The sequence below is a fragment of the Oncorhynchus masou genome, chromosome 29 (assembly GCF_036934945.1).
Source record: "Oncorhynchus masou masou isolate Uvic2021 chromosome 29, UVic_Omas_1.1, whole genome shotgun sequence".
Classification (NCBI taxonomy): Eukaryota; Metazoa; Chordata; class Actinopteri; order Salmoniformes; family Salmonidae; genus Oncorhynchus; species Oncorhynchus masou.
Genome location: NC_088240.1, coordinates 59096441 through 59148449, shown reverse-complemented (window position 1 = coordinate 59148449; position 52009 = coordinate 59096441). Strand labels below are relative to the sequence as shown.

At 42.5% G+C, this 52009-nt stretch overlaps 3 protein-coding genes and 1 long non-coding RNA gene across 4 annotated transcripts; 3 read left to right on the top strand and 1 right to left on the bottom strand.

Moving 5' to 3' along the window:
• The first annotated feature begins 5614 nt into the window (after positions 1-5614).
• On the top strand, positions 5615-7112 carry gja9a (gap junction protein alpha 9a). Its single transcript, XM_064945441.1, has one exon. The coding sequence runs from the start codon at positions 5615-5617 to the stop codon at positions 7055-7057; it is 1443 nt and encodes a 480-aa protein (XP_064801513.1). The 3' UTR covers positions 7058-7112.
• Positions 7113-7996: 884 nt separating this feature from the next.
• LOC135520112 (c-Myc-binding protein-like) lies at positions 7997-16426 on the bottom strand. Its single transcript, XM_064945447.1, has 5 exons — positions 16309-16426; positions 9005-9077; positions 8867-8915; positions 8448-8577; positions 7997-8335 (listed from the first exon to the last, which is right to left on the bottom strand). Exons 1-5 carry the CDS (start codon positions 16321-16323, stop codon positions 8291-8293), a joined length of 312 nt encoding a protein of 103 aa, XP_064801519.1. The 5' UTR covers positions 16324-16426; the 3' UTR covers positions 7997-8290.
• Positions 16427-16835: 409 nt separating this feature from the next.
• LOC135520109 (ras-related GTP-binding protein C-like) lies at positions 16836-29754 on the top strand. The gene is made up of 7 exons (XM_064945442.1): positions 16836-17437; positions 19521-19724; positions 22551-22750; positions 24400-24514; positions 26347-26489; positions 26750-26898; positions 27322-29754. The coding sequence occupies exons 1-7, from the start codon at positions 17255-17257 to the stop codon at positions 27471-27473; spliced, it is 1146 nt and encodes a 381-aa protein (XP_064801514.1). The 5' UTR covers positions 16836-17254; the 3' UTR covers positions 27474-29754.
• Positions 29755-31413: 1659 nt separating this feature from the next.
• Positions 31414-42552, top strand: LOC135520107 (uncharacterized). Its single transcript, XR_010452346.1, has 2 exons — positions 31414-31723; positions 41323-42552. It is a non-coding gene; the product is annotated as an uncharacterized LOC135520107 (long non-coding RNA).
• Positions 42553-52009: the final 9457 nt, after the last annotated feature.

The following is a 52009-nucleotide window of genomic DNA, read 5'->3' as shown; positions in this document are numbered from 1 at the left end:
CAAATGATTAGACTTGTATTCTAAAGAGAGACCATTTCAGGGCAGTACACAGTGTTCTCAGGTGAATGGTATAGTCCGTCTATATTGGGTACCAGACTGTTCAATCCCAAACAATGTTATCTCCTGTATTAAAGTAGAGTAAAGCAGAACCAGACTGGCACACAGTCTACCCAGCAATAATCCACCCAGGATTTGGGGTTAAGGTTTCGTACTGAGAACCAATATTTCCACATTTTCCCTTTGTGCAGGTTATTAGTTAGAGAATGACAATCTGGTTTACTCATCATGGGGAGATACTAGTAGAAAATAATTGGATTTGGGTCAGTAGGTAAATGTAATTGATTATTCTGCCAAATTTAACATGAATGAGTGGCAGGTGCTTTGGAAAGCTAGAAAGTGTTTGAGAGAGACATTGGGGATAGCATTTGAAAGAATGTCTGTGTTCGAGTACTCTGATAAATGATTTTGAGTACGCCATATTAGTTTTAAGTTAAACAAGTTTGAAGGGGGGAAATCCTGTATGCTATTGGTTGTTCCAATTACTGGTTGTTCTGAAAACAAAACAATGTATTTTCACTGCACTTGATACACCACAAACTATAAACAGAGTTTGAAATTGTGGCAGTGCGCATACATTTAACCTGCTAAATATACTGAACAAAAATGGGAGGCAGGCCCACCCACTGGGGAGCCAGGACCTGCCAATCAGAATGGGTTTTTCCCCACAAACAGGCTTTATTACAAATGTAAACACTCCTCAGTTTCATCAGCTTTCTGGATGGCTGGTATCAGACAATCCCTTAGGTGAAGAAGCCGGATGGGGGGGTCCTAGGCTGGCCTGGTTACAAGTGGTCTGCGGTTGTGAGGCTGGTTGGACGTAATACCAAATTCTCTAAAGCAAAGTTGAGGCGGCTTATTTTAGGGAAATGAACATCAAATTCTCTGGCAACAGCTCTGGTGGACAGTCCTGCTGTCAGCATGCCAAAACTTGAGACATCTGTGGCATTGTGTTGTGTGACAAAACTGCACATTTCAGAGCTGATTTTTATTGTCCCCAGCACAAGGTGCACCTCATACTGTTTAATCAGTTTCTTGATATGCCACATCTGTCAGGTGGATGGATTATCTAGGCAAAGGAAAAATGCTCACAAACAAGGATGTAAAAAAAATGTCTGCACAAAATGTGAGAGAAATTAGCTTTTTGTGTGTACGGAAAGCTCATGAAAGATGGGACCAACACTTTACATGTTGCATTTATATTTTTGTTCAGTATAGTTACATTTTGTAAATTTAGTGTACAGGAATTTGATTATTAGTAATAGAATATAAACCTTTTATCGAGTACTCAAACCCATCCCTAATAGACATCAATTGCACATCACACAGATTGGCCAACTCCAATTGGTGTTAGTCTACTTGTTGATAGACAAAATAACAGACCCATGTAACTGCACTGTGCATTGACCAAAGTCGATTATCCAAATCTCATTGACATATATTCTTTGGAAATAATGATAGTATGATCTGGTGAAAGGAAAACCACAAAGAAAGTTGTGTTTTCTGATCATGACATGAGACTATATGTAGGCTAATACGTACAATGATCATAACTGCATTTCAATTTGTAACTGCTTTATAAACACTGCTTTCGGGTCGAGTTACAGGACCCAGATTATGCCAACTCCTGGACAAAAAAAACAGATTGCAAGTTTTGAATATACAGTTAGTTCGGAAGTTGACATACACCATAGCCAAATACATTTAAACTCAGTGTTTCACAATTCCTGACATTTAATCCTAGTAAAAATTCCCTGTCTTGGTTCAGTTAGGATCACCACTTTATTTTAATAATGTAAAATGTCAGAATAATAGTAGAGAGAATGATTTATTTCAGCTTTAATTTCTTTCATCACATTCCCAGTTGGTCAGAAGTTTACAAACACTCAATTAGTATTTGGTGGTGTTTCCTTTAAATTGTTTTACTTGGGTATAACGTTTTGGGTAGCCTTCTACAAGCTTCCCACAATAAATTGGGTGAATTTTGGCCCATTCCTCCTGACAGAGCTGGTGTAACTGTGTCCGGTTTGTAGGCCTCTTTGCTCGCACATGCCTTTTCAGTTCTGCCCACACATTTTCTATAGGATTGAGGTCAGGGCTTTGTGATGGCCACTCCAATACCTTGACTTTGTTGTCCTTAATCAAATCAAATGTATTTATATAGCCCTTCGTACATCAGCTGATATCTCAAAGTGCTGTACAGAAACCCAGCCTAAAACCCCAAACAGCAAGCAATGCAGGTGTAGAAGCACGGTGGCTAGGAAAAACTCCCAAGAAAGGCCAAAACCTAGGAAGAAACCTAGAGAGGAACCAGGCTATGAGGGGTGGCCAGTCCTCTTCTGGCTGTGCCGGGTGGAGATTATAACAGAACATGGCCAAGATGTTCAAATGTTCATAAATGACCAGCATGGTCAAATAATAATAATCACAGGCAGAACAGTTGAAACTGGAGCAGCAGCACGGCCAGGTGGACTGGGGACAGCAAGGAGTCATCATGTCAGGTAGTCCTGAAGCATGGTCCTAGGGCTCAGGTCCTCCGAGAGAGAGAGAAAGAAAGAGAGAATTAGAGAGAGCATACTTAAATTCACACAGGACACCGGATAGGACAGGAGAAGTACTCCAGGTATATCAAATTGACCCTAGCCCCCCGAAACAAACTACTGCAGCATAAATACTGGAGACTGAGACAGGAGGGGTCAGGAGTCACTGTGGCCCCAACCGAGGACACCCCCGGACAGGGCCAAACAGGAAGGATATAACCCCACCCACTTTGCCACGACTTTGGAAGTATGCTTGGGGTCATTGTCCATTTGGATGACCAATTTGCAACCAAGCTTTAACTTCCTGACTGATGAACTTGTTGCTTCAAAATATCCACATAATTTTCCATCCTCATGATGCCATCAATTTTTTGAAGTTCACCAGTCCCTCCTGCAACAAAGCACCCCCACAACATGATTCTGCCACCCCTGTGCTTCACAGTTGGAATGGTGTTCTTCAGCTTGCAAGTCTACCCCTTTTTCCTCTAAACATAACAATGGTCATTATGGCCAACAGTTTTATTTTCGTTTCATCAGACCAGAGGACATTTCTCCAAAAAGTACGATCTTTGTCCCCATGTGCAGTTGCAAACCGTAGTCTGGCTTTTTTGTGGCGGTTTTGGAGCAGTGGCTTCTTCCTTGTTGAGCGGCCTTTCAGGTTATGTCGATATAGGACTCGTTTTACTGTGGATATACTTTTGAACCTGTTTCCTCCAGCATCTTCACAAGGGCCTTTGCTGTTGTTCTGGGATTTATTTGCACTTTTCATACCAAAGTATGTTCATATCTAGGAGACAGAACACGTCTCCTTCCTGAGCGGTATGATGGCTGCGTGGTCCCATGGTGTTTATACTTGCGTACTATTGTTTAAACTTGTTGTAAACTTCTGACCCACTGGAATTGTGATACAGTGAATTATACTGTAAGTGAAATAATCTGTCTGTAAACAATTGTTGAAATAAGTACTTGTGTCATGCACAAAGTAGATGTCCTAACCGACTTGCCAAAACTATAGTTTGTCAACAAGAAATTTGTGGAGTGGTTGAAAACCGAGTTTTAATGACTCCAATCTAAGTTTATGTAAACTTCCGACTTCAACTGTACCCTTAATATCTGTGGTAATCAGGTTTGAGCTCATTTCAAATTGAGGCAGTCAATTTAGAAGATAACTGAAATTCCAATTGAATGATTGAAAAAGCAAATCTATTTTCTGAAAAGGAGACGCTATTTATGTGAGAAGTTTGGATTTTTAAAATTCATATCACTTCCTGAATTGACTGACTTCAATTGCCACAAGCCAGAGTAATTGATTTCTTGTGAATGGATAATAATGTTGTCAACTGCCAGGGACAACTTAATTACAGAGGGGAAGCACCAGAGTATGAAATCGGACATGACCCATTGATTGCATTACAAGAGTAAAAAAAACAAAATAGATCTGAAAGAGTTGTGTGCCATGGCGTTATGTTGTTTGGGGGATACCAGAACCAGTAACTGATTTCAAAATAAACTCCCATCACATTGCCTATATATACCACGATCATCAAACATCAGATTAACTGCACCAAACATCTCTCATGGGGGCTATGGAGTCTCCAACAACAGCCTATAGAATCTTCAGACGGTAGACAAGCGTGAACCTAGTAAGTAAGCCATCTGTCCAGTACCACAACTTCCCATGCTTCGCTCTTAGATTCCTGGCTATACATTCAAGCCATACTAGACTATTAAAATTTAAGTTCAGCGAGTCCTTTAGGAGAAGCCAAATATGTTTTTAACAAAGTAATTTTTTGGGACTAATTCCACTGTTTCTTTTTAATTAAGGACATATTACTTAACTAACCTATAACTCTGAATCAATAAATGGCAAGCATGAATAGGCTGAAACAATTGCTGTGTGGCTATGATTTATCTTGTACTGTATTGGTAGAACTGATTATTGATTTTATCATCTCGCTGACTGACCAGAAACTGGCACTGGCAGCTGTCTCAACTGTTCAGTCGTACGTAGTGTACTGTCCCCATTGCTGACACTGGCAACCCTGGTAACATTCGGGTCACAGAAGTTCAGGTGATGCGCATCAACAGATGTGGAGGGGGCACAAACTATTTTTTTTAAAGCTTTTTGGTGGCCTCATCGCGGCTCGATGACCCGCGGGGATTTAAATCACAGACAGTCTGTCCATGCTGCTGCAAGGTAAATGGAAATGACTCTCATTGATTTCTCTCATTGTTTATAAATTAAATCACTGAGGGGAATGCCTTTACTTTTAGTAAAACAGGACTACCGAAAGGATCGAGAGGAAAATAATAAACATGATGCTAACCGACTGCTTGCTTATTCGTACATTTTGATATGCTTTACAAATATGTGATGCTCCATATTCATGATAAATTTAAAATCTGTCTGTCTTTTTTTTCTGATAAAGGTATGTTGCAATTCATTATTTGTATGTCAATGACTTAACCATGTTTAGTTTTAATTATATGTATTGATATGAAAGGACTGATGCATTATTTTAATTGGTAAATCAACCTTTGTGGGATTAAAATAGTCTGTGGAATAATATTTTTCATACAGTATTTGTTAATGAAATACAGATTTTAAAACAAACTGCATAGAAAATAACATTTACATATTTTAAGATGTATTGTTAAATACTAATGTAAGGAATTTAGTTGCTAATTGTTAAACACCAAATTGTGTCTTGAAAGTTGGCTGTATGGTTTATATATATAGATATTAATATGACAAAATGTTTTATTTCACAACAACAAAAAATCCTTGGTTTTAGGTAAACCCTAAATGCTTTTGCTCATTATTGGAGAGGAATGTCCTTTTATGTCCAATTATAATTTCTGAGCAATATTTCTGTCCAATGAGGGGTCTTAGGCTCAAGAGCCATCCCAAAAGGCAAGAGTTCCATATAGCCTCTTTAACATGATAAAATTGCCTCCATCCTCTCTCCGCCCCTGCCTTGCCTCCTACTGACAGACACAACGATGCCCGTGTAAAGATGGGGGATTGGAATTTTCTAGGGGGGATATTGGAGGAGGTGCATATCCACTCCACTATGGTGGGAAAGATCTGGCTCACCATCCTATTCATCTTCCGCATGCTGGTGCTGGGTGTGGCGGCCGAGGACGTGTGGAACGATGAGCAGGCCGACTTCATCTGCAACACGGAGCAGCCCGGTTGCCGGAACGTCTGCTACGACCTGGCTTTCCCCATCTCCCTCATCCGCTTCTGGGTCCTTCAGGTCATCTTTGTCTCATCGCCCTCGCTAGTGTACATGGGCCATGCTCTCTACCGCCTCCGAGCCCTGGAGAAGGAGCGGCAGAAAAAGAAGGTCCTGCTGCGTCGCGAGCTGGAGCTGGTGGACGTGGAGATGGTGGCAGCTCGGAAAACGATTGAGCGAGAGGTGAGGCAACTGGAGCAAGGCAAGCTCAACAAGGCTCCGCTGTCGGGGTCCCTGCTGCGCACCTATGTGGCCCACATCATTACCCGCTCCGCCGTGGAGGTAGGCTTTATAACGGGCCAGTACATCCTCTATGGCTTCCAGCTCTCCCCTCTCTTCAAGTGCGAGCGTGAGCCTTGCCCCAACGCGGTGGACTGCTTCGTCTCCCGGCCCACAGAGAAGAGTGTCTTCATGGTCTTTATGCAATGCATCGCAGTAGTCTCCCTCTTCCTAAACATCTTGGAGATCATGCACCTGGGCTACAAGAAGGTCAAGAAGGGCATCCTGGATTACTATCCACACCTGCAAGACGAGCTTGACGACTTCTACTCAAGCAAAACCAAGAAAGACTCCGTGGTGCATCAGACAGGCATTGCTTCCTCCGGCTGCAAGCCCACCATGGCCTCCGCGCCCAGTGGCTATAACCTCCTACTGGAGCGGGCTCAGGACGGTCACACCTACCCCTCCCTTATCAACCCCTCTGCCTTCCTCCCTGTTCAGGGTGAACTGGCTGGTAAACAGAGTGTGGAAGAACTAAAAAATGCTGCACATAGCCTGACAGAGCACAACTCCAACTCCAATAACACCAGCAGTGACAGCCGCTCACCGCCCTGCGACTCACTGACCCCGCCAAAGCAGGAGGAGCCAGAGGAGTCTGCAGACTCTCCCATGCGCCCAAGGAACGCATCTCACGCTTCCTCCTGCCCGACATTGCTAGTAGGTGCCGGAAGGAAAACATGGAGGGTCAATGCTCCCTCAAATTGTTCCACAGTGGTGGAAGGCAAAAGCTCAGACACAGATTCTTATGGGGGTGCTAAGGCCAGTGGTGGGTACCAAGCCCGGACTGCATCGGAACCCAAAATGCATCCCTCCACCCCAGACTCACTAGAGGAATCAAGTTTAGGGTCACAGCATAGTCCGAGACCACCCTCTTCCAATCGCAGACCATCCTCCACAAGCAACGCAAGCAGTAGGCGAGCCCCCACAGATTTACAAGTTTGAATGCTAAGAGTAAAACCTTATCTTTTGTCCCTTATCAGACAAGAAAACTTCAGTTCAAACACAAGATCAGAAGAACTTTACACGAGTTGTGACATTGTGCGAACTGCTTTGGAGGTTGATCTGTTGCAGTTGCCCAGTAAAATGGATAGATCTGTTTTATAAGATGGCACCTCTTTGTTTCTGTACTGTTGAACTCTTCTACTTGGTAGTTTATTTTTGTATTCACCAGCTTCAAAGCCTGTCATACTTTGTGATGACGCAAGACATCGATCAGACATTGGGTGTGGGGATTTTCTATTGGGAATATTGACCTGCTTTTAAAAGTGTTGCAGCTTAGACAGGAAAAAACAACAGTACAGTATACACCGTTGAATGGTTTCTGTGTGTTCCGGTCCATTTTAAACACCATTGTTTAGAGAAAACCATGAAAATATTTCTTAGTGCTAGAACTATGGCTACATTTAGACAGGCAGTCCAATTCAGAATTTTGATTAATTGGTCTTTTGAACAATCAAATCAGCTCTGAAAAAGATCTGATTGGTCAAAAGACCAATTAGTGGAAAAATATCAGAATTGGGTCGCCTGTCTAAAACTCAGCCAAAGCAGCTTATTGACCATTGAAAATAGAGTATGTAGTCTAAATAATGTATATTGCATGAAAGACCTAATTTCATATTTATAAAAGCTTATATCTAGATTTTTATTTTGCATTAACTATGTCCATACCATCATCGTAAAACCATGTATGACGGTTACAATGGCCCTGTTGATGAACTTGTCTCCATGTTCTTTTAGGCACAGCTTTTCTGTTAAGGGTTGTGGGGCATTTCAATTAACGCCAGCAGAGCCTCTGGGCACACAGTACAAAAGTGATATCACGATGTAAGATTTATATATTGTAACAAATATGTTAATGTGATTAAAAAAAGGAAAAGACCATTATGTTACCGTTTGTTTACTAGAGACAAAGCATTGGTATGCAGTAGGCTGAAGTACACAAAGCAGAAAAATGGGGTTTGCTTTTATGAGAGGGAGGAGACAATCATAAAGGGACAAAAGCTATTATATTTCAATATATCAAATATACAAAATAAGTTAAATATTTAAACAGAGTATAAAGAAAAGAAAAAAGAACACAGGTGCATAAACCCCCTTGCCTCCCGTTGTTGGCTTTGGCTTGCCATAAAAATCGTAGTTTCTAACAAACTGACTTCAATAAAGCCGAGTCACGTTTTATTCGGCAGCTCCATCCTCTTGCGCAGGCTCATAGCGTTGAAGCTAAGGAAATGTGTAAAAACAGAGACTCGATTAATTCATTAGTTATGAAAAGTTCAAGCCTACCATGTATAGATCAACATACTCAATGAAAAATAATCATAGGCAGGTCTACCCTGTCCTTGAGGTCTTTGTTCTCCTCGGCCAGCAGCTCACACCTCTGCCTCATGTCTCTTAGCTCCTGCTGGAGTGCCTCAGTGTCTGCAGACTCCTGGCCAGCCACACCCAAGTGCTGCTTGAGGAAACTGGATCTTGTTAAAGAAATTACAGTGTGCTGAGGAGGAATTAAATTAATTCTCAACCTCGTCATTGAAAATGTGTTATTTTAATATTTTAGAAAAGCATCCCATCCCGATCTGTGACAGTCGACACTTGTTCTGTCTGTGTGAGCACTTCAGGTCGCTACACTAAAGGCAACAGAAAGGTCAGATTCTGAATGGGGGGGTCTCTGTTTCACCGACTTCCAAAAACATAGTTCTGCATGTCTACATTATGTAGGAAATACAATTTGCAAAATCATTTTTTAAAGGATACTCAAGTGCATTGTTGGGTTTCTCCGTCTCTTCATACAATGCCACCAGCACTGCAATAAGGCACAAGCCGTTTAAGTGATTTGCATAGGTCAAATAAGATGAACTATTAAAGTTAATGAAATATTCTAAATAAACACACCACTGGTGAGGCTGTCAAGGACACCAGCCTTCTCCAGGTATCTCCGAAACTGCTCTCGTTTGGATTCTGAAGCCTGTGGACACATTGCGATTGAGACAAATGATACTTCCAATTTATTCAGGGTTCAGTAATTAGCTAGTTCATCCATGATGCTGCTGGCACCATTTTGCCCAAGAAAGGGAAGGAACAATGCCCTGTGCATTCATACCTCCCTTGATGTAATAATCACTGTTAATAATATATAATTGGACAGGTGGATGCAAGGGCTCCAACCACGTCTTTCACCTGTCCAGTCATTTCTAATCAATGATTCCATCAAGGAATCTAATGATATCTTAATGGGACTAGAACAATTGAAAGAAAGATTATAGCCTTCCTTAAGCGTATAAAAAAAAAATCCAAATTGAGTATTGTACCGCGGTAATAAACGAACGAGCTACAGGTTTAGCCAGCCAGTGACGGACTAATCCACGGTGAAGTTGGTTTCTGATGAGCTTCACCTGAGTGTAGCCGAGGACAGGCTCTGTGGAAACTCGCTCAGACGATAGCGATTCGCCGAAGGTCAATACATTAGTTGATAAAACTTGTACCCATGTTTGCGTGCCTTTGTTTGCTGAAATCCATACTTTTTCAATAGACGTTAATCAAATACAACATCCGACTTTGCTCACTGCTCTAAGATGGTAACTAATCGCAAATGCGCATGTGCCAATTGAATCTCAACAAGGAAACAGTCGGTGGTGGTATCAATGAAGAGAAGCTTTTTACATGTTTTATTTTATTAACAACAAACCAATACAGAAAGTATATGAGGGAACAAGTATACATAGATTATATACAATGGACAATCGAGCTAGGGGTTACAATATCACATTACAATTACACAAGGACCTTAAGGGACATACATACACTTAGAATTCTAACAGCTTTTTTGTTAGTAGTGTTCAATTTCTTTTTGTAGGGTAAGATAGTGTTTTTTTGTATGTAAATTTACATTTGTGTATATGAAATTTGGCCAAAAGAATAATGAAATTAATTACATAAAAATGTTTCAGCTTATTTCTATCCTAGGTAAAGAATCCAAGCAAGTACACCTCTCCACAATAGTGTAAAATCTTCATAAATGTGTTAAATTATAAATCTACTGATGTCTTGGCAGTTTCCTTAGATGAATACAATGCCAAAAAAGATTGTACACTTTCTGGGTGGTCATTACAAAATGAGCAATTTAAGTTGATGTTTTCTTTAAACTTCTTCATATAGTGGTTGGCAGGATAATATTTATGAATAATTTTAAAGGAAACTTCCTTAATTTTGTTAACAAGTAGGTAATGTGTGTGGAAACGTCCAAACTTTTTCCCAACAGACATCAATAAATCCATTCCAATAAGGCATGACAATAAGGTATAGATAGATACAACATCCTGCTGAAACAAGGTTCGTATTGCTCTGTATTTGAATGGACCAAAAGAGAAACAAATCTTTCCTACTGATGAGTCAACAGGGACAATAGATGGTAGGCTCTGAGGGTCAGGTCTTGACACATTCCTGAATAACAGAACAACACTTGAGGGAATGGCATCTAAAACAATTGCAAAATCTTTAGGTGTTACAGGGACCTTGTAAAGTGATAAGAATTCTTTATAACTGAGTAAAATACCCTCTGCATTTACCAGTTGGCTCACCAATAGGATATTATTTCGGAACCAATTCTAAAAACAAAGAAGTATTTTTATACAATATATTGCGATTTTTCCATATATAATATCTGTGTGGAGAAAAATTGTGTTTATAAATTAAGGACCATGACAAGAAAACCTGCCGATAAAAAGAAGAAAGTTTCACTGGAACTTTGTCAATATTGTAATTGCAAAACAACATGAAGTTAAGGCCACCAGAAGTAGAGAAGCCATGATGAGGAATACATTTCCAGGTAGAAGTGGGTCCTCTTAGGAATTGTTTTATCCAATTGATCTTAAAAGTATTAAAGTCCAGAAAATTCAGCCCACCATTCTCATAAGTGTTAATTACAACAGTTTTTCTAATGTAATGGGTACAGTTTCCCCAAAGAAAGTTGAAAAGCATCTGGTCGATCTCCTTGCTTATTTTACTGTCAAGATATAAAGATAGAGTGCCATATGTTAGTCTAGAGATTAGAGGTCGACCGATTATGATTTTTCAACGCCGATACCGATTATTGGAGGACCAAAAAGCCGATACCGATTAATCTGACGATTAAAATTTTTTTTTGTAATAATGACAATTACAACAATACTGAATGAACACTTATTTTAACTTAATATAATACATCAATAAAATCAATTTAACCTCAAGTAAATAATGAAACGTTTAATTTGGTTTAAATAATGCAAAAACAAAGTGTTAAGTGAAAGCAAAAGTGCAATATATGCTATGTAAGAAAGCTAACCTTTCAGTTCCTTGCTCAGAACATGAGAACATATGAAAGCTGGTGGTTCGTTTTAACATGAGTCTTCAATATTCCCAGGTAAGAAGTTTTAGGTTGTAGTTATTATAGGAATTATAGGACTATTTCCCTCTATACCATTTGTATTTCATTAACCTTTGACTATTAGATGCTCTTATAGGCACTTTATTGTCAGTGTAACAGTATAGCTTCCGTCCCTCTCCTCGCTCCTCCCTGGACTCGAACCAGCAACACAACAGCCACCATCGAAGCAGCATTACCCATGCAGAGCAAGGGGAACAACTACTAGAAGGCTCAGAGCGAGTGACGTTTGAAACGCTATTAGCGCGCGCTAACTAGCTAGCCATTTCACTTCGGCTACACCCGCCTCATCTTGGGAGTTGATAGGCTTGAAGTCATAAACAGAGCAATGCTTGAAGCACAACGAAGAGCTACTGGCAAAATGCACGAAAGTGCTGTTTGAATTCATGTTTACTCGCCTGCTTCTGCCTACCACCGCTCAGTCAGATACTTAGATACCTGTATGATTGTATGCTCAGTCAGATTATATGCAACGCAGGACACGCTAGACAATATCTAGTAATATCCTCAACCATGTGTAGTTAACTAGTGATTATGATTGATTGTTTTTTATAAGATAAGTTTAATGCTAGCTAGCAACTTACCTTGGCTTACTGCATTCGCGTAACAGGCAGACTCCTTGTGGAGTGCAACGAGAGAGGCAGGTCGTTATTGCGTTGGACGAGTTAACTGTAAGGTTCCAAGATTGTATCCCCCGAGCTGACAAGGTGAAAATCTGTCATTCTGCCCCTGAACGGGGCAGTTCACCCACCGTTCCTAGGCCGTCATTGAAAATAAGAATGTGTTCTTAACTGACTTGCTAGTTAAATAAAGGTACATATAAAAAATAAAAAAATCAGTGCCCCAAAATACCGATTTCCGATTGTTATGAAAACTTGAAATCGTCCCTAATTAATCGTCCATTCCGATTAATCGGTAGACCTCTACTAGAGATACCTTCGGCCTTGGTTATTAGGACTACCTTTTAAAGATAAGTCACTCTGTAGCCATTGATTTAGTTTCTTCTGGGGTTTTTTAATAAGAGGGTTCAAATGTAGTAAGCCTCTAGACTTCTGATCCTTTGTAATGGTTATGCATAAATATGTAGGTTCTTCTTTTACTGGAATACCATCATATGAAGGTGTCACACAATCTTTGACAGCTATGAGTTCACATTTATTCATGTTAAGATATAGACCAGACACTTTGGAAAATGATTGTATTACATTGATCGATATGGGAATTTGGTTAGCGTCTTATAATAATTTCTTTACCAGCTATGGAAATACCTTGTATAGGACTATTATTTAAAGAATTTGCAAGAAGTTGGGTGATTAATGATAACATGTATGGAGAGATAAAACAACCTTGCCTAATTCCTCTCTTTAACGCAAATCTAGGTGAGGTGCCATATTTCAATTTGATAGAGCGGTTACCATTTGCATAGAGTCTTAATAGCCTTACAGAAAAAATCTCTACTGTGTCAAATACTTTATAAAAATCTAAAAATAATATGAAGCTATCCTCAGTTATTAGGTCTCAGTAGTCAAGTATGTCTCAGTATGTCTAATACTAGTCTGACATTGTTAGAAATATGTCTGTTCCTCATGAAGCCAGACTGTGTTTCATCAGTGATTGCATCCAGGACTTCTTTAATTATTTTTGCAAGTAGTAAGGCTAATATCTTATAGTCATTATTAAGAAGACAAATTGGATGCCAGTTATCGATGAGCAGCACTTCTTTTCTAGGCTTAGGTATCACTGTTATTAACCCCTGACTCATTGTAGGAGGGGGAACATTGTTTTTAATACTCTCTAAAAAAGACTTCAAATAGGAAGGGAGCTACTTGTTCAGAAAATAATTTGTAAAATTCTGATGTAATTCCATCAACACCTGGTGACTTATTGTTCTTTAGATGTTTGATAGACTAATTTCTTCAACTTTGATGGGTTCATCACACTGTTTAGATTCTATATCACTGATAGAGAACATTATTCAGTGAGTTAAAAAACATGTGGATTCCTGACAGTATGTAGAGCTATACAATTTTCTGTAAAAATTGCTACAGTATTTAGCAATTAATTTTTGGTAATCTGTAATAACACCATCAATTTTTAACTTATGGATAGTGTTATTTTTAGAGTGAAATTTCTCAAGTCTAAAGAAATAGGATGAATTATGTTCTCCACCCTCAATCCATTTTTCCCTAGATCTAATAAAGGCTCCTCTATATATTATCCAGTTTATTTTGTTACTCAATTAGTTCCATCTATTCCTCCCCGAGAGGCCAGCTGGGGACCTCTGAGAAAGTGAAGTTACCTTTTCCTCCTCAGCTCTTCTGGTCTTAGCAAGATTACTACCATATATTCTAAGGTATTTGGACACCTCAAATTTAAAGAGCTCCCAGTTCTTGCAAAAATATTTTTCTTCACAAGCCCTTTCCCAAACGTGTGAGAGCAGATCTAAAATTTAACTATATCATTATTTAATAAGGAGCTATTTAGCTTCCAGTAGGATGCTCTACCAAGGTTAGTATCAGGGGTAAATATTTTGATATCAATGTAAATGGCCCTATGGTCTGTGAGGGGTGTAGTACAAATATTTGTAGTAACACACTATCAATACATTATATAAGCAATATATAAGCCAAAAATATATTCTGGATTGTCTGGAACCTGTTTTGTTACTCCAAGTGAATGATCTGTCAGCTGGAAACCTCTCTCTCCATATATCAGTAAGATCAAACTTTTCCATAAAAAGTATTAAACCCAAATTTTGATTGGTTGACCTACCTGGGGGTCATCTATCAGTTGAATTATCTATAGTAATGTTAAAGTCCCCACCTTTCAATAATAACGCATTGGGAAATTTAGATAACCAATGAAGTATATGTTTCTCTATAGATTCAAGTAACTCATCATTCTCATGTGTGGTGTTGTACCCGTAGAAGTTTACAGTAATGAGCATAATGTCATTGTAACTGATCACAAGACAAATAAAGTGACCAAAGTGGTCACATTCCGAGTGTAGAATATTACCACCAAAGGTATTTTTCAATGTAGTGACACCAGCGGAGCGTTCAGATCCACGGGAAAGCCACAAATATCATTGTCCCATTGTGACCTCCAGAAGTTGGCATCAGCCAAAATTGAGTGAGACTTGAAAAAATAAAAAATCTGTTTGAAATTGTTTAGCAAATACAAAAAGGCCTTGCGCTTCACATTGTTTCGTAATCACCTAGCATTAAGAGAAACTATAGACAAAGACAAAACAACAAAGATTATATAAAGTATAAACTCTAGTAGGATGAGACAAAGACATAGGAGCAGTGAACGTAAACGATAAGGAACCGAGATCTGCACCATTTAAGTCAATTTAAAGTGAAAATAGCTTATTCCATCAACTTTGAGCTGGACGTTATCCGGCTTTGAAATTCAACTCAATTGAAAATGATGTTCAAGACCAAACCAAGGGTTATTGTGGTAAGAGAGACTAAAAACCCTCTTTAGTGTAATCAGGAACTACTCAGAAAAAAAAAGAATAATAATAATAAAAGGGTACCTACTATTTTAAGTGCATATGAAAACTGATCATAAAAAAATGAATATGTTTTACATATACACGTTCCTAAGACCTTTTTTTGGAAATACGTATTAATAGTATTAATAACTAGATAGAACAATAACCGTGTAAAGTCAGAGCAGACCTGTATGCCCTTTAAAACAGTATCTTAGTTACGGTATACATAAAAAATACAGCTTTCAATCTTCTTCGTAAGTTTGTAAACAAAATAGGTATTCTGGTCATACAAGAGCAAACTAATAAATTGAAGTACCTGAGTGTTCCTGAAAAATAGTCACCTGATGCTTGTTAGGTAAACAACATAAGGAATATTAGAATCTTTCTGAAGTTTGGTACAGTTAGGTAAAAAAAAAAAGTCTGTTCAAGCCGCCATCTTGGCACCTTTTTCATATGAAGAGAAGCTAATACTGCTTCGTCAATATAAAAACCCGTCACAAGGTAGGCGACTTCATGGAGACGTCGGCTAGCAAAGCGCATTCGATAAAGTTGTTTTTGACAAATTCAAACAGGTCATTGGGTCGAAAGGTCCTCTCGCGCTGAGCATGTGCAATCCGTCAAAACCAAAGGTACTCCTTCGACAAAGTTGTTTTTGACAAATTCAAACGTGTCAGTTTGTCACTTTCACGAGATTGGAGTAATAACATGTTCAACTACTTACGATATTGTCTCGAATCTAGGTTGTATCTTCAGATTAAGAAAGGAAACTACTAAGGAAAACATTTTCACTTATCTCATTGACTTATCAAACACCATACCCCGGCCTGGTCTGTTTGGTCTGTTTCGCAAGCGTTCTCAGAAGTCTCGCCTCTGGGTTTGGAAACGGACTATACCCGTAGTATTAGATTACAGTTTATTTAAAAAGTATGATTTCAGCAAACAAAGGGCACGCAACTACAGAGGACAAACATAGGTACAATGTGGGCGTTTCATAATTGACTTTTTTTTTAAGTAATTGACCTTGAGCGAATCGATGTAGTTGGGACTACATTCCACAAAGCCTCGTCTCGGCTCCACTCAGTTGAAGTTCATCAGAAAATTCATTCACCATATAGTTGACTCCTCTACCTATCCAGCAAATGTGTAACACGCTACATTAGCTTGCTAACGCGTTATAACGTTACTTCTGGGAAAACTAAGCTCTCCTGGTTGTGGAAACCATGCCATTTTTCTATCGTTACTCACGCCAATGTAAAACATGATACGCAGTCCACTTACTCTGTAGTGTGCCATTATGAAATTAACGTTAAACCTTGACTTTACTGCTAACTGACGTTCTGACGACTCACCGCCTGCAACAACAAGCAAGTTTCCTTGGTAGCCTTGAAGTCAATACAAGCACGCTCGTGCTTAGAGCATGCGCAGTGTAGTTTATTGAAATACTTTCTGTACGGTCTTTTTCTGCCCTCTGCTGGTGATTTTGTAGGCTTCACACAGACAGTTTTACACTTTATATTTTGATTGAATGTGGATTCATCCCACAGATGGAAAACAATACTGGAATGACATTGATTGTATAATTGTACAATGAATCAAAGGGATACATCCATCGTGAGTTGACCCCCCCCAGTCAAAACAAAATAAATCAGTCAAAACTATACATTTTCAGCCTAAATATCTCCAGTTGAAAGGTCACAAAACAAGTGCCCTAGCAGAGATACTGTATATAATGACGAGATGCTCATGTCTCCGCACTAAACGAGCGGGAAGGCATACGGTATGTTTATCGGTCTCATTTGAGGTATACATTAAGTTCGGTCTGCTTATCGCTGTATTCCCACAGGGACAGATTTTGATGGGAGTGGACCCTCTCGCTTCGTTTCGTCCTCTCTGGCAGTAGCCTACTTGGTCAGCTGACTGCAAAACATCTGACAAGGGTAGTACCAGTCTCGACAGATTGACACCCTGGTGAACCAACTATTATTCGCATCCTATGTACATCGTCCAATTAGATTCGGAGGTGATTGAAGAGCAGGGAAAGGGAAACAGGGGACCCGAAGGAAAATATTACAACACACTCTGGATTTGCAAGTAACATTGTGACTGTATTAAACTGTATTTTATGTTTTATTGGCGGTGTGGAAGGATTTTTCGGTAAAAGCAGGATTGCGTAAAACTAATAGGGTGAGGGGGGATTGGGGGAAGCGAGCGTCGTCGGGTCAAAATGTCGATTCAGTACGAAGTGGAACCGCTGGCAGACAGCTACGGGGTAGCGGACTCGTTTCCCAAAGATTTTGGCTATGGAGAAGAGGGGACCGACATCGAGGATAGCCCAACTCCATCTGACAGCAAACCTAGAATTCTGTTGATGGGTTTACGAAGAAGTGGCAAGTCGTCAATACAGAAGGTAGGAACGATCTCGGCGGACATGAGATTCATGTCTTTACATAACGCCTTATTTTGGTTCAATCAGCAACTATAGCTATCATCACCAGTTATTGAAATGGCTTGCTAACATTGCCACAACTTCTAAACATTCATGAGGTTAATATAGTAACATGCATCCACTCTGAACGTCAAACCTTACTTCTATGTCAAAGACCAGTTGTCATCTTGGTCTGGGTAGCAAGTTACTGCTACATGACAAGCAAGCCAACACGTTAGTATCGCTAGCATCTACAGAGATGGTCTGGTTTAAAAAAACTCCGTTGTGTTGCATTCTTTCTAGGCAGTGGTGGAAAAATACTTAGTTTCTAAAGTAGATTTTGTGGTATCTGTACTTTACTATTTATATTTTGGATTACTTTCACTTCACCACATTCCTAAAAAACACGAAACTACTTTTTACTCTATACATTTAAACCGGACACCCAAAAGTACTCGTTATATTGTGCATGGCTAGCAGGACAGGAAAATGATCCAATTCACGCACATACCAAGTGAACATCCCTGGTCATCCCTTATTGCATCTGATCTGGCGGACTCACTAAACACAAATGCTTCGTTTGTAAATGTTGTCTGTGTGTTGGCGTGTGTCCCTTTTCTATCCGTAAATAATACATAAAAAATGGTGCCGTCTGGTTTGTTTAATATAGGGAATTTTAAATTAGTTTTACTTTCAATACTTAAGTATATTTTAGCAATTGCATTTCCTTTTTATACATACGTATACTTAAAACAAAATACTTGTACTAATTTTACTGGGTGACTTTCACTTTTTAACGTCAGTTGAGACATTTTCTATTAAGGTATCTTTACTTTTACTCAAGTATGACAATTGGGTACTTTTTCCACCACTGTTTCTAGGGAGGTTCAGCCAACTATTTCAATTGATGTTAGCCACTGAGCTAGCAAGTTGGTTCAGCTAACGAGTGCAATTAATTCAAACGTATTTATGTAAAATAAACTTTTGCTAGGTAACTTGTTAATCATTTATCAGGTGAAAGCGTGTTTCTTGCTCAGCACTCGTGTGTGTTAGTGTGATCACCTGTATCGATTGGGCACGTGACTGTCTGCCTGTCTAAAATCTATTCTCTGGCGTCCCAAATCTTGGCAGACCCTTTCAATCAACATTATATTGCTAAACCACCTCCCTCATGACAGCACAGATAAAGCCACACATTTTGCAAGTCATATCATCACTAATATGGTTCAATAAGTATGCTCTTTCCAGGAAAATGCAATTAATTCTAGATGCACCATATAACTTCCCTGTTTGCCAGTTTTAGATGATTTATCACAGATGTAGTTGTTTTGTAGCAGACATTTTGGGTTCTTATTAAGATATTGGGGGCAATGCCTTCACCCATTTTGATACAGGTAGGAAGAAATCTTGTAACCTGGAATTAATCTGAAAGTATTTCTGCTTCAGTAGTAGAAGATACAAGAGTCACAACACATAACGTATTAAACAGACTTTCCGGTACTTTTGCTTACTTTTTAGCCAGCAGTTCTGAAAGTAGCCCACATGGGGGAGAAATGGCAAGACACCGCTTCAATAAAACAAACTAAGGATTTTGTGGCTAATTGAGGTAAATAAGTAATTCTGCTCATAGATTATGCATATGTGAGCTACACATTGACACATCCAGCCCAAGGTGGGAGGTTTAAATAAAATACTTTTAGACGTCAAAGTACTGGAGCATGTCTTTTTAACGGCGCCAAACTTTTTAGTTCCATGGCTTATTTGTGTTCTTCTCGTATATTCTAATTCATAGACTATAGTTGTGCAGTGCTACACTGTTGTTGAAGGCACATCTAAATCCATGACCCTAAGTGTTGAGCCGAAGAGTACTTTCTTCCCTTAAGCCTCTTGCTAGTCCAGAAACATGTGCTTTGGCTTCTTCCTCTGGTAGTAGTGACCCTAGGTACGTGACGGAATAACAAACTCTTAAAATGGAGTGTCACTCTTTGGTATTTTGAGAAGGAAGCAGTAGGTCTAGGTGTGGTCATTTTGTCTTAACAGCACTATGTCTAATTTCCTGTTTCAGGTGGTATTCCACAAAATGTCTCCCAACGAGACGTTGTTCCTGGAGAGCACCAACAAGATCTACAAGGACGACATCTCCAGTAGCTCGTTTGTCAACTTCCAGATCTGGGACTTCCCGGGTCAAGTGGACTTCTTCGACCCCACCTTTGACTACGAGATGATTTTCAGAGGCACGGGGGCTTTGATATTCGTCATTGACGCACAGGTGAAAAGCTTGAGTTTAAACATGTATTAAAAACCACAATGGTTGACTTACTTACTGACATGTTAAACACCATAATTGACAAATGTCTGATCTTATAGAATTACTAGAAAGTGAAAAAGCCCTTCAGACCACAGCATTTTAACAGAATACTCATGTCATGGGTAAAACTTAATTTGTGTTTATAGAAAAGTGGATGATATAAGCATATTCTATATTACTTCTACCCTGCAGCACAGACTAAGCTTCTAATGTTGAAACGTTAAGTGATCCACCGCTTCAAAGACAATTGATTGTCACAGAAGTTTTCCCAAGACGGTGCACATTTTTATCCTAACTGCTGGAACAAAGTGATCTTAACCATTATCTAAATCAAAGCTAATTTAATCAGGTAGGCCACAGTAGTTTATCTCAATTTAATGATCACGTTGAAAGGAGTTCTCAGTCACTACATTTCTATCTTTTCAACAGAATACGAAATTGAGCTTTTCTCATTGGACGTGTCCAGGTAGTCCCTCCCTGTTTCACGCCGTTCTTCCGTTTTGGTGCCTAATGAACTAGGGGTGTGAAAGTTACAACGTTTAAATGAAATTGGGATCCTTAACGTTAAGAAAAATCCCTAACCGAAAAATAATATATTTTATTTTTTACTTGGGTGCAGAAAGTAAACAGCATAGTAGGTCAGTTTCTGCAACAACTTGGAGGGTTGAAGTGCAAGGATCAACTTCTCAGCTGTTTTGGTGCCCTTGTTACCTCGTTGTGAACAGCATGTGAAGTGAACCCGTGCACATGTGCATGTACTGTGTGTGACTGTGAGAGCGAAGTGTTGCATCTCGCTCAATATTCTAGCCTATTCATTGATGGTAGGCCCTGCTTTACTGAAATTGCGAGACATTGCAAGCTCAGAAATGGTGAGATAGAGCATTCCATTGCGAGAGACCGCTTTTAATTGCCGATAGATGGGCCAAGTGCACGGTTCTGACTGTCTGTCTGTTGTCTGACCTGCCTATATTATGCCCTTCACTCTGTCCCTCACTAGCACGCTATGAAAGATGCAAGTGTTTGTATTTTTGGAAGTACAGCAACTAATCAGCCTCCTCCGTTCCAAAAATACTGAATCTTAGGAGTGGATTCGTAGCTGAATCGAGTCTTGACACTCAGAAATGGGAGTCGACGTGGAAGGAGTCAAGGAATAAATTATTTTGGAGTCGACTATCCACCACTACGTCATCACTTTAACAGTTTGTAAAAAGGCAAGCAACAGCAGTGAAGTCCAGTATGGCAACACTTTGAGAAGGGAATGCAAAGTTTGCATGGTGGAATTGAGGTACAGTTATATATTTTTTTTGTGTTAATGGACCCCCCCCCCCCCCCCCCCCCCCCCAATTTTTTTTTTTGTTGCAGTTGAAATATTAAGAGACATTGTCCATTTGTCACATCCCTATAACCCGGAACAGGACACCGTGTCCTCATTGCTGGTGTTTTTTTTCTCAACCTTAAGGGGGTAATCCACCCTAAACCATTAATTCCTATGATTATCAGTCTTGAATAACAATATTTTTTGTGAACAAATGTTTAATTTTGTCTTTGTAAGGTTGGTAGCAATGTGAAAATTGTTGTGGAAATCTGCGGCGCAAGTCAACTACAAAACCCACAATGCAATACTCTCTCTGAGCTGGCTAGGTAGCTAGCTAACATAGCTACACGCAATAATACCATAGTCAATATCAGTACGTTGCTATAGCAATAACGGCCTTTCCCCACATTTCCAACAGCCACACAGGGTGCATTGCAATATAGTACTTGAAGGAGAAACTGACTTGAATAAATTTGGTTCACTGTTTAGATTGAGCACATCTAAGCGAAAAACAGTATATACTTTGTTATGACGATTTAAATGGATGTATGTGTTCTAGACAAGTATGCCCATACCATCTATTGGCTGATTTGGTGATCTGGAGTGCAGGTAGGCCTAATTGTTTTAAAAGCGTTGTGAAATGTCATAGTGTGTTATCCCATATCTCCAGTGACGAGAACCATGTAGCTATGATGCGTTCCTACACAATTTCCTGGTTTCAGACGGACCGCTTAGAAGTTAAATCACTGGGGGGAATTGTTATTTTACCCACTGAAAGAACATAGGCTTTCACCAAATTGAAAGGAGTTTCATGATTCTTATTTCTGGGGGTGGATTATCCCATTAATGCTGTCAATTATCTGTGAGGTGTAACTAGGTTGTAACTACGTAACGTGTCCTAAGTGTTGTATGTCTAACAAAACCTATTGTATCATTTTGCCAGTTTATTTAGATTTTCCAGCTGAGTTAATTTGAGGAAGTGTTTGTACAAGCCACTGTACTGAGGCAGAGTGTCACTCCATATCTCACTTAACGTTCAGTATCTCTCAGTGCAGATGCAGAATTCGCAGGGCAATAAATTGGCAGGCTTGCTCAACACGTCATTTTTGCAGTGGGACTTTGAGATTTTGCAATCTGAAGCATTATGATGGTTATGTTAATCTTCGATTGCTTTAATCTCAAAAGTAGCCTAATTCTCCAGGAATTCTGTCTTAACTCCCCCCACCGGGGACTGTAACAAGTAGGATGTCGGGGATTGCAATTTGGCATAGGGGATTGCGTTATGCATGTTGGAAGTATGGACATGAAAATGTGCATGCAGGCAGCAAGATGCATGTAGTCTACTTTTTAGGCACACTTGTACACTACTTTTGTTTTAAGCCACCTTTTCTAAGGCTCTGTCTCTCTGTGTGTCTCGGTCTGTCTGTCTCTGTTTGTGTGTGTGTTCTTCTTTTGATCTTCATTCTGCCCAGGATGACTATGTGGAGGCGTTGGGCAGACTCCACCTCACCGTGTCGCGGGCCTACAGGGTCAACCCTGAGATTAACTTTGAGGTGTTCATCCACAAAGTGGACGGCCTCTCCGACGACCACAAGATCGAGACCCAGAGGGACATCCACCAGAGAGCCAACGACGACCTGGCAGATGCCAGCTTAGAGAAGCTTCACCTCAGGTAGGTCCACCACACTTAGTTAAAAAAAAAATGTCTAACCATCCCTTTTACAGTATGCCAAGGGAAACGCATTGAAAACCTACAGAAAGAGCAGCTCCGCTAAATTAATTAGCCTTCTCAACTTATTGCCGTGCTATTGTTGGTTAGTATTCTATTGTTGGCTGAATTCTCATTTTCTACTGTTCAAACCATTAATGACCTCATGGGAGTTCAGTGGATGTGCATTTGACTCAAATGCTAGCAGTTTTAGCATTGGTCAGCCATATTTTTTTTCACAGCAAGCTAGTAGTCTGTGCTGCCAAGTCATTTCTTGTAACCTCTGTCACTTTATTTTATAGGTTTTGGAATCGGACTAAATCAGATCACACTTGCGATTCCACTGCTATTGATACAGTGAAAATAGCTTCAGGTAGTTTCATGTTGGTGTCAGCCTCGCTGTCATAACACGACTCTCTCTATTTGCACAAAGAAGGTTGGCCAGTTTATTTAGGCTTGTAAGATTGGGTTCTCAGAAATGACTTGCCTTACACAGCACATGGATGAAAATATTTGCCGCGATGTTGGTGCAAAACAAATCCCTTGTTTTGGTCCAACATTTGACTGAGTTGGGGCAATAACATATGTATGACGAGCACACTTGTCAGTGTGTGGGCCCGGAACATAGGGTTTGCTCGTATACTTCCTGCGCACGGTTGTCATGCTCCACCCCGGCCTCTTAACGAACAAACCCCACAGCAAGTGTTCATGGTGCAAACGGTCTATGTTAAAGGATCAGAAGGATTCCATGTACCCTATATATCATGTGTCGTTATGTTCATACTGCCTTCAGTGTTTGCTATTTTCTCTTTTGAAGTTGAAACTTTAGCCTCAGATTTGAACTCTGCCTATACATGGTTGTTTTTCGATAGAGATATCATCACATGCCCCGATGATCATTTCCCAGATACAGGCCTTTATACATTAACGATACTGAGCCTAGTAAGTCGTTTTATAAACCGACAAACTGGTTCAAACGCGCTCCCGCAGATTTTCAGTACTTGGTTTTTCAATCGGCTGTGTGCTTTTACATTCTTGTGATGTAGACCTACTTCATGAAAGGTGAGATTGCTGTTGGTGCACGCCAGACAGTTGGATCAATGGTGGATTTATAGTGAAGCTGGGAGGAGAGATGTCATGTTTAGTTGTGATGTGTTCTGTTCTCTGCACTGCAAAGACCTCTCTGTGCGAAGTCTGTAGTCACATCCGCTGGCCTCTTCTCTAGGACCTTTGGTTCTGTTGGTTCTGCAGTCCTTAGTTTCCCAATGTTCTAATTGGAACAATGAAGTTACTATCACTACAATTATTTATAGAATTCCTTAAAATGTTCCGCTACCTTAATGCTTTTTAATACTGTGCTGATATTTTAGTTTCGGCAGTTGGACTGTCCCAAAATGTAGCATCATGGTCATTATTAAGTGATCGCTTATCTTTGTGTGTTTTAAAGCTGAGAAATGCTTTCGGTTTGTAATGTTCCCTACTGTTTTGTGACATGATCCAGTCTCACTTTGTGTTTTTACCTGAACTACAGAGCACGAGGAACTAAGTCATCAAATTAGTCCTAACCTGTGCAAACCTATAGCTAACTTCCCTTTCTTTTATATATCTTTCAGTTTCTATTTGACAAGTATCTATGACCACTCAATATTCGAGGCCTTCAGTAAAGTGGTCCAGAAGCTTATCCCACAGCTGCCAACACTGGAAAACCTTCTAAACATCTTTATATCTGTAAGTACCAAATTCCCTCTTGATTTACTTCTTGCTGTTGGATTTGAAGGCATTTTTATGCATTTCTTTCATTCATGTGACCTGGGTCGGATTCATTAGTGCACACCATAACAAAACATTTTGCAACGGAAAACGGAAACTAATGTTTGTCATTGGACACGTTGAGCAAGTCCCTCCCTGCTAGTTGGCTGTACCTGTACCAAAACTTTTTTTTTTTTATTTTTTCCCCCAGCACTTATTTCTATGGCTGATCAACTTGTTTCCTCATGGCTCCCTCTCGTCCCTCTGCAGCAATATGTGTGGAACATCGAGTCGCAATAAAATCCCAGTATCGAACCGCGATACATATAGAATTGCAATCCATATTGTATCGGCACCAAAGTATTGTGATAATATTGTATAATGAGTAGGGCTGTTGCGGTGACCGTATTACCGCCACACCGGCAGTCATGAGTCCTGACCACAGTCAAATTCCACGTGACCGCTGAGTCACGGTAATCTGCTCTTACGCACTGTGGGTACTATGCGTTGGTAGTACCCAACTCACTAACTACCACCAGGTCCTAATGGCCTGGTACTCAGGGCTCCATTTTTTTCCCCTCTAACTAACCACTCTGACATCAATGCAAAATACCATTGAAATTCACATCAAACACTTTTCATCAAAACGGTATCAGGCTCTCCTCACTGTGATTGATCAATTTGAAGAAAGACGTCCAACAACCGGGTTGAAACTGAGTGGGGAAACATGGTCGTTGTGGATGTTGTTTCAAAGCCTGAACACCACGAAGTGGACAGCGCTTTCTAAGGTGATGATTCATTCAAAACACCCATACTATATGTCAACCCGAGGAAAACAAACAGAAATAAAATAATGATTGCCGTTATACAATACATAGCCTACCGCATATTACGCATGGCAGAAAAACATGGAGGGGGGGGCGGACGATTTTAAGATGTCTTTGGTACATAATTGGTCTAGCCGACACTCTAGTAATGACCTTTTTGAGTGTGGACCTGTATTATAATGCATACTGGATGGACTGGTTACCTTTATGCAGCGCTCCAAGCGTTCTATCCGTGAGTCTGGGAAGAGAACGTGTAGGTCTAGGCCACGCTGTTGGTTCGTTTGATTGTGCAGGGCGGCTTACAGAGTTGGCCTACAATTCATAGTGCATTTGTATAGCCTAGCGATAGGGAATTGTTTTATATTTTCCAAATCAATAGGCTGACACATCAACCTTTTCAGTCACAGAATATCTCACCGCTGTCCGTTTCCATCTCTCCTCTGTCGGTTTCCCAAATGTAAGCACTGGGTAGCTGCAGTAACAAGGTTGGAGAGCCCATGGCATACAGAGGCTGCATGCTTCTCAAACCGTGGTTGATGCATGGTGTGAAATAACCAGAGATGCCTAGCCCTGCCTTTGCAGAAATGGTCTCTGGTGTGTGACTCGCAGTGTGTCGTCATCATCGTCAGCCCTGATGACTCTTTCATGCAATGCTTTTATGGTTGTTGTATAATACCAACCTTCCAGACCCCAAAGTCTCTTCAATCCCGATCAAAATACATGTACGCTAAAAGCCACCGCAGTTTTGCATTGGTAAATAAATGATGTCCCTTTTTTAACTTAGGAGTTCAATAATTCACTTGGAAACCCTTGAAACCGTTGCTGTTGACACGACCTGAAAGATGGCTCTGAGAGATTTCTGCCACGCTAGCTTTTAGGAGTACCAAATGGCCACTGATGCCGTTTCTCTGCCCCTCCTCCTTCCCCATCTCCCTTCCTCCCCTATACCCCTCATCCTCTCATCTCCCTTCCTTCCGTCCTCAGAACTCGGGCATAGAGAAGGCCTTTCTGTTTGACGTGGTCAGTAAGATCTACATCGCCACAGACAGTAGTCCGGTGGACATGCAGTCTTATGAGCTGTGCTGCGACATGATCGACGTGGTTATAGATGTCTCCTGCATCTATGGGTTAGTCCCCTATTTTAACTGAATTCCTGTCAGATATGTGTATTTCACAGCTGTGTGTTTTGAGGTCAATTTTTTTGACAACCATTTACTACAAGCTAACAAGTATAAAATCATACTTTTACAACTTGTTACAAGCATGTTTGAGGCATTTAATGTCTTATTTAAAAAGTCTGATATGTTAGGCCTCTGTATCAAACACGTTTTCAAATTTTGAACAAGTTCCTTCCACTGACCGTTCTGTATTGTGTGTGTCGTTCCAGTCTGAAGGAGAACGGCAGTGGTAGTGCCTACGACAAGGAGTCCATGGCCATCATCAAGCTGAACAACACCACAGTCCTCTACCTGAAAGAGGTCACCAAGTTCCTGGCGTTGGTCTGCATCCTCCGGGAGGAGAGCTTTGAGCGCAAAGGCAAGCCATCCACCCCAGCACTTCCTCGTTACTGCATTAAGCTGTCTCTCAATAGCTGCTTACCCATTATCGTTCAATCCAGTGTGACTTCACTCCCACAAGCGCAAAATGCAGACAGATGTCAGTGGAAGAGTGGCACCGTCTTATTTAAGGAAGTAGTAATGTCTGGAGTCAGTTGAATTTCAAGCTTCTCAGGCGAGAGCACGCATTTGATCTGGTTGAGTTATTGTTTTTGTAAATGTTGTTCACACTGGGCGTTATTGGTTTATCTTGATAGCGTGATACTTTATTCACGTTTTCTTCTTTGTTTCAACAACGCATGACTTATGGAGTAATCGGCTGAGTGATATTCAAAGTCTCTTAAGGCCACGGAATTGAAAATGGATTCATACCTTTCTCTTATTGACACATATCTCTCCCCAGGCTTGATAGACTACAACTTCCACTGTTTCCGGAAGGCCATCCACGAGGTGTTTGAGGTGGGCGTTTCCACACCGTGGACGGGCTCCCAGGCGGCCGGCACGCCCTGCACCAAGGCTGTGACACTCAACGGCATGCCCCGGAGCACTGTCTAAACACAGACAGACAGGCCGACGGAGAGATGATGGGAAAGGACAGAAAGATCTCAAATAAATAGCTGGGGAGGGATCGTGCGGAGAAGACTAATGGATTGGGGTTTTCAGTAAACCAATCATAACTCTTGCTCCCAGATCCTAAAAATCACAGGAAGAGGACTAGAGCTAAAAATTTAAATGAGTCAGGGCTGAACCCGAAGCTCAGAGGGGAAGGAGGACTGCGAGCTGACAAAGCTAGGATGGAAGGGAAACTAAATGCAGAGATACCAGGAACATTCATACATTTCATGGGAATGCAAACCATTGTTGTCTGCTGTTCGGCACGAAAACAGCTAAATGAAAGTCCAACTGGACTGGTATACACAAGCAAAAGCGTATTTGACATTTGGGAACTTTCAGTGAGATAGGCCTCCTCACGTGCTGCAAGTCCCAAGAGCCCTGAGGAAGCTTGGTAATATCTTTGTCTGTTTTATCTGCCGGTTCATCCATGTGAAGAAGTACTTCAAAAAAAAAAAATAAAAAAATGAAACATTGATGTAACCCTCGATAAGGACAAGAAACTGCAAAGGCTGTGTGGGGATCAGTATAGTTGTGTAACCCTGTGCAGACTTATGGGTCGAAGTCTCTAAGAAATGCTTGGCGTTTATCCAAGGCCTTACTTAGATTGAGCTTGCCTGTTGCAAACTTTCTCTCACTACTCACTTGCCTGTGTGCTGCCCAAGACTTTGCTTTTGGTTTCACTCGTTCTGAAGAAAACAGGGTTCCTCAGAGTGCAAAAGGGATTGTAGTGTCTACATTATTCTGCTTCTGTTCTGCACGTGTGTGTGTCTGGAAAAGAGGATAGTTGGCGTTTATGGATTCAAGACTGCTTGATTTGCCAGTGTCGGCCCTATGCTCCAAGTTGCTGAAGTGTCATACTGTATAATGATATGCCATGTTGGAAAACTGAGCAAAAAAAATGTACCTGCTACCAGCGGTTTGATCAGTGATGCTTATAGATTCTGAAACAACATTCTCGATTCTATCTACAATTTGTTGCAGTTGGATATCGGATTCATTAGAATCTTGCACAGACAAAATATTCTAAATATAGTCTTCTGGAAATACCCCATTGCACTGGCTTATTCTCTTGGCTATCAAATGATGTATGGAGTACAAGCACATTCTAGATCTATCTATCTCCCTTATGCATAAAGTAGTCAGTTTAGCCATATATTCTGACACCCAATCGTAATACTGCCCCGCATGGATGCTAGCCATAGACCAAATGCTACTAACAGCCAATCAACTATGCCAATCTTCAACTAATGTGGGCAACTCCTACATGTATGACGTCACACGGACCAGTCTAACCAGGAAAGGTCTCTTATGGGATCTGTACATTCCGGTTGTGTGGCATATAGCGACATATCATTTTAATGATGGTTATGATAATGATAAACCGAATGGTGGCAATTAAATGCCGGTCACCACGTCTTCAAACCCTGCCTTACGCGATTAGTCGATTTCATTCACTCATCTGCCATCGACGCCGTCCGGCGCATATTGGACAGAAGCAACGACTTTGGAAATCTTCTCCACTGTGCTTTAGCTCCACTGATGTTGGTCAGCATTTCGGTGTCTATATTAGGTCAGACACAAGGAGTTGGGCCATTTGCTTCTTGTTTGTCTGAGGAGGTTGGGGTTTAATGCATTAGGCCAACAGATGTGGAGTGTTCTTCGCAGACGAGTTGTGTGGAAGGTGAATTGTTTGTTCAGGTCCAGTTCAGTCACTTTCCAGCACTCTGTGCCATATAGAACAACACTGGTGGATTTAGAATTTGGTCTTTGTGCTGTTGTCTTCACTTACACATTTGTTGGAACTTTGTGAAGGTTTCGCTTTCGCTGAGGGTTCTGTTCAAGGACTCTGTCAGTTTTATCACAGCAATCCACACGCAAAACAAGAACCGCAGCATGAAGCCAGTATGAAATCCCATTCCAAGCATGTATGCAATGATGTGTCGTCAAGCAGAATTATTCTCTACATAACATTGCTCATTGTATTTCACTGTGGGTAAGGGAGACCAGGTCTAACAATGAAAAATTAATCCTGGGAAAAAAATGACCAAACTGTATTATTCTGCCCTGGATGGAAGAAAGGTGTTGTTTTTTTGGCTGTTTGTTTTGTTCATTAGATTTTTGCAAATAGTAGACATTTGGGACTATAGTAAATCCACTGTTGTCAGTTCTGACAAAGTTTTTATCATTCACATGAAATAAACACTTGCACATCAAAAGCAAATGTTTCTGGTTTTACTTACTGTTTTAGGACATTAGGTACACTATCGTTCAAAAGTTTGGGGTCACTTAGAAATGTCCTTGTTTTTGAAAGAAAAGTAACTAGTTTTGTCCATTTAAAACAACATCAAATTGATCAGAAATGCAGTGTAGACTTTGTTAATGTTGTAAATGACTATTGTAGCTGAAAATGGCAGTGTTTTTAATGGAATATCTATATAGGCGTTAGAGGCCCATTATCAGCAACCGTCACTCCTGTGTTCACCGTTTTAAAATTATAAACTTGGATTTGCTAATTGATCATTAGAAAACCCTTTTGCAATTATGTTAGCACAGCTAAGAACTGTTGTGCTGATTTTAAAGAAGTAATAAAACTGGCCTTTGGAATAGAGTTATCTGGAGCATCAGCGTTTGGGTTCGATTATAGGCTCAAAATGGCCAGAAATAAATAACTTTCTAATTAAACTCCTCAGTCTATTCTTGTTCTGAGAAATGAAGGCTATTCCATGCGAGAAATTGCCAAGTATCTGAAGATCTCGTACAACGTTGTGTACTACTCCCTTCACAGAACAGCACAAACTGGTTCTAACCAGAATAGAAAGAGGAGTGGGAGGCCCCGGTGCACAACTGAGCAAGAGGTCCACTACGTTAGTGTCTAGTTTGATAAACAGATGCCCCAAAAGTCCTCAACTGGCAGCTTCATTAAATAGTACCTGCAAAACACCAGTCTCAACAGTGAAGAGGTGACACTGGGAGGCTGGCCTTTTACGCAGAATTGCAAAGAAAAAGCCATATCTCAGACTGACCAATAAAAGATTAAGATGGGCCAAACACAGACACTGAACAGAGGAAGATTGAAAAAAACAAGTGTTATGGACAGATGAAGTGTGATGTGTTCAGATCACAAATAAGAACATTTGGGGGACGCAGAAAAAATGAAAAGATGCTGGAGGAGTGCTTGGCGCCATCTGTCAAGCATTGTGGAGGCAATGTGATGGTCTGGGGGTGCTTTGGTGGTGGGAGATTTGTACAGGGTAAAAGGGAACTTGAAGAAGGAAGGCTATCACTCCATTTTGCAACGCCGTGCCATACCCTGTGGACGGTGCTTAATTGGAGACAATTTCCTCCTACAGCAGGACAATGACCCAAAGCACAGCTCCAAACGATACAAGAACTATTTAGGGAAGAAGCAGTCAACTGGTAATCTGTCTATAATGGAGTGGGCCAGCACAGTCACCGGATCTCAACTCTATTTAGTTGTTGTGGAAGCAGCTTGACTGTATGGTACGTAGGAAGTGCCCATTTTGCCAATCCAACTTGTGGGAGGTGATTCAGGAAGCATGTCGTGAAATCTCTTCAGATTACCACAACAATTTGAGAACTAGAATGCCAAAGGTCTGCAATGCTGTAATTGCTGCAATAGGAGGATTCTTTGACGAATGCAAAGTTTGAAGGACAATTATTATTTCAATTAAAAATCATTATTTATGACCTTGTCAACGTCTTGACTATATTTCCTATTAATTTTGCAAATCATTTCATGTATGTTTTCATGGAAAACAAGGACATTTCTATGTGACCTCAAACTTTTGAATGGTAGTGTATTTGGCAGACTAGGACACAATGATGTATCATGAAATCTGGTGCAGTATCGTAGGCTCATGTGCTTGCCAAATCTCCAGGCTCTTTTGACAAACATTGAAATGAACACTAGATGGTGCCAAGTGACTGTTCTCCTTTTTTTCATTGTGTATTGCAATTCACAGTTGTTTGCCAAACTACCTGAATAATTTCACTTTGCATTTCAGGGATGACTACAACCACAGGGATCGAACCAGAAACACTTGGAGGAGAGATGCCCAGGCATAGATGACAAAGAGATGACTGAGAGCGGTCTCAACTGGTTGCTCCGAACTTGCTCTGAACCGAGAGAGGTGGAGAACAATGGCCTTTGTCAATGGCCTATGCTGAAGGTAAAGTATATAAATCCGACAACCACGTTTTTCAAAAAACAACATAACACCATAACATGCCAAAATTTTATCTGTGTTTGATGTATATATTTTCCATATGTAATAACATAGGCTAATCATGTAATAACATAGGCTAATCACGTAGGCCTACATTTTCAACAATGCTATTATTTGAAACCTTAGCCCAAAAATGGCACATTTTGTTGAGTTTGCTGTGGCTCAACATTGTGTGGTCTTTTTAATAAATGTACCAAACCATAAACCCCCACTGCTTTACTGTGTAAAAATGTCAGTTGAATGGCTCCGCTACGAAAGTGCCTTGCCAGTTAAAATAAGCTTCACAGCCACTGACGACCCATTATGTGCAGAGGTAGGCGAGGCAACTAAACACCACTTCCCCACAATTTAGATGCAATAATACACTGACAGCTTTTTTTATCCACTTCATTAAGCCTCTAATTTCTTATAAAAATCCTGCATTAATCTTGGCGACGGCTTCCCCGCGGTTCTTTAAACTCTCCTCCAACCTTCCCGCATTGGTTTGATGGCTCCTCAAATAGGCTCTAATTTAAGATAAATAATGCAGCCCCGCTGTCGTAACAATGCCATTCGTACACCATTCTGCCACCCCGACGGAAGGGCAGCTCCCGCTCAGCTAGTTAAAGCTCTTTTCTGTCCTGGCACCACAATGGTGGAACCAGCTTTTCCCTGAAGGTAGGAGAGCAGAGTCCCTACCCATCTTCAGAAAACATCTGAAGCCCTCACACTTCAAAGCGTGCCCTAAATAATCCCACAACGCCCCTTGACTTTGCTGATAGCAAATTCATTGAGGGAAAATGTACTTACTATGACTGAGATATGTGGATGTCCCACCTAGCTATCTTAATATGAGGGCATTAACTGTAAGTCGCTCTGGATAAGAGGGGCTGCTAAATGATTAAAATGTAAATGTCTCAACTTCTAGACGAATCACATTCGCTGATAGGCCGCCTGTCAGCCTGATGTTACATGAATACTTAAGGTATTGCTCTGCAGTTTTAAGATGTATTTATTATTACTTTTTTAAAATTCATAGGATGAGATGGGTTTGACCTTTTGGTATGGTGCAAATAAAGTGCGTGAGGTCCTGGCTTACTATGCTGAAGTTGAAGTCAATGTTTTTGGGCTCCACTGCCAGCGTTGGTCATAAACCTAAAGTCATTGTGATGTGATGATGTACAGTGCATTCGGAAAGTATTCAGACCCCTTGACTTTTTCCACAGTTTTTTCCCCCTCATCCATCTACACGCAGTACCCCATAATGACAAAGCAAAAACAGGTTTACATTATTTTTTGCAAATGTATAAAAAAAATATGAAATATCACACTTACATTATTATACAGACCCTTTACTCAGTACTTTGTTGAAGCGCCTTTGGCAGCAATTACAGCCTCGAGTCTTCTTGGGTATGATGCTACAAGTTTGGCACCGCTGTATTTGGGGAGTTTCTCCCATTCTTCTCTGCAGATCCTCTCAAGCTATGTCAGGTTTGATGGGTAGCATCCCTGCACAGCTATTTTCAGGTCTCTCTAGAGATGTTTGATCATGTTCAAGTCTGGGCTCTGGCTGGGCCAGGACATTCTTGTCCTTAAGTCTTGTCCTTAAGCCACTCCTGCGTTGTCTTGGCTGTGTGCTTAGGGTCGTTGTCCGGTTGGAAGGTGAACCTTCACCCCAGTCTGAGTTCCTGGAGCAGGTTTTTCATCAGTGATCTCTATGTACTTTTCTCTGTTCATCTTTCCCTCACTGGTCTCCCAGTTCCTGCCGCTGAAAAACATCCCCACAGCATGATGCTGCCACCACAATGCTTCACCGAAGGGATGGTGCCGGGTTCCCTCCAAACGTGACACTTGGCTTACAGGCCAAAGAGTTCAATCTTGGTTTCAGCAGACCAGATAATCTTATTTCTCATGGTCAGTCTTTTCGGTGACTTTTGGCAAACTCCACAAGTGCTGTCCATATGCCTTTTACTGAGGAGTGACTTCTGTCTGGCCACTCTACCATAAAGGCCTGATTGGTGGAGTGCTGCAGAGATGGTTGTCCTTCTGGAAGTTTCTACCATCTCCACAGAGGAACTCTGGAGCTCTGTCAGAGAGACCATTAAATACCACCTTCCTGACCAAGGCCCTTCTCCCCCGATTTCTCAGTTTGGACGGGCAGACCGCTCTAGGACGAGTCTTGGTGATTCCACATTTCTTCCATTTAAGAATAATGGAGTCCATTGTGTTCTTCAATGCTACAGATATGTTTTGGTACCCTTCCCGAATTCTGTGCCTGGACACAATCCTGTCTCGGAGCTCTACTGACAATTCCTTTGACCTCAGGGCTTGGTTTTTGCTCTGACATGCACTGTCAACTGTGGGACCTTCTATAGACAGGTGTGTGCCTTTCCAAATCATGTCCAATCAATTGAATTTAACACAGGTGGACTCCAATCAAGTTGTAGAAACATCAAGGATGATCAATGGAAACAGGATTCACCTGAGCCCAATTTGAAATCTCATAGCAAAGGATCTGAGTACTTATGTAAATAAGGTATTTCTGTTATAATAAAAAATAAAAAATAATTAAAAAAAAAACTTTTTTTGCTTTGTCATTATGGGGTATTGTGTGTACATGGATTTAAAATCAATTTTAGAATAAGGCTGTAACGTAACAAAATGTGGAAAAAGTCAAGGGGTCTGAATACTTCCTGAATGCACTTGTAAGTACATTGGCCTATGTTGCTATGTACCAGCTAAGCTCTCCAGTCTATTAGCAAAACAAAATATAGTGATGAAAGGCACAGCAACAGATCTTTATTAATGACACACCTTTACTGTCCAACAAAATGTGCATTATATTAAAATCAATCACATTGTAAACAATTTCAGGCAGGCTGACGTGACTGCCGTAAACATTGACACACTCCAGAATCTCCGTAGCAGTTTCATTCAGTCTCTAGATGGCAGTAGTGTCTACGTTTTCATCTTCCTGAGTCACTAATATCCCATCCTCACTCTCACAGTGGTGGGCAACATGCAAATCAAATGTTAACATCACAGACTTGCACAATGAGAGAGAGAGAGCAGCTTTGATGTACGGCTGTAATTTGGCACTATAGCAGCTTCTGAAATTGCCTTGTTTTATCAAAACCGACACTTGTCTTCTCCTCACCATCTTTAATAAGGAAACTCACCCAGTAATGAAATTAAACCAGCAGAACATACTTTTGCCTGTCTGTGATGTCACACACTCGTGCGTTCGCTCGCAATGTCATGGAACGCCGAGTTGAACCTTTATCTTATGTGTGTGCGCTGTCGTTGTAGCGACGATACAGTCAGTGAGACCCTTAACAAAGCGCTAACTCCGGTGAACTCTCTTTTTTTGATCTGTGTGTTAGTATTAGACGTGGCGAGGAGGAAAGGAAGTCACTTCTGGTAGGCACGTTGGAATTTCTGACAAATGTGAAAGTAGTTAATTGATTTCTTCCCATGGTAAGGCAACACATCCTCGCAGTGTGTACTGTGGTATTCAAGCAATTCAATCAAATTAGGATGAATTCATTAGGACTGTATGGTTTTAAAATCAGGAGTCACTTTTTTTATATTAGATCAGCCTTGTATCAGAGTAATTACAATTCAATAACATTATGTAACAAAGCTAGTAAGTATATGGAATAACTTTTGTACTCATTTGAAAGTAGAAGTCGGCTTGGTACATGATTCCCCTGTCCTCCTATATAGATACCCTGAAAGGATGCCACTGCAACTCAGTGTTGTCATGTTCAGTGTCCTTGAAACGTGGGTCTCAGTGGAGGGGCAGGAGCCCCTAGAGTGGGGTGAAACAGTATTTAGTCAGCTTTGGTGCAAGTTATCCCACTTAAAAAGATGAGGCCTGTAATTTTCCTCATAGGTACACTTCAACCATGACAGACCAAAATGAGGAAAAAAATATATCCAGAAAATCACATTGTAGGATTTTTATGGTGGAAAATAAGTATTCGATCACCTACAAACAAGCAAGATTTCTGGCTCTCACAGACCTGTAACTTCTTCTTTAAGAGGCTCCTCTGTCCTCCACTCGTTACCTGTATTAATGGCACCTGTTTGAACTTGTTATCAGTATAAAAGACACCTGTCCACAACCTCAAACAGTCACACTCCAAACTCCACTATGGCCAAGACCAAAGAGCTGTCAAAGGACACCAGAAACAAAATTGTAGACCTCCACCAGGCTGGGAAGACTGAATCTGCAATAGGTAAGCAGCTTGGTTTGAAGAAATGAACTGTGGGAGCAAGTATTAGGAAATGGAAGACATACAAGACCACTGATAACCTCCCTCGATCTAGGGCTCCACGCAAGATCTCACTCCGTGGGATCAAAATGATCACAAGAACGGTGAGCAAAAATCCCAGAACCACACAGGGGGACCTAGTGAATGACCTGCAGAGAGCTGGGACCAAAGTAACAAAGCCTACCATCAGTAACACACTACGCCGCCAGGGACTCAAATCCTGCAGTGCCAGGCGTGTCCCCCTGCTTAAGCCAGTACATGTCCAAGCCCATCTGAAGTTTGCTAGAGAGCATTTGGATGATCCAGAAGATCATATGGTCAGGGAGAATGTCATATGGTCAGATGAAACCAAAATATAACTTTTTGGTAAAAACTCAACTCGTCGTGTTTGGAGGACAAAGAATGCTGAGTTGCATCCAAAGAACATCATACCTACTGTGAAGCACGGGGGTTGAAACATCATGCTTTGGGGCTGTTTTTCTGCAAAGGGACCAGGACGACTGATCCGTGTAAAGGAAAGAATGAATGGGGTCATGTATCGTGAGATTTTGAGTGAAAACCTCCTTCCATCAGCAAGGGCATTGAAGATGAAACGTGGCTGGGTCTTTCAGCATGACAATGATCCCAAACACACCACTCGGGCAACGAGGAGTGGCTTCGTAAGAAGCATTTCAAGGTCCTGGAGTGGCCTAGCCAGTCTCCAGATCTCAACCCCATAGAAAATCTTTGGAGGGAGTTGAAAGTCCGTGTTGCCCAGCAACAGCCCCAAAACATCACTGCTCTAGAAGAGATCTGCATGGAGGAATGGGCCAAAATACCAGCAAAAGTGTGTGTGAACCTTGTGAAGACTTACAGAAAACGTTTGAACTCTGTCATTGCCAACAAAGGGTATACTTATTTTCCACCATAATTTGCAAATAAATTCATAAAAAATCCTACAATGTGATTTTCTGGATTTTTTTTCTCATTTTGTCTGTCATAGTTGAAGTGTACCTATGATGAAAATTATAGGCCTCTCTCATCTTTTGGGAGAACTTGCACAATTTTACCCCACTGTATATCTGGGCCCTGACTGTCAAACCCCCTTGCCCTATTTCCTCTCCCCTTCCACCCTCTGACCCTGCCCTGGAGGGGGAGAAGAGGAAGAGGAGAGACAGAGGGAGGTAGAGGCAGCCGTCTCCTGTATTTCCGTGGCTGGTCAGCCAGTAGACCATGTAGTTGCAGGGCCAGTCAGACAACAGCCAGCTAATGGGCAGTAGCAGAGCAGCAGCAGCCACAGTGACAAAAGGAGCGGTTGACAGATGCCATTATCTCAGCCTCATGCAGATACAACTGGATGCAGGCACAGGCCGGGAGACAGACAGACAGGCAGCCCTGTGTTTGTGTGTGTGTGGGGGGGGGGGGGGGGTAAAGTGTTGTCTGTGTGTGTGGAGGGAGTGAAGTGGTGTGCGTGTGTGTGTATGTGTGGAGGGGGTATGCACTTGCGCGTGTGTGTGAGCGAGTACGTGGGTGGATGCATGTCTGCCTGTGCAAAGTTAATGAAACACGCTAGAGAAGCACTAGATTATCACTAGGACTAGACTTGCCTGTTCACACTCGTCTGAGCACCTCCATACTCCTCTGTTTGTGTGCGTGCGTGCGTGCGTGCGCGACTGACTGTGAGTGTGTGTGCTTGAGTATGCATGACCAGTGTAGCTGCCGCTAGACCTTTGGATCACTCACCCAGTTCTCGTTCAGTATTCAGGGGGATCATGAAAACTATATTGCATCCTCTCCGAGTTTCATCTGGTGTTGGGTTTATAACATATGCAGTTTCCACTTCACCAAGGATGTCCTGGTCATTTGGAGAACCAAAATGGGGCTGTACGGGGGATGTAGCAGCATATTTAACAGGCTTGGCAGAGGGAGAGAGTCGTTATGCAGCGTTTTTGGGGTATAACAAATGTGTGCTTGCTCTGCTCAGTGTGGTGTGGTGATATGGGACAGTGATATAGATTGTGGAGATGGATGTTGACAGTGGAATGTCAGCCCTCCAGTCATTTGCTAGACTGAGACTGAACACATTTGGATTGGAGTTTCCGGACCTTAGCAGGAGAGAGGGAAAGATGGAGGGAGAGGGAGAGAGAGGGCGAGAAAGGAAGAGAGAGACAGCCAGATTGTGGTCTATGATGGAGGAGTGAAGGTGTCTCTGCGTTGATACTTTTCCTCCCATGGTGTTTGAATCTCCACAGTTGGATGACAAATCCAGTTCCCTGTGAGGAAGCAGATCTTTGCAGTAGGCCCCTCTGTACTCATTACTGTCACTACGGTATCTCAGCCTCAACCACCACTGACGCTTGCGCGCACACTACACACACATACGCACACAAACACACACACAGCCTCTAAGCCCCCCGCTGAGTGTCTGACACCGTTGCTGCCAGACTAATCAGGGCACTACTGTACCCCCTCCAGCCCTGCATTCTAAATTCTCTCTCTCTCTCTCTAATCAGTGTGACTGGAAACAGACCTTCAGTATGACGTCATGCCTTGCTTAGATGACAGTGATCAGCCTCACTGGAGATGTATGTGGCTGTGTGTTTATGTGTTTCGTTAAAGGAGGACAAACTATCACGTCAGACTAATGTACCTGCCTTCTGTCGTGGAACCTTCTGTTTGGAATACTGGTGTCTAAAGTCAAGGTTAAAAATGAGGGGAAACTCTATGGTCTAACTATCTTACACTGAAAACGCAGAAAAACCATGTTCAAATCCAGATTAAGAAGGCGATATCTATTAAAGGATGTCAGGGCAGTCATGGTGAGGCCTTTTTCTCAGACAGGCCAGTATGTGAGCGTATGAGACATAGGAGTCGTATGCTGTTGGGTCTTCTCAGGAAGAGGAGCACATTACAGGGAAACCGTAATGAGAACCATGGAGCCCTGATGCACACACACACACACACACACACCACACCACACCACACCACACCACACCACACCACACCACACCACACACACACACACTTCTATGGCACTGTGAAGCAGCAGCATGGACATCCAGCAGAGCAATGTCCTGATGCTGTGTGAAGTGCAGTCTCTCCATGGTAACTACTGGAGCTGTGTATTCAAATGGCACTGCGAGACACCACCCCCACCACATCCCATACTTAGTCTCTATCCCTGGGTCTCTGCCTTCTCTATTTTGCTCTAAAGCTAACTCTTGTGTTGAACTGATTAGCTTCTTATAGTCTGGTAGTAGTAGACTTAGTGGTCTCCTCTGAAGCGATGTGTCTTCTTTATTCTTCTTTATTTAAGAGAGAGAGAGAGTGTGTGTGTGTGTGTGTGTTTGCCCCTCAGAGCCTACCAGGGGCAACACACTGAGAGAGTGCAAGTGAGAAGTGAGTGTGACGGATTGCATCCTGCCGCCGTGTGTGTGCGTGCGTGCGTGCGTGCATGAAAACGAGAGCAGCTACATGTAACCAGCCGTGGGACAGAGGAAGATGACGGTAGAGGAATGGAGCCGGACATGAATGTGGATGGAGAGGTGATGAGAGAGACCAATAGGAAGCAAGGCTGAGAGAGGAGGTCTAGGGCATGGGGACACCCAGCCTGCATATATTGCATCCACCGGTCCAGTCTCAGCCTCCAGCTCCTGCTCCTTATACAGTATCTGGGGCCAGGCAAGCAACCCACAGGAACACGTTAACACAAGATCCACCTGCACATGTTAATGGTATGGCCCTGAAATTTGTGCAGAGCATTGGAGTATAGGGCCTTTGAGCTGTGCACCCACTCTTACTCAATGCACACACATATGCATGCACAAACCCCGACACGCACGTACACACACACACACACACACACACGGATGGATTCACATGTGTGCGCATTCTTGGACGCGCGCATGCGCACACAGACACAGAGACAGTGGGAGATAGGGCTGGAGTTCCTGGGTGTTTTGCAGCTTGGATCCACACCAGTGGTTTCCCCTCACTGCAGTATTGTTATTTAAATGTGGGAGAGCGATCAGCGAGCTTTAATGGCATCCTCAACACTGCAGAGGCAATTCTCCTCCAGTACCCTCCTCTCCCTTCTCTCACACATGGCTCGTGGACACACCTTGAGGGGCATATGAATACCAAATATCACCGGCGTTCGCAATACACCACGTTTCCTTGTTTCTCTGCACATTTTGGCATATTAGTCAGCAATACTCCAGTTTGAGGTTTCGTAACAGCAAATAGTGTATTTGTCATCACTGCACGTTAGCAATCATTTGGGCATGGAGGTAGAACCCATACTTACATTGTGTCGATGTATTTGGGCTTGTTGTTGTTAGAAGTAGGTTGGTTTTTAGGTTGTTTTCAAAGCTCTGTGTTATTTGATGGAACTTTAGTGTCAGGCCTGCCCCGACCTTGTCTGTCTTTCAGAGTTTGACGTTCCTGAAGCCCTCGTGATGTTTACTCTGTCACGGACAATCAGAGCCCGGCTTAGCTGCGTATGAAGAAAAAAATCCCCAGCTCAACAGTGAATAGAATGAGACTGGACAAGCACCCCTGGCAATCGCCCCTTTGTCTTTACCTGTTTTTTTGTGTTTTTTTTCTCCGTAAACCAGCTAGGACGATTGGCACAAAATTCAACACATTCTTCCCCTATTCTAGTTCCCAGGTGTGTCCTAATGCTTTATTTTGAGAATGCGTAAATAGTTATTTTTTTCATCCCTAATTTAGATATATCATGTTTTGATGTTTTATATGGTATAGAGGCTTCCTGTTGTTAGTTTTCTAGCAATTAATAACATGTCTCGTGTGCTCAGTATTGGAACACATAACACCAGCTATATTCAAGTCAAAAATTGGATGTAAGAAGGACAAGTTAAGCCGCACAGAGGACAGGCAATGGGGACCTTTCATTGCATACCCGGAAGTGTTGTGTATTTGGTGAACAACTTACATATCTGTTTTGTCCCACAATTAGCTAGACAATCAAATCCTCTGTCGCATTTTCATTTTAAACAAGAGAATGAAAGCATATCAAATTCACGTCAGTTAGTAAACTTGCGGAAGACATGTTAAATAGAATAGGGGCACAATGAACGTTTTAAACAGTCCACCTTCTTCGGACCGACTGACATCTTATTTAGACCTCTCCTGTCTCAGCCTCCAGTATTTATGCTGCAGTAGTTTATGTGTCGGGGGGCTAGGGTCAGTTTGTTATATCTGGAGTACTTCTCCTGTCTTATCCAGTGTCCTGTGTGAATTTAAGTATGCTCTCTCTAATTCTCTCTTTCTTTCTCTCTCTCGGAGGACCTGAGCCCAAGGACCATGCCACAGGACTACCTGGCATGATGACTCCTTGCTGTCCCCAGTCCACCTGGCCGTGCTGCTGCTCCAGTTTCAACTGTTCTGCCTACGGCTATGGAATCCTGACTTGTTCACCGGACGTGCTACCTGTCCCAGACCTATTATTTGACAATGCTGGTCATTTATGAACATTTGAACATCTTGGCCATGTTCTGTTATAATCTCCACCCGGCACAGCCAGAAGAAGACTGGCCACCCCTCATAGCCTGGTTCCTCTCTAGGTTTCTTCCTAGGTTTTGGCCTTTCTAGGGAGTTTTTCCTAGCCACTGTGCTTCTACACCTACATTGCTTGCTGTTTGGGGTTTTAGGCTGGGTTTCTGTGCAGCACATTGAGATATCAGCTGATATACGAAGGGCTATATAAATACATTTATAATATAAATAATAATATCCCATTTAGCAGACGCTTTTGTCCAAAGCGACTTACAAGTCGGCTGGGGCCACTACTTTTTGCATATGGGTGGCCCCAGTGGGAAACGAACCCACGACGCTTGGCGTTGCAAGCGCCATGCTCTACCGACTGAGCCACACAGGACCCACACAGGATTTGATTGACTTAGCACAAGATATTTCCTTACAATATAAGATTGATATATGTAACCAAATTGCAGAGCAACCTTTTTTTTCTTCTTTAAAATGCAATTTAAATTGAATGAATGTGTTACTTTGCAGATGTATTTAAATGGAATAGAGAACAGGGCAAATGTGGTGCATGTTCACTAAACTCAGTCCGCCACCTTAAGTTGGGAGCATGGTTGACTCATAGGGCTACGTGTGTAAGTGTGTGTGCTAACACATGCCATTTCTATGTGTTTGTTTGAGTGTGCATTTATTTGTGAGTGTGTGTGTGTGTGTGTGTGTCTTTATCTGGGTGTGTGTCTGAGTTTGTATTTGTGTGTGTGTGTATGTGTGTCTGCGCCAATGCGTGTCTTTCTCTGTGTATTTGAATGCGTGTCTTTCTCTGTGTATTTGAGTTTGTTTCTGTGTGTGTGGGTTCAAGCCTGTGCACACGCACACACACACACCACAGTAGGTGTTGTCAGAAATGATCCCATTTTCATTACTCACCAGTTCAAAGAAGGAGGTGAGGCCCTGCCTTGCAGCAAGTGATAAATGCATTACCCCAATAAACCCTGTCTCCACAGAGGTGCTGAGTAGGGAGACACACACAAACACTGTTGTGATGAAGAGAGCGAGAGGGTCAGAGAGAGAGAGAGAGAAAAGAAAGAGAGAGAGAGGAATGAAGCGAGTGAAGAGATGATCAGATGGGAAAAGAGGAATGACAATGAAGAAGTGATGGAGAGGGAGGAGGAGGAGAGGGAGGAGGAGAGGGAGGAAGAGAGGGAGGGGGAGGAGAGGGAGAGGGAGGAGGAGGAGAGGGAGAAAAACAGGACAGAGAGCGAAGGAAAAAGGAGAAGTGAAAGAAAAGTAACAGATGTCAGAGAGGAAAGAGAACTGACCGGGAACGATAGACACAAGAGGAAGAGAGACAGACAGATGCCGAGGAGGGAGGGAGGGAGGGAGGGGTAAAGAGACAGAAGGTTAGGGGTAGAGGAGGGCTAATGCAGGATTTGTGGCGCTGGGTGTGTGGATGGAGGGAAGAGGGACGGCTCAGTGATCACGGATGTCCAGCTAACCCCTGGCTCTGCCCCTCATTAGAACAGGGCCATGGCCCCGTCCCGAATAGTAATCCAGGGAGGAGGTGGAGATGGAGAGAGGGGAGGAGGAGAACAACGGTGTGTGTGGATAAATAGATGTGTGTGTGTGCCTTTGCTAACTGCGGATCGGCCTTTCTCCCTGCCCGGCCACCACCTCCGGTAATGAGGAGAGAGGAAACAGATCAGAACCTTTTAGAGGAAGTGGACCAGTGTTGCTTCAGTTAAACACACAAGGTCACGATCCTTCCTTACCATCAAATGACATCAGAGCGCCAAAGCCACACTCGTGCAAATTGAAACGGGCAGCGAGTTCATCCAAATCAAATCCAAACCTGAACCAACGTAACGGCTGGTACTTTTCAACCTAACCACCAGGTTTTCCCTCACTTTTTCCACTCCGTAAGGAACAATGATGTGGGGGTGGAGGGCATGCAGCATACAATGAAAAGTCGAAGCAGCGAGTCAAGGGGACTGACCCGGGTGGAGAAAGTGTTGTGTGTGTGCACCACATAATGAAAGGTTGAACTTTGCAGTTACCGGGGTGGCATACCAAATCAACTCACGCAGGGAGAGGCAAGTAGAGAGGGAGGGAGGGAGGGAGAGGGACTTGGCTAGTGAGAGGGGAGGGAGAGTGGGACCGAGGGAGGGAGAGAGCGACTGAGGGAGAGGGACCGAGAGTAAGCAATGGGGAGAGAGGGACTAAGCGAGAGGAGAGAGGGACTAAGCGAGAGGAGGGTGGGAGAGAGGCACTAAGCAAGAGGGAGGGAGAGAGAGAGGGACTAAGCGAGAGGAGGGAGGGAGAAGGACTGAGCGAGAGGAGGGAGGGAGAGAGGCACTAAGCAAGAGGAGGGAGGGAGAGAGGGACTAAGCGAGAGGAGGGAGGGAGAGGGACTAAGCGAGAGGAGGGAGGGAGAGAGGGACTAAGCGAAAGGAGGGAGGGAGAGAGGGACTAAGCGAGACGAGGGAGGGAGAGCCAGAGCGCGTCGTAGCCACAGGGGCTGAGTGACAGAAATTAATAATTAGTGACAATGATTGACAGCGCTCCCTCCATCTGCGGCTCTCCGCTGCCTCGCAGGCGCTCGCCGGCGACCGGCGGGCACAATGAGTTCCAGAGGGATTCTGGGAGAAGCACATGATTGACAACTGCCTCCTGGAGAGAGGGGGAAAGGGAGCGTGGAGGGGCGGTGAGTTAGGGGGAGGAGGGGGCAGTGGGACAGAGTTAGTAGGAGGGAGGTGATGGGGTACTTTGGGAGAGCGGGTCAGAGATGGTCCCCACGTTCCCTCTACCAACCACGATCCCTCCACCACACTATAGTATTGTGCAAAGCAAACAAATTCACTGCGGAGAGAGAGAGAGAGAGAGGGGGAAATAAACAGAAGAAAATGAGAAGTGTTCAAGTCATGGCGTCTGCGGTGAGGGGGAATAGCCCTTTAAATAGCCATCACCTGTGAAGTTCTCTCCTCTGTCACCTCTTCTCATTCTGTCTCATTCCCTTCTTCAACCTGAACTGCCGTGCAGCTCTCCCAGCTGTCTGTCTTTCACTGTCAAAACTGACATCATATTGCTGTAAAAAAAGTGATTTCATAGCTTGTGATGATACATAGCCTACCTTTTAATGGTACAACGATAGAATTTCACTATTGGCCTTTTACTGAAACACTATCAAGTTGTAGGCCTGAACAAAGGTGAAGTTTGCCCAATCTCCCCATGCATTTTTTGATCAGGACATCCCCCCCCCCAAACCTCTTCTCCATCTCTCTGTCTCTGTCTCTCTCTCTCTAACCCCCTGTCTCTCTCTCTTTGCCCAGTGAGCGGACAGACACATTTCTCCCATGCCAAGCCAGCTTTAGCCCTCTTTGACATGGGCCTGGCTAATATGCTCCAGCACAGCAAGGCGGTCTCCAAGGCTCACAGCTACAGCACTGTAACAAAGTACCGCTACATGCCTCAGGGGCACAGGGAAGATTGTGCAGAGCAAAGGAAAATCCAGTGGGGAAATGGTTCATATCACAAGACATTATTGATTTCCCCCCAAACAGCTTTGTTTTTCAGCATTTCTTCTGTGGTCGGCTGGGTGGTTTCCTAAGTCATGCCCTGGAAGTTATTGCAATAAGTTGTCTCATTTTTCAGGGTAGACCGACTGTTATTTCACAAATTGTTACGTTGAAACGGATTTGGAAACGATTCTTTGAGGGACTCGGATGCTGTATGACTTCAGATTGAGCACAGACTGTTTGATAAGGGAGTGCATGTTTTTGGAAGGAGCCACGGAGGAGGATCGTGTTGTTTTTGTGGTGTACCTCGATGTGTGTGTGAGTTTGTTTATGTGTGTGTGTTTTCAGATGCGCCACAGGATAGTCTGACCAGTCACACACCTGGCAGGCTGTTTCTAGTCGATTAGTACTGGAAGATAGTGGGTGGGGGGCATTATTGGTCATCTTATTCACATCTTATATACCCTTAAGGGTCTCTCAGCCCTCCCAACTCACCAGCTGAGCCACACAACATTTTCTTTTCCAACACACACACACACACAACCCCCCACCCTCCGTCCCACACACACACACACACACAACCCCCCAACCTCCGTCCCACACACACACACACACACACACACACCCCCCACCCTCCGTCCCACACATACACACCAATAAACAGACGTGGGGGCACACGTGGAGTTGTAGACTTGACAGCTGGTTACTGCAGGGCCCGGCAGGTGTGGTGCGTGTGGCCCCAGAGGGCCCTTGACTCATGGGCAGAGAGGTGTGTTCTGGGTCCTGGGCTGACTAGCCTGGAGTTTACTTCACCTCTATTACACTGATTGATTGGAACAGGCCTGGACACACAGGCTCCCATCGCCTTTGGACATCAACCCAGCTTTTCCTACCACCAACCCTCTAACATGATATAATCCTCTATTTCTCTCTCTCTCTCTCTCTCTCTCTCTCTCTCTCTCTCTCTCTCTCTCTCACGTTCTCTCTCTCTCAGTCTCTCTCTCTCTCGGTCTCTCTCGGTCTCTCTCCCTCTCAATTCAATTCAATTCAAGGGCTTTATTGGCATGGGAAACATATGTTAACATTGCCAAAGCAAGTGAGGTAGATAATATATAAAGTGAATATATAAAGTGAAATAAAAAATTACACATACAGAAGTTTCAAAACAATGAAGACATTACAAATGTCATATTATATATATATACAGTGTTTTAACAATGTACAAATGGTAAATGACACAATATAAAATAAATAAGCATAAATATGGGTTGTATTTACAATGGCATGTGTTCTTCACCGGTTGCCCTTTTCTCGTGGCAACAGGTCACAAATCTTGCTGCTGTGATGTCACACTGTGGAATTTCACCCAGTAGATATGGGAGTTTATCAAAATTGGATTTGTTTTCGAATTCTTTGTGGATCTGTGTAATCTGAGGGAAATATGTCTCTCTAATATGGTCATACATTGGGCAGGAGGTTAGGAACTGCAGCTCAGTTTCCACCTCATTTTGTGGGCAGTGAGCACATAGCCTGTCTTCTCTTGAGAGCCATGTCTGCCTACGGCGGCCTTTCTCAATAGCAAGGCTATGGTCACTGAGTCTGTACATAGTTAAAGCTTTCCTTAATTTTGGGTCAGTCACAGTGGTCAGGTATTCTGCCGCTGTGTACTCTCTGTGTAGGGCCAAATAGCATTCTAGTTTGCTCTGTTTTTTTGTTAATTCTTTCCAATGTGTCAAGTAATTATCTTTTTGTTTTTTCATGATTTGGTTGGGTCTAATTGTGCTGCTGTCCTGGGGCTCTGTGGGGTGTGTTTGTGTTTGAGAACAGAGCCCCAGGAACAGCTTGCTTAGGGGACTCTTCTCCAGGTTCATCTCTCTGTAGGTGATGGCTTTGTTGTGGAAGGTTTGGGAATCGCTTCCTTTTAAGTGGTTATAGAATTTAACGTCTCTTTTCTGGATTTTGATAATTAGTGGGTATCGGCCTAATTCTGCTCTGCATGCATTATTTGGTGTTCTACGTTGTACACAAAGGATATTTTTTGCAGAATTCTACGTGCAGAGTCTCAATTTGGTGTTTGTCCCATTTTGTGAAGTCTTGGTTGGTGAGCGGACCCCAGACCTCACAACCATAAAGGGCAATGGGCTCTATGACTGATTCAAGTATTTTTAGCTAAATCCTAATTGGTATGTTGAAATTTATGTTCCTTTTGATGGCATAGAATGCCCTTCTTGCCTTGTCTCTCAGATCGTTAACAGCTTTGTGGAAGTTACCTGTGGCGCTGATGTTTAGGCCAAGGTATGTATAGTTTTTTGTGTGCTCAGGGCAACATTGTCTAGATGGAATTTGTATTTGTGGTCCTGGTGACTGGACCTTTTTTGTAACACCATTATTTTGGTCTTACTGAGGTTTACTGTCAGGGCCCAGGTCTGACAGAATCTGTGCATAAGATCTAGGTGCTGCTGTAGGCCCTCCTTGGTTGGTGACCAGATCATCAGCAAACAGCAGACATTTGACTTCGGATTCTAGTAGGGTGAGGCCGGGTGCTGCAGACTTTTCTAGTGCCCGCGCCAATTCGTTGATATATATGTTGAAGAGGGTGGGGCTTAAGCTGCATCCCTGTCTTACCCCACGACCCTGTTTGAAGAAATGTGTGTGTTTTTTGCCAATTTTAACCGCACACTTGTTGTTTGTGTACATGGATTTTACAATGTCGTATGTTTTACCCCCATCACCACTTTCCATCAGTTTGTATAGCAGACCCTCATGCCAAATTGAGTCAAAGGCTTTTTTGAAATCAACAAAGCATGAGAAGACTTTGCCTTTGTTTTGGTTTGTTTGGTTGTCAATTAGGGTGTGCAGGGTGAATACATGGTCTGTTGTACGGTAATTTGGTAAAAAGCCAATTTGACATTTGCTCAGTACATTGTTTTCATTGAGGAAGTGTACGAGTCTGCTGTTAATGATGATGCAGAGGATTTTCCCAAGGTTACTGTTGACGCATATTCCACGGTAGTTATTGGGGTCAAATTTGTCTCCACTTTTGTGGATTGGGGTGATCAGTCCCTGGTTCCAAATATTGGGGAAGATGCCAGAGCTAAGGATGATGTTAAAGAGTTTTAGTATAGCCAATTGGAATTTGTTGTCTGTATATTTGATCATTTCAATGAGGATACCATCAACACCTCAGGCCTTTTTGGGTTGGAGGGTTTTTATTTTGTCCTGTAACTCATTCAATGTAATTGGAGAATCCAGTGGGTTCTGGTAGTCTTTAATAGTTGATTCTAAGATCTGTATTTGATCATGTATATGTATATTTTTGCTCTTTATTCTTTGTTATAGAGCCAAAAAGATTGGAGAAGTGGTTTACCCATACATCTCCATTTTGGATAGACAATTCTTTGTGTTGTTGTTTGTTTAGTGTTTTCCAATTTTCCCAGAAGTGGTTAGAGTCTATGGATTCTTCAATTACATTGAGCTGATTTCTGACATGCTGTTCCTTTTTTTTCCATAGTGTATTTGTGTATTGTTTTAGTGATTCACCGTAGTGAAGGCGTAGACTCAGGTTTTCCGGGTCTCTATGTTTTTGGTTGGACAGGTTTCTCAATTTCTGTCTTAGATTTTTGCATTCTTCATCAAACCATTTGTCATTGTTGTTAATTTTCTTTGGTTTTCTATTCAAGATTTTTAGGTTTGATAGGGAAGCTGAGAGGTCCAATATACTGTTAAGATTTTCTACTGCCAAGTTTACACCTTCACTATTACAGTGGAACATTTTACCCAGGAAATTGTCTAAAAGAGATTGAATTTGTTGTTGCCTAATTGTTTTTTGGTAGGTTTCCAAACTGCATTCCTTCCATATATACCATTTCTTAATGTTACTCAGTTCCTTTGGCTTTGATGCCTCATGATTGAGTATTGCTCTGTTTAAGTAGACTGTGATTTTGCTGTGGTCTGATAGGGGTGTCAGTGGGCTGACTGTGAACGCTCTGAGAGACTCTGGGTTGAGGTCAGTGATAAAGTAGTCTACAGTACTACTGCCAAGAGATGAGCTATAGGTGTACCTACCATAGGAGTCCCCTCGAAGCCTACCATTGACTATGTACATACCCAGCGTGCAACAGAGCTGCAGGAGTTGTGACCCGTTTTTGTTGGTTATGTTGTCATAGTTGTGCCTAGGGGGGCATATGTGGGAGGGAATGCTGTCACCTCCAGGCAGGTGTTTGTCCCCCTGTGTGCTGAGGGTGTCAGGTTCTTGTCCGGTTCTGGCATTTCGGTCGCCACAGACTAGTACATGTCCCTGGGCCTGGAAATGATTGATTTCCTCCTCCAGGATGGAGAAGCTGTCTTCATTAAAATATGGGGATTCTAGTGGGGGGATATAGCTAGCACACTCTCTCTCCCTGTCTCTGTCTCTGTCTCTGTCTCTGTCTCTGTCTCTGTCTCTCTCTCTCTCTCACTCACTCACTCACTCACTCACTCACTCACTCACTCACTCACTCACTCACTCACTCACTCACTCACTCACTCACTCACTCACTCACTCACTCACTCACTCACTCACACACACACACACACACACACACACACACACACACACACACACACACACACACACACACACACACACACACTCTTTTAGTTTTTGTCCCAACTCTCCAACTTAGAAAGTTGACTGCGTTTGTATAGGTGATTCACAGAGGAGCTTGGGTAAAAAGTTTAATCATTGTGGAGTATGAATTAAATAGTGCGATAGGCCCTTTGCTCCACTAGTGGCGAAAATGAACAAGTCATGTATGAGAGGTGGGTGTTTAGTGTATGTTCATTCTGATAATTGGTAATGGAATTACACATTGATAGTGACATCAAACATAATGATATATTTTAGTCTGGGTCAGAAACTGTGTTAGAAAAATGCTCTGTGCGAGATCAGATCAAAATCTCCTAAATGATTGATGTACAGATGAGAGGATGACTGTGATGAGGTTCTTACCCTGACACACTATCTCCATATACCTCTCTATTTCTCTCCTCTCTGTATCCATTCATCCCTCTCTATTTCTCTCCTCTCTGTATCCATTCATCCCTCTCTATTTCTCTCCTCTCTCCTCTCTGTATCCATTCATCCCTCTCTATTTCTCTCCTCTCTGTATCCATTCATCCCTCTCTATTTCTCTCCTCTCTCCTCTCTGTATCCATTCATCCCTCTCTTTCTCTCTCTCTCTTTCTCTCTCCTTCCCTCTCTCTGTGTCTCTCCCTACTTCTCCCCTTCTCTTTAGCTTTCGCTCTCCTTCTCTTTCTTACCCCTCCCTCTGTCTCCCTCTGTCTCCTTCTCTTTCTCACCCCCTCCCTCTCTTTCTTTCCCCCTCTTTCTCTGTCTCTGTCTCCCCCTCTCTTTCTCTCTGTCTCCCTTTCTTTCTCTCTCCCCTTTCCCCTGTCTCTGTCTTCCCCTCTCTCCCTCTCCCTCTCTTTCTATCTGACTCCCTCTTTCTCTCTGTCTTCCCTCTCTCTCTGTCTCCCCTTCTCTCTCTTCTCTCTCTTTCTTTGTCTCCCCCTCTTTCTCTCTCTGTCTCCCTCATCTCTCTTTCTCTCTGACTCCCTCTCTTTTGCTCTCTCCATTTCTTTCTGTCCCTCTCTCTCTTTCTCTCTCTCCCCCCTTCTCTCTTTCTGTCTCCCCCTCTCTCTGTCTCTCTGTCTCCCCCTCTCTCTGTCTACCTTTCATTTTCTCCCCCTCTCTCTATCTCTCGGTCTCCCTCTCTCTCTCTCTGTCTCTCTCTCACCGCCACCGGAACAAGCCTGTTCTTGGTCAGTGTCGGCTTGGAGTCCGAGCTCAGTGCGGTCTTGAAAGGCAACACGCCACACACACCTGGACCGCCGGCTGCCTCTTTGGTCTGCATCACCTTTTGTCTGCGCCATGTTAATGAAGCCTCCACACACACTGGGGCGCCTTTTAATGAGCACGGCATTTATTTCTGGACACCACCGTTGTGTGTGTGTTCTGAGGAGGCTAGGATGAGTCGGAGGGAGGGGGCAGATCAGCTGATGAGAGATTGTTTATTGAAAAAAGGGGGTATTTGTCATCTATTTTTTTATTTCTCTCTTTTTATTTTTTTGCACCCAAGTCAGACGTGCATCGTGGCTCTCTCCCTTTTCAAGCAGGGAGATGAAAGGGGCTTCCAACAAAAGTGCCAGCGATCACAAACAAACCTTCAAATGAAACACATCAAAGCCGCTGCCCCAATTGTTAGCCTCTCGTATCCGAGGAAAATTGGCTCATTAAGGGCAAAAAATGACATTGTTTACATTAGCCGGGGCCCTGATTAGATCCCGCCATGTTTGTTGTGTTGTGTTGTCCGCCTTCGCCCCGCTGCCGCTTACCAACAGACCACTTCAGCCCCAACGCAGCACAATCACTCCTTTGAAGGCTTTCTTTATTTCTCCGGGGGGAAAAAAAAGAGAGTGGGACGAGAAACACACAACACACAATCACCGTCGCAAACACACACAGATGGACATGATAGCTGTGGCTTTTTTCCCTCTCCTCCTCGTTTCTCTCTCTCTTTAGAACTAATTAGGTTGCCTGTGGAAATAGAGCCGATTGGAGAGGACAGTTGGGTCCGTGATGAGACTGTTTGTGGCGTAATTGTGCTGATAAAGAGCAGGGTGTTGTTGGAGGGGGAAAAAAAAGAAAAGAAATGCTTGACAATGAAAGGGACCCGGCCTCTTTTGGCGCCAAAGGGGCTCGGCTCCATCTCCTCAATGAAAATAACACCTTTTGTCGTCTTTTGAGTCTTTTGCAAGCGGAGATGATTTCTAATCTCTGCGTCGCATGTTTTTGGACAGGCCGGCCAAGGCGCTTGTGTCATGAATTTGTTGTTGTGTAAGAGCCCTTCTGCTGTCCTTCATCTCCCACTCAAGCTCTCTCTCTTCTTTCCTTTTTTTTCTCTTCAAGCCTTTCTCCAGCCCGGATCATTCCCTTC

Coding starts and splice junctions, on each gene's coding strand:
- LOC135520109 (XM_064945442.1), top strand. CDS start 17,255: ATGTCGATTCAGTACGAAGTGGAACCGCTGGCAGACAGCTACGGGGTA. Junction 26,490..26,749: donor GATGTCTCCTGCATCTATGG/GTTAGTCCCCTA, acceptor GTGTCGTTCCAG/TCTGAAGGAGAACGGCAGTG. Junction 26,899..27,321: donor GGAGAGCTTTGAGCGCAAAG/GCAAGCCATCCA, acceptor ATCTCTCCCCAG/GCTTGATAGACTACAACTTC.
- LOC135520112 (XM_064945447.1), bottom strand. Junction 8,578..8,866: donor AAACCCAACAATGCACTTGA/GTATCCTTTAAA, acceptor AACAAGATCCAG/TTTCCTCAAGCAGCACTTGG. Junction 8,336..8,447: donor ACAAAGACCTCAAGGACAGG/GTAGACCTGCCT, acceptor ACATTTCCTTAG/CTTCAACGCTATGAGCCTGC.
- gja9a (XM_064945441.1), top strand. CDS start 5,615: ATGGGGGATTGGAATTTTCTAGGGGGGATATTGGAGGAGGTGCATATC.